The sequence below is a fragment of the Salvelinus alpinus genome, chromosome 5 (genome assembly GCF_045679555.1).
Source record: "Salvelinus alpinus chromosome 5, SLU_Salpinus.1, whole genome shotgun sequence".
Classification (NCBI taxonomy): domain Eukaryota; kingdom Metazoa; phylum Chordata; class Actinopteri; order Salmoniformes; family Salmonidae; genus Salvelinus; species Salvelinus alpinus.
Window position 1 is genome coordinate 76,985,664 of NC_092090.1, and position 72,089 is coordinate 77,057,752.

A 72,089-nucleotide genomic window follows, 5' to 3' on the forward strand; every position below is an offset into this window, starting at 1 on the left:
TGACTAAAATGTAAGAATCAAATGTATTTGCATATGAATGAATTGGAAATTAGCTGATTTTGTGATCCAAGGTAAGTAATGTGTGTGGGGTGGGGGGGCATCAAAACAATATTTTTTTTGTTTTGATACTGTCACGTTCTGACCTTAGTTTATTTTTATGTCTTTGTGTTAGGTTGGTCAGCGCGTGAGTTTGGGTGGGTAGTCTATGTTTTGTTTTCTATGTTGTTGTATTTCTGTCTGGCCTGATATGGTTCTCAATCAGAGGCAGCTGTTGATCGTTGTCTCTGATTGAGAATCATATTTAGGTAGCCTGTTTTCCCACTATGGGTTGTGGGTGTTTATTTTCTGTCTAGTGTCTGTTCACCTTACAGAACTGTTTTGTATTTCTTATCGTTGTTATTTTGTGTAGTGTTCAGTTTGAAATTAAAATATGACGAACACTTACAACGCTGCATTTTGGTCCTCCTCTCCTTCCACCAACGAGAATCGTTACAGATACCCTGATGCCTGTTTATTCATAAAAGCAGATGATGGTAAATATCATTAATCACAATGGTTAGCCTATAAAAATGAATAGGAAAACAAAAGCTTTTTAATAGGACTACATTTTCCTAATTGGGAACAAATATAACGCGGTGAAAAGTCAATGTATCCTAGTCAATCTATTGTTTGTCAAAGCCAGTCTAAATAAAGGCCTTAATGTGTATCAAATATGTAGGCAATTGTGGGTTAAATCAATGACAAATATAGCTGAAATGTTCAGGCTTTATCATGATCTGTCATAACAGGCTGGGGTGTTTTCGGTTCCGTTTAGACTAAGGTTATGCGTTAGAACGCAACTGCACTGAAATGAATAGCCTGATTTAATGTGATTCTCCTGAGTAATAAAGTGTTTCTGTTAAACTGTTTGGTCTATGGATAGACCGATACTATCTTTTTGGTCTTTTGTGGTAGGTATAGCCTACCACTAATATTCTAAATTACAGAGCATTTAATTCACCATATTTTCCTGTGATGGTGACACTTGCTTTTAATTTTAAAATGAATGTTTTCATAAGCCTATTGGTCCACCAAGAAACCATGTTGATGCTGAGCAAGTCCTTCGATAGGCTAGTAGACTATGCGGGAATAATCGGGGAGGTAATCATTGTTATAGCCTAGATTGCTTTACATAATCTGGACCGTTGTTTTTTCTAAGGCTAAGCAAACAAGGGGTAACATATGCTTTTTACCCATCTCTATAACAAGGGTTAGCCCTATATCCCTCAATTCGAGCCCTGCTTTTAACCATAAGACATCTCCACAGAAATGTATAACCTAAGGATTGCATGGTGACAGTGATTGTGTCTGTTAAACTGGGAACTCTGGAGAAAAAACTATTGAAAATCGTTGATTTTCAGGTCAGAGAAAGATGCCAGTTTCTGAATCTGATGACGTTCAAAACTATTTTTCCCAGTCTGAGCTCTTGCGAGTTTCCAGTTGTCTTGAACACACTGAAGTCGAAAGTCAGAGATTGCCGAATTCCGAGTTCTTTTGAATGTGCCACTAGAGACCTAGGTTACCTCTTATTTCTGAATAGGGCTATCTCAAACAAAGAAGCCCCTGTGGCTGTATTGATGTGAGAAGTAGGCATACAGTAACTACACAGTAATGGTGGCTGGCTGCGATATCAACTAGCCTAATACATTTTTGTATTGAGGTGATAAGCCTATTTTAGCTAAATCGACAAATGAAATTGAATTGATTACTCTGGCAATTAAATATATATTTTTTACAAAATCATGTACATATCGACGTTTGTATGGCGTTCATGGTGAGATCTTTAATAATAAACTAAAAAGACACTTAAACTAACACGTGATGCATAACACATGTTGACGTTTTTAAGGCGTTCATAATAAACTTACAAGCAAACTGACACATGACATGTCAGTGCCACGTTACACGACGTGACCGCTACGTCTACATGACGTGTATGTGTCAAGTGACGTGAACGCGTCGGCAATTTGACGCCTTAGAAAAATTCATGGCGGTATTTTATGGCGCTAGGCAGACGTTAGGTGACTTCGTAAGAGGTATCAGTAGCTTCACGAGGATTAATTATGGGCCTTATCACCCCCCATAAGTCTCTTTGTCATGAGCATTTTCTCTATTGGTTTTCTCAACTCTTGCATCCTCTGTCCTCTCTCACCTTCTTTTTAAAAAAGGTCAAAGGTTATTGACAAGAGGCGGTGAGGAGAGGGAATGTGGACGAAAATGTGCTTGTATGAAATCTACTCCACCCGTGCGTCATCAGGCAAATTATGTTTACAGGGATCTCAAAATAAATGTGTAAAGTGATAAAAACGAGCTAAGTTAGTTGTGCAAAACATTTTATAGATACATTGATAATTGGCATATTGTTTTGAAAGTGTATGCTTTTCTCCTCCGACAAAACAAAAACTAATTCAATGGGGGTGTGGCTGATTTCAAAACTTTTCTGCAGACTCATGTAGGATCACAGGAGGTTGGTGACACCTTAATCGGGGAGGATGGGCTCGTGGTAATGGCTGGAGCGGAATAGGTGGAATGGTATCAAATACGTCATGTATTTGAAAGGTGGCTATCGAGGAGGGAAGGACACTCTTCATTTTGCCTACTAAAGAATTGTTGTCTCCTTGACAACTTATTGGTTTCCAGGTCATGGAGGAGAGCAGACAAAGGAGAGAGTGAAGGACAGACTTTTCTAAATGAGAAAAGGCCCTGGTTACCTTGTCCCAGAATTACCCAGAATGCACCGCATGGCCCACAACTCACGGGCAAAGTATGTAATGGGCGTTAATACAAAAGACAATAATACAAGAAACAACACTTCTATTGCCTCTCCCTCTACGATACGCACTTCCGGGTTGGAGCGAGTAGTTGCATTCCGCTTCGCTCCACAGGTAGTATTACATTTCATTTCATTACAGTACAACAGTTTGATTTGTTTGATCTTAGCTGGCTACATAGCCGTCTTTGTATCCAAGATAATTGTGTAGTCTAGAGTAATTGTCGAGGTTACCTAGCCAGCTACACTTTCAAACAAAGTCAACAACGCAGCCACTGCTAGCTAGCCTATTTCACCAGCCAGCAGTACTATATCATTTTAGTCAATAAGATTTTTTGCAACGTAAGCTTAACTTTCTGAACATTCGAGACGTGTAGTCCACTTGTCATTCCAATCTCCTTTGCATTAGCGTAGCCTCTTCTGTAGCCTGTCAACTATGTGTCTGTCTATCCCTGTTCTCTCCTCTCTGCACAGACCATACAAACGCTTCACACCGCGTGGCCGCTGCTACTCTAACCTGGTGGTACCAGCGCGCACGACCCACGTGGAGTTCCAGGTCTCAGGCAGCCTCTGGAACTGCCGATCTGCGGCCAACAAGGCAGAGTTCATCTCAGCCTATGCTTCCCTCCAGTCCCTCGACTTCTTGGCACTGACGGAAACATGGATTACCAATGATAACACTGCTACTCCTACTGCTCTCTCCTCGTCTGCCCACGTGTTCTCGCACACCCCGAGAGCTTCTGGTCAGCGGGGTGGTGGCACTGGGATCCTCATCTCTCCCAAGTGGACATTTTCTCTTTCTCCCCTGACCCATCTGTCTATCGCCTCCTTTGAATTCCATGCTGTCACAGTTACCAGCCCTTTCAAGCTTAACATCCTTATCATTTATCGCCCTCCAGGTTCCCTTGGAGAGTTCATCAATGAGCTTGACGCCCTGATAAGTTCCTTTCCTGAGGATGGCTCACCTCTCACAGTTCTGGGTGACTTTAACCTCCCCACGTCTACCTTTGACTCATTCCTCTCTGCCTCCTTCTTTCCACTCCTCTCCTCTTTTGACCTCACCCTCTCACCTTCCCCCCCTACTCACAAGGCAGGCAATACGCTTGACCTCATCTTTACTAGATGCTGTTCTTCCACTAATCTCATTGCAACTCCCCTCCAAGTCTCCGACCACTACCTTGTATCCTTTTCCCTCTCGCTCTCATCCAACACTTCCCACACTGCCCCTACTCGGATGGTATCGCGCCGTCCCAACCTTCGCTCTCTCTCCCCCGCTACTCTCTCCTCTTCCATCCTATCATCTCTTCCCTCTGCTCAAACCTTCTCCAACCTATCTCCTGATTCTGCCTCCTCAACCCTCCTCTCCTCCCTTTCTGCATCCTTTGACTCTCTATGTCCCCTATCCTCCAGGCCGGCTCGGTCCTCCCCTCCTGCTCCGTGGCTCGACGACTCATTGCGAGCTCACAGAACAGGGCTCCGGGCAGCCGAGCGGAAATGGAGGAAAACTCGCCTCCCTGCGGACCTGGCATCCTTTCACTCCCTCCTCTCTACATTCTCCTCTTCTGTCTCTGCTGCTAAAGCCAATTTCTACCACTCTAAATTCCAAGCATCTGCCTCTAACCCTAGGAAGCTCTTTGCCACCTTCTCCTCCCTCCTGAATCCTCCTCCCCCTCCTCCCCCCTCCTCCCTCTCTGCGGATGACTTCGTCAACCATTTTGAAAAGAAGGTCGACGACATCCGATCCTCGTTTGCTAAGTCAAACGACACCGCTGGTTCTGCTCACACTGCCCTACCCTGTGCTTTGACCTCTTTCTCCCCTCTCTCTCCAGATGAAATCTCGCGTCTTGTGACGGCCGGCCGCCCAACAACCTGCCCGCTTGACCCTATCCCCTCCTCTCTTCTCCAGACCATTTCCGGAGACCTTCTCCCTTACCTCACCTCGCTCATCAACTCATCCTTGACCGCTGGCTACGTCCCTTCCGTCTTCAAGAGAGCGAGAGTTGCACCCCTTCTGAAAAAACCTACACTCGATCCCTCCGATGTCAATAACTACAGACCAGTATCCCTTCTTTCTTTTCTCTCCAAAACTCTTGAACGTGCCGTCCTTGGCCAGCTCTCCTGCTATCTCTCTCAGAATGACCTTCTTGATCCAAATCAGTCAGGTTTCAAGACTAGTCATTCAACTGAGACTGCTCTTCTCTGTGTCACGGAGGCGCTCCGCACTGCTAAAGCTAACTCTCTCTCCTCTGCTCTCATCCTTCTAGACCTATCGGCTGCCTTTGATACTGTGAACCATCAGATCCTCCTCTCCACCCTCTCCGAGCTGGGCATCTCCGGCAAGGTCCACGCTTGGATTGCGTCCTACCTGACAGGTCGCTCCTACCAGGTGGCGTGGCGAGAATCTGTCTCCGCACCACGTGCTCTCACCACTGGTGTCCCCCAGGGCTCTGTTCTAGGCCCTCTCCTATTCTCGCTATACACCAAGTCACTTGGCTCTGTCATATCCTCACATGGTCTCTCCTATCATTGCTATGCAGACGACACACAATTAATCTTCTCCTTTCCCCCCTCTGATAACCAGGTGGTGAATCGCATCTCTGCATGTCTGGCAGACATATCAGTGTGGATGACGGATCACCACCTCAAGCTGAACCTCGGCAAGACGGAGCTGCTCTTCCTCCCGGGGAAGGACTGCCCGTTCCATGATCTCGCCATCACGGTTGACAACTCCATTGTGTCCTCCTCCCAGAGTGCTAAGAACCTTGGCGTGATCCTGGACAACACCCTGTCGTTCTCAACTAACATCAAGGCGGTGACCCGTTCCTGTAGGTTCATGCTCTACAACATTCGCAGAGTACGACCCTGCCTCACGCAGGAAGCGGCGCAGGTCCTAATCCAGGCACTTGTCATCTCCCGTCTGGATTACTGCAACTCGCTGTTGGCTGGGCTCCCTGCCTGTGCCATTAAACCCCTACATCTCATCCAGAACGCCGCAGCCCGTCTGGTGTTCAACTTTCCCAAGTTCTCTCACGTCACCCCGCTCCTCCGCTCTCTCCACTGGCTTCCAGTTGAAGCTCGCATCCGCTACAAGACCATGGTGCTTGCCTACGGAGCTGTGAGGGGAACGGCACCTCCGTACCTTCAGGCTCTGATCAGGCCCTACACCCAAACAAGGGCACTGCGTTCATCCACCTCTGGCCTGCTCGCCTCCCTACCTCTGAGGAAGTACAGTTCCCGCTCAGCCCAGTCAAAACTGTTCGCTGCTCTGGCACCCCAATGGTGGAACAAACTCCCTCACGACGCCAGGTCAGCGGAGTCAATCACCACCTTCCGGAGACACCTGAAACCCCACCTCTTTAAGGAATACCTAGGATAGGATAAAGTAATCCTTCTAACCCCCCCCCCCCTTAAAAGAGTTAGATGCACTATTGTAAAGTGGTTGTTCCACTGGATATCATAAGGTGAATGCACCAATTTGTAAGTCGCTCTGGATAAGAGCGTCTGCTAAATGACTTAAATGTAATGTAAATGTAATACAGATCAAATAGAGTTGACCTGCTAATTTCTTAAAGTATTTCTAACCTCAACAGCCTTGAGTCTCCAAGAGGAAAAAGTCTAAACGGCATCATTGGGAAGTCCAAACTCGGACGTCACCCTCATTGAAGTTGAAATGTAAAACAGTTAAGGTAAGGGTTAAGGTTTTAGGGTAGAGACATTCCAAGGACGCAAGAAAGCGCTGACCGCGTCCAAGAGTATTCTATGCCCAGTGCGCATGCGGGTGGAGCGCGTCTTCTCATTATGACAGCTAACGTTAGCAAGCGCTGTAACCCGAAAGAGGGAGTTCAGAAACGCTGTGGAATAGACGTATCGAGCTAACGACTTATTGCTTACTGCAATTATTTCACGGTTATAGGGATTCCGTAAACAACTGTTATACTAATCAACTTGTTTGGTAAGTCATTGAATTAGTGTTATAGTTATGTTTGCATGTTTTCCTCGCAGGCCTCCTCCATGCTAGTTTGCACAGATAGCAGGCTAGCTAGTAACGTTAGTAGTTGTTAGCTACTTCTTGATGTTTGAACACGAACGGTCCTCTGTGATTGTACCGGTTTGCCACCGCAACTGGCCTACCACGGCAACATTGGCCTAGGCATTCCCATAAAATTGTCCCACCGTAACTCGATGTTTGGCTAGTACAGTACTACCAACATTTAAGGTTAGCAAACTTACGTTAGATCGCTAACGTTAGTTACCGTAACTAGATAACGTTAGCTAGCTATCGTTGGTGATAGCTAGCGCGTTAGCCATTCTCTCTTCGATGGCTTGATATTTTGTTAGTTTAGGATATAACGTTAATAATTAGATAGCTACCTACCTATCCAATGCTTGCTATCTCACTACTAAGGTTTGCCAGCATCAAGATAGAAAACTAGTTGTTTACAACAACTAACGTTAAGTAGGTGGTACGGTCGAGCTGTTGTAAACAGCTACTATAGCTTGCTATCATAATGCTTGCAAACCTTAGCAGTGAGATGCTAACAAACAAACCAAAAATTCCGCAAGATGTCGACTGTGCTGCAACAGAGTGAACAAGCTAGGGCCTTAACAAATCATAGGACTGGCTAGTTTATAACTACCTCAATGTCAGTTATCATAGATTTTTACATAAGAAATTCTGAAGTGGTCTGTAGTTACTATTTTCCAAGTTAAGGGTGACAAAGAGGGGCTGTTATATGGTTCTGGGCTGCTGGGCAACTGCAGTTTTATCTCTCTAAAGACAGCTGCGTGGCTGGCAAACGGTGGTCACCCCTTTCATTACCCACCCGATCCCCTAGTTAGGTGCACAGTTGAGCCCCACCCACTGCAGGGGCCATGACTGTAGTGCAGTATGATGAACGATAGAAAAAGGCATGTGTGTATCAAGAGGGGCTCAGTCTTTTTTAAAAACAGGATGGTCACTATTTATGTTGATTCAGGGATGCACTTGACATTTTGATTAGGTTCATTGTTTGAGCCAAAACACACATACACCTCAATCCCTGCAAATTAGAAGTGTGCTCCTAGCTTCTTTAATTTATTATTGAGTTATAGTGATCTATCAGAAATTGGATATAATTCTGGTTTCATTGAATCTCAACTGCCTCTGCCCATGCACTACTAGTTGTGTGTGTTCGGCAAGTTCAGAAGTTAGGAAGTTGAATACTCCAGAGGATGAGGATGTTGTGTTGAAGTGCACTGTCAGGCTTTGTCTTCCTTCCAGGCAGCATTTTGAACTACATTTTGCAAAATAAAATTTGTAGCATATGTCAGTAAAGGTGTTGATTTAGGCCTATATCATTTCTCCTTTTCCTATATTTGGACGCTACTCCTTTGCTCCCACCTTTGAACTTGAAGTCTCTAAATATTTCCTGCCAGCACTGCTCTTACCTACAGAATGCCCCCCTTTGGTTATGGTGTTTGTAAGAGGAAGCATTTACTAATTTGTCATCTCTGGGCTCAGATAGCCTAATTTAAGTTTCTAGGCATTTATGACACTACTGCACTGGATTATTCTGAACATGGTTGTGTAAGCAGAAGAGCTAGCCAAGCATCGAAATTACTCTCAAAGTGAAACTACTCACTGAAAACATCAATTGGGCTTGTAATGCCACACAGCATATTCTCCCCCAACATTGCCCCTCTATGGCCAGGGAGACACCAGTGTCAGTGTGATTCCCTCTACCTCTCCATCCCAGAATCAATAATCTGAACATAAACATGCTAAGCCTCCTCAGGGTACAGCAGTTGAGTATATTGTGTGTATGGCACATGTACTGTTAAACAGGGACATGTGCAGGAGGCTTTGCTCAATAATGAAAGTTGTTGTAGGACAGGCCTAGGCCTACTAGATGTGACAGACAACCTCTGTGGGGAACGAGTGAAAGAGTGCTGTATGCCTGAGCTTTTGTGATGTAGCCATTTTTATCAGATCTATGTTCTGACTGAAGTACACTCTCAGCTACCCTGCTCACCCTGGTTTTAATTTCATATTTTTAGTTTCCTAATCATCTAAAACAGAATATCTGACTATCCTATGTTGTCAATTGAATATGGGGAGTGGTGGGCCCAGATTGCTGGAATAGGCTAGGTAGAGTTTTGCTATGTCTCTGGTGTGTGAGCTCATTCTGAGAGGAGGTGATTGTAGGGAGGAGCAGTGTGCACCCCAAGGCATTCCACACAGGAGCTGGTAAATGTCTGCAGTCCAATGGAAGAAGGCCTGACGAGTTTCAAAGGGAGATGCAGCGGCTCAGCAGTGGTGTGGTGGGGACCATAGATTATGGTTTACTGGAGTTGTTAACTTACTCATGCAAACAGTCCTACTTGATCTGATGTGGAGGGGAAGTGAGAAGGGGACTTTGGCTGAGTTTCGAGTGCCTTTAGAAAGCGCATTGTTCTCTTGGCCTGTGTTGTATGTTCAACTGAGGGGATGTTTGGGTTGTGTTCTAAACACCACGACTCTACATCACTGGTTCAGGTGCTGTTATGGTGTTTTGATCAGATGGATGGTGTGCTTCCTTGTTCTGAGCCTAAGGATCATGTACAGAGTAGAGGTCGACCGATTATGATTTTTCAATGCCGATACCAATTATTGGAGGACCAAAAAAAGCCGATTTTAATTTATTAAAAAAAAACATTTTTATTTATTTATTTGTAATAATGACAATTACAACAATACTGAAGGAACACTTATTTTAACTTTAATATAATACATCAATAAAATCAATTTAGCCTCAAATAAATAATGAAACATGTTCAATTTGGTTTAAATAAATCAAAGTGTTGGAGAAGAAAGTAAAAGTGCAATATGTGCCATGTAAGAAAGCTAACGTTTAAGTTCCTTGCTCAGAACATGAGAACATATGAAAGCTGGTAGTTCCTTTTAACATGAGTCTTCAATATTCCCAGGTAAGAAGTTTTAGGTTGTAGGAATTATAGGACTATTTCTCTCTAGATTTGTATTTCATATACCTTTGACTATTGGATGTTCTTATAGGCACTTTAGTATTGCCAGTGTAACAGTATAGCTTCCATCCCTCTCCTCGCTGCTACTTGGGCTCAAACCAGGAACACATCGACAACAACCACCCTCGAAGCAGCATTACCCATGCAGAGCAAGGGGAACGACTACTCCAAGTCTCAGAGCGAGTGACGTTTGAAACGCTATTAGCGCGCACCCCGCTAACTAGCTAGCCATTTCACATCGGTTACACCAGCCTAATCTCGGGAGTTGATAGGCTTGAAGTCATAAACAGCGCAATGCTTGAAGCATTGCGAAGAGCTGCTGGCAAAACGCATGAAAGTGCTCGTAAGCACGAGCCTGCTGGTGCTTACCATCGCTCAGTCAGACTGCTCTATCAAATCATAAACTTAATTATAACATAATAACACACAGAAATACGAGCCTTAGGTCATTAATATGGTCGAATCCGGAAACTTTAATCTCAAAAACAAAACGTTTATTCTTTCAGTGAAATACGGAACCGTTACGTATTTTATCTAACGGGTGGCATCCATAAGTCTAAATATTCCTGTTACATTGCACAACCTTCAATGTTATGTCATAATTACGTAAAATTCAGGCAAATTAGTTCGCGACGAGCCAGGCTGCCCAAACTGTTGCATATGCTCTGACTCTGCGACTAATGAACGCAAGAGAAGTGACACAATTTCACCTGGTTAATATTGCCTGCTAACCTGGATTTCTTTTAGCCTAATATGCAGGTTTAAAAATGTATATTGATTTTAAGAAAGGCATTGATGTTTATGGTTAGGTACATGTTGGAGCAACGACTGTCCTTTTTCGCGAATGCGCACTGCATTGATTATATGCAACGCAGGACACGCTAGATAAACTAGTAATATCATCAACCATGTGTAGTTATAACTAGTGATTATGATTGATTGTTTTTTATAAGATAAGTTTAATGCTAGCTAGCAACTTACCATGGCTTCTTACTGCATTCGCGTAACAGGCGGGCTCCTCGTGAGGCAGGTGGTTAGAGCGTTGGACTAGTTAACCGTAAGGTTGCAAGATTGAATCCCTGAGCTGACAAGGTAAAAATCTGTCGTTCTGCCCCTGAACAAGGCAGTTAACCCACCGTTCCTATGCCGTCATTGAAAATAAGAATGTGTTCTTAACTGACTTGCCTAGTTAAATAAAGGTGGGGGGAAAAAATCGGCGCCCAAAATTACCGATTTCCGATTGTTATGAAAACTTGAAATCGTCCCTAATTAATAGGCCATTTCGATTAATCGGTTGACCTCTAGTACAGAGGGTTGGGGTGGCTTTGGACTGAGAATTCTATTTCTAGCCTACCTGTAGCTACAGTTATTCTGTCTCACACATTCCAACCTGTGCCTTTCCCCACCACCTACAGTGTTTTCTTCTGCTTTCGAGTTCCCCTTTTCCATTACTTAGTCATTGGGTACAGTGCATTCGGGAAGTATTCAGACCCCTTGACTTTTTCCACATTCTGTTACGTTACAGCCTTACTCTAAAATGGATAAAATATTTTTTTCTCATCAATCTACACACACAACCCTATAATGACGAAGCGAAAAATCGAAAAACCTGTTTTTTGCACATTTATTTAAATAGGAATACCTTATTTACATAACTATTCAGACCCTTTGCTATGCGACTTGAAATTGAGCTCAAGTGCGTACTGTTTCCATTGATCGTCCTTGATGTTTCTACAACTTGATTGGAGTCCACCTGTGGTGAATTCAATTGATTGGACATGATTTGGAAAGTCACACACACCTGTCTATATAAGGTCCCACAGTTGTAAAAACCAAGCCATGAGGTCGAAGGAATTGTCCGTAGAGCTCCGATACATGATTGTGTCGAGGCACCGATGTGTGGAAAGGTACCAAATAATTTCTACAGCTTTGAAGCTCCCCATGAACACAGTAGTCTCCATCATTCTTAAATGGAAGAAGTTTGGAACCACCAAGACACTTCCTAGAGATGGCCGCCTGGTCAAACTGAGCAGTCTGGAGAGAAGGGCCTGACCAAGAACACAATGGTCACTCTGACAGAGCTCCAGAGTTCCTCTGTGGAGATGGGAGAACCTTCCAGAAGGTCAACCATCTCTGCAGCACTCCACTAATCAGGCCTTTGTGGTAGTGGCCAGACGGGAGCCACTCCTCAGTAAAAGCCTCATGACTGCCCGAGTTTGCCAAAAGGCACCTAAAGGACTGACCATGAGAAACAAGATTCTCTGGTCTGCTGAAATCAGGATTGAACACTCTGGTCTGAATACCAAGTGTCAAGTCTGGAGGAAATCTGGCACCATCCCTACAGTGAAGCGTGGTGGTGGCAGCAGCATCGTGATGTCGGGTTGATTTTCAGCGGCAGGGTCTAGGAGACTAGTCAGGATCGAGGGAAAGATGAACGGAGCAAAGTACAGAGACATCTTTGATGAAAACCTACTCCAGAGCGTTCAGGACATCAGACTGGGACGACGGTTCACCTTCCAACAGGACAATGACCCTAAGCACGCAGCCAAGACAACACAGTAGTGGCTTTGGGACAAGTCTCTGAATGTCCTTGAGAGGCCCAGCCAGAGCCCGGACTTGAACCCGATCGAACATCCCTGGAAAGACCTGAAAATAGCTGTGCGTCAATGCTCCCCATCCAACCTGACAGAGAAGATCTGCAGAGAAGAATGTGAGAAACTCCCCAAATACAGGTGTGCCCAGCTTGTAGCGTCATTCTCGAGGTTGTAATCGCTGCCAAACGTGCTTCAACAAAGTACTGAGTAAAGGGTCTGAATGCGTATGGAAATGTGATATTACAGATTCTTATTTTGAATACATTTAGATTAAGGCTGTAACGTAACAGTGTGGAAAAAGTCAAGGGTTCTGAATACTTTACAAATGCACTGTAGGTCTACTCAACAAATCTCTAACGCAGAAATGGCTTTACTACCAGTACCAGGCCGCAGTTCCTACAGTACCGCCTGTCTGTCGGCCCTAGGCCTATACCCTTTCTCTTCCCCGCAGGACTATGACAAATGTAGTTATCTCTCGAGTATACGGCACATGCATCATCTCATGGGCAAGTATACTAGTCGTTCAATAATCTATTGATTAACCTTATATACATTTGACAGAATTTGATTTAGCAGAGATCCCACAGTGTTCATGTTTCCAGAAAACTCCACAGTTGCCTGTCCATCATTGGATTTAGCATACTAAAGAAACACAGACTGCCTTGTGTATTACCCATGATGATAACCTTGCTTATTTGACATGTTTTAAAAAATGCTTCTAAGCCTCTACACAATATTTATGCCTCAAACCACATTAATTGATTCTGTTTAATAGTATCAAGCATTTGCACTTGTATGTTACTAGCTAGCAGGCTGTGTCCTCTGATAGCCGTAGCCTTCTGTCTGAGGCAGGGTTCTCTGGGCCGCTTTCACGGGCCTCCCAGCCTTACAATCTTGTCTGTTTTCCTCGGGAGCAGCCATCCACAAAGAGCCTTTTGTGTCATAGAATGCTCCAGGAAATCATTTAAATTTAATGTGTTCTGTCTGGTTTGTGTATTTGTGTGAAGAAAAAGGGATTTGCATATTCTTTTGTGCTGTGAATAATACTACCAGACGCTTGTGTGTGCGAGAGTAGGAGTTTTCAATTCTTTAAAGGCCGTCCCAGTATGGGGCCAGCTGCTGAAGCTGGCTTGAAGCCCTCTTTCCCCCCCACCCCTCTTCTCTCTTTGCTGTCATTCTCAGCCAATGGAAGTAGTGTTTCTACCTTCTCTTGACTACTGACAATCCAATTCCTCTGTCTGTGTGTGAGCTAGGATTCTGCCAGCTATGCACCCACAGGAAATGGGTTCTTTCCTGCTCTTCATCTGAATTCCTCTCAGATATAGAAATGGTACATTGTCCACACTTATAAATTACTCAAACTGCCCTGTATGTTGCTCTGTCCTGAATGTCTAGGACTCATTCTCCCAGTGTGACTGATCCCTCTTCTTTCACTCTTCTGCAGTCCTTTGCCTCTCTGCGTGAGCTGGTAAAGATGAAGCCAGACATCCACACTCTGGCCCATCACCTGAAGCAGGAGCGGCTGTATGTGGCCTCAGAGAAGCAGCTGATCCAGCGGCTCAATGGGGACGTGCTGAAGACTGCTGAGAGGCTGTACCGTGCTGCCTGGATCACCAAGCAGCAGAGGATCAACCTCGACCGGCTCATCCTCACCAGGTCAGCATGGTGCCCCCACAGCTACTGTTACACCAGTGCACTTCATTGACATGGATCCAAGTGTAGAATAGAAACTGTTCTAATAGGAACTCTCAATTAATGGGCAATTTAAATTGTCCTGCCCATTGTCCTGCATTTTAAATTGTACAGCAATGTGTGACCACCGAGTGACCTTTTAATGAACTAGTAATTTAGTAGTCCTGAAGTAGGATTCCACAGTGTTAACTGTCTTATCTTCCTGATGTGATCATCTTGTTTATGGGAGATCCTGCCAAATACAAACATGGTGCATGCCAGACCCAGCTGAGTATTATTTAGTTTAGCAGGTCAAAAGGGAAATTGCAAGGAATAAGAGGAGTCCTGTGGTCAGCAAGAATATCATACAATTACATGTCACTCCAACCACTAATCAACAGCCCATTGTTGCCTAATTCCAGCTCCTGGTTTGTGGAGCCTTCTGCTCTTGTAATTAAATCTCTCTTTCCTACAGTGCTGAGGCTTCCCCGGCCGAATGCTGCCAGCATGCCAAAGTGCTGGAGGACACACAGTTCCTGGATGGTTACAAGACTCTGGGCTTCCAGGAGAGCATCTACGGGGAGTTCCTGGGCCGGGTGCGGGAGAATCCCCGGCTGGTGGCCTCCTGCCTGGTGGCTGGGGAGAGGCTGAACCAGGAGCACACACAGGGGGTCATTTACACTGTTTTCACCTCACTCTATGGCAACTGTATCATGCAGGAGGATGAGAGCTACCTCTTGCAGGTGAGCAGCCCAGACCTCTTCTGATTTATACACTTACACTATAAACATACTAGTCACACACAGCCAATAGTCAGTTGCACTCACAAAGTCCACAGCAGCCACATGTTACTAATACTATTACATATCCCCATAGGCAGTGTGATCAGGCAGTTATTTTCTAACCTCTGCACTGCTAAAACTGATGGTAACAGTGCTGCTGTTTCTATAAATTCCAGGTCCTGCGATACTTGGTGGAGTTTGAGCTAAAGGAGAGCGACAACCCTCGGCGGCTGCTGCGGCGAGGCACGTGCGCCTTCAGCATCCTCTTCAAGCTCTTCTCTGAGGGGCTGTACTCCGCCAAGCTCTTCCTCACCGCCACCCTCCACGAGCCCATCATGCAGCTGCTGGTGGAGGACGAGGACCACCTGGAGACGGACCCCTCCAAGGTGACAGAGCGCTTCACGCCGGCGCAGCAGGAGCGCCTGTTTGGGGAGAAGGGCTCGGAGGGCTACAGGCAGAAGGTGGCGGCTGCTGTGGAGGCCAATGAGGCCAAGCTGGTGACCCTGGTCAACAAGTTCATTGGCTACCTGAAGCAGAACACCTACTGCTTCCCCCACAACCTGCGTTGGATTGTGTCTCAGATGTACAAGACGCTGTCGTGTGTGGAGAGGCTAGAGGTGGGCGAGGTGCGGACCATGTGCACGGACCTGCTCCTCACCTGCTTCATCTGCCCAGCCATAGTCAACCCTGAGCAGTATGGCATAATCTCAGATGCCCCTATCAACGAGGTGGCTCGCTTCAACCTCATGCAGGTCAGTGGAGGAGCCAACAGACTCATACATCCACACTACTCTTATATTGACAGCTTAGAGTACAAATCCTGTTTTAACTGTTAGATTATAAGACAAAATATTGTTACCTTTGTATATATTCTAATCATTATCTTTGTCCTTTAGGTAGGGCAGCTTCTTCAACAGTTGGCAATGGCTGACGGTGATGGAGACCCCAGGAGGAAAAACAGTTTGGCCAAGTTCGATAAGGTAATATCTTCAAACACACATCTTAATATGGAACCAGTTTGCCCATGGGGTAGCTTTTATTACATTCTGAATACATGTTTTGCTTCTTGCCATATTATTGAAGTTGACTGTCTGGTTGTCACCTCAGAGCTGCGTAGCTGCCTTCTTGGATGTGGTAATCGGAGGGAGAGCTGTGGAGACGCCGCCCATGTCCTCCTTGAACCTACTTGAAGGCCTCAGCAGGACTGTGGCGTACATGACACACAGTCAGCTGCTCTGCCTGGTACACTGCTGATCTGACTGTTTCAGTCTGAATGTTATATAGTTAGCCTAGCCTAAGAATTGTATACACCCATGTTTTATACAGGCAACCGTAGAGATTCCTATGTTACAGAACATTTACATGACATGCCCAAACTTGTCAGACCAGAAAGAGACATTTCACACAGGTTGTTGAGAGTGCTGTTATGTTTTAAGGACTGGTCTTACGGTTACAAAATTCTGGTAACTATCCCAGGTTCTCCAGAAATCCTGTTTGTAAAATTCCAGGAATCAGGAGGGAATAAGCAGGAACCCTAACTGGGATGTACCATACTCAAGTATACAAAGTGGTCTCACATATTCTTGGAGTTACAGTACAGTGTCTCCTCCCTTAGCTACCTTTCCTTATAACAGTGTGATAATCAACAATTACTCTAGCTGTATTCTGCACAGTAGCATGTCTCAAGCTCCACTTTTAGGTTCATTGTAAAGCAGAGCCCTGTACTTATCACCTGTGGCATAAGTTCTCCACCAGCTTAGCTATTCATGCATTATTAAAAACATCATAATTAGGTTCCACATAGAGACTAGGATGTGAGAGTATAGTAAATTAATCATATGGTGTTCAGGTGGACTTTGTACGGAGTGTGATGGCAGGGGACCACCTCCGGGAGGAGGAGCACATACTCCTGGAGACCCTAATGGCCAACGTGCCCCAGTCCCGCACAGTGAAGAGCAACAGTCTGGAACTCACCCCCTCCAACACCCCCCAGCTTTCCCCAACCACCACCCCCGCCAACAAGAAGAACAGGAACTTAGGTACCTACCTACCTCAGCTATTGTTACTGTACATGTGCAGCCACTGGCTTTCTGACAGATAGAATTACATACTGCTTAATGATGTACGGTGTTCATCTCCAGTACTTGTCATTCCCATTATAGGATGTCTTTTCAATAGTGTATTTTGCTGTAACTGATGGCACCAGTTGGAGTTCAGTTTGAATCTACACAGAAACCAGCCTTGCTGTATTTATGTACTAACTATAGGTTGTTTCATTCATGGTAATAAATAACCAGGTTGCTGGAGTTGTAATGGCTGCCTTAGAAATCCCCTGTTATGTAGGAAGCTAATGAGGTTCTGGGACTGTTCTACAGGTAATTAGCAGCTTCTAGATTGGAGCTCAATTCCAGAAATGACAACCAATTAAATGACCAAATATAAATGAACCCTTTTTAATTGGTATGGATGGAGAAATGTATACCTTCCTCCATTAGAAATACATTCATTAAATGTGAGGGCACAACATCCTCTGCCATGAAATAAGCCGCTTCAAGCTGCCCTAAAATATGAACCATTGTCAGATTTTATACTGTTGCTACTAAATATTTGCCCTTTATACTCTTTCACCCTCAACCTTCTTCCTTCCTCCTTTGCTGCCTATGAACGATCAGGACAACAGTTAGCAACGTCCTGGGACTCCACAACCACCACCCTGTCTGCACACATTCCATTAGTTACCCCTTTTGGTGGGTAGCCTGGCAGCCCTGTGAGGCTGACTAGAACTAAAGCGTGTGTTTGTACCACTGCCAGTCATGTATCACTGCCAGTCAAAAACATACAGTAACAGCCATGCTTATAGCCATGTAGCTGCAGTCCCACTGCTTCACCACCAGATAGAGCTAGATATGCTCTTGTCCATGTTGTTTTGACCATGCCTGCTTCGCCCTGTGCTTTCGTCTTGTTAACGTCGTTTATACCCGGTTGTCTGCTGAATGTTTTCAGATACATGCTTTTGGCTAAAGAGATATTGAAGTTACTGATGTTGGGATCGTGCATCCCTCTGTTTGAAAGTATTGTACCATAACCATTCTGTTTACATCTGGCCCTTCCTTGGACACTGTTAACAAACATCCAAATGAGCTTCAATGCCATACAACACTCCTTCCGTGGCCTCCAACTGCTCTTAAATGCTAGTAAAACTAAATGCATGCTCTTCAATCGATTGCTGCCCGCCCACCTAGCATCACTTCTCTGGACAGTTCTGACTTACAATATGTGGATAACTACAAATACCTACAGCGAGGGGGAAAAAAGTATTTGATCCCCTGCTGATTTTGTACGTTTGCCCACTGACAAAGTAATGATCAGTCTATAAGTTTAATGGTAGGTTTATTTGAACAGTGAGACAGAATAACAACAAAAAAATCCTGAAAAAAGCATATCAAAAATGTTATAAATTGATTTGCATTTTATTGAGGGAAATAAGTATTTGACCCCTCTGCAAAACATGACTTAGTACTTGGTGCCAACAAGGGTTTTGCCAATCAGAGAGGTCAGACGTTTCTTGTAGTTGGCCACCAGGTTTGCACACATACAACACTCCTTCCGTGGCCTCCAACTGCTCTTAAACGCTAGTAAAACCAAATGCATGCTTTTCAACCGTTCGCTGCCTGCACCCGCACGCCCGATTAGCATCACCACCCTGGACGGTTCCGACCTAGAATATGTGGACATCTATAAGTACCTACAGTGGGGAGAACAAGTATTTGATACACTGCCGATTTTGCAGGTTTTCCTACTTACAAAGCATGTAGAGGTCTGTAATTTTTATCATAGGTACACTTCAACTGTGAGAGATGGAATCTAAAACAAAAATCCAGAAAATCACATTGTATGATTTTTAAGTAATTCATTTGCATTTTATTGCATGACATAAGTATTTGATCACCTACCAACCAGTAAGAATTCCGGCTCTCACAGACCTGTTAGTTTTTCTTTAAGAAGCCCTCCTGTTCTCCACTCATTACCTGTATTAACTGCACCTGTTTGAACTCGTTACCTGTATAAAAGACACCTGTCCACACACTCAATCAAACAGACTCCAACCTCTCCACAATGGCCAAGACCAGAGAGCTGTGTAAGGACATCAGGGATAAAATTGTAGACCTGCACAAGGCTGGGATGGGCTACAGGACAATAGGCAAGCAGCTTGGTGAGAAGGCAACAACTGTTGGCGCAATTATTAGAAAATAGAAGAAAATAGAAGAAGTTCAAGATGATGGTCAATCACCCTCGGTCTGGGGCTCCATGCAAGATCTCACCTCGTGGGGCATCAATGATCATGAGGAAGGTGAGGGATCAGCCCAGAACTACACGGCAGGACCTGGTCAATGACCTGAAGAGAGCTGGGACCACAGTCTCAAAGAAAACCATTAGTAACACACTACGCCGTCATGGATTAAAATCCTGCAGCGCACACAAGGTCCCCCTGCTCAAGCAGGCGCATGTCCAGGCCCGTCTGAAGTTTGCCAATGACCATCTGGATGATCCAGAGGAGGAATGGGAGAAGGTCATGTGGTCTGATGATTCAAAAATAGAGCTTTTTGGTCTAAACTCCACTCGCCGTGTTTGGAGGAAGAAGAAGGATGAGTACAACCCCAAGAACACCATCCCAACCGTGAAGCATGGAGGTGGAAACATCATTCTTTGGGGATGCTTTTCTGCAAAGGGGACAGGACGACTGCACCGTATTGAGGGGAGGATGGATGGGGCCATGTATTGCGAGATCTTAGCCAACAACCTCCTTCCCTCAGTAAGAGCATTGATGATGGGTCGTGGCTGGGTCTTCCAGCATGACAACGACCCGAAACACACAGCCAGGGCAACTAAGGAGTGGCTCCGTAAGAAGTATCTCAAGGTCCTGGAGTGGCCTAGCCAGTCTCCAGACCTGAACCCAATAGAAAATCTTTGGAGGGAGCTGAAAGTCCGTATTGCCCAGCGACAGCCCCGAAACCTGAAGGATCTGGAGAAGGTCTGTATGGAGGAGTGGGCCAAAATCCCTGCTGCAGTGTGTGCAAACCTGGTCAAGAACTACAGGAAACGTATGATCTCTGTAATTGCAAACAAAGGATTCTGTACCAAATATTAAGTTCTGCTTTTCTGATGTATCAAATACTTATGTCATGCAATAAAATGTGAATTAATTACTTAAAAATCATACAATGTGATTTTCTGGATTTTTGTTTTAGATTCCGTCTCTCACAGTTGAAGTGTACCTATGATAAAAATTACAGACCTCTACATGCTTTGTAAGTAGGAAAATCGGCAAAATCGGCAGTGTATCAAATACTTGTTCTCCCCACTGTAGGTGTCTGGCTAGACTGCAAACTCTCCTTCCAGACTCATATCAAACATCTCCAATCCAAAATCAAATCTAGAGTCGGCTTTCTATTTCGCAACAAAGCCTCCTCCACTCACGCCGCCAAACTTACCCTAGTAAAACTGACTATCCTACCGATCCTCGACTTCGGCGATGTCATCTACAAAATAGCTTCCAATACTCTACTCAGCAAACTGGATGCAGTTTATCACAGTGCCATCCGTTTTGTTACTAAAGCACCTTATACGACCCACCACTGCGACCTGTATGCCCTAGTTGGCTGGCCCTCGCTACATGTTCGTCGTCAGACCCACTGGCTCCAGGTCATCTACAAGGCTATGCTAGGTAAAGTGCCGCCTTATCTCAGTTCACTGGTCACGATGGCTACACCCGTAGCACGCGCTCCAGCAGGTGTATCTCACTGATCATCCCTAAAGCCAAAACCTCATTTGGACGCCTTTCCTTCCAGTTCTCTGCTGCCTGCGACTGGAACGAATTGCAAAAATCTCTGAAGTTGGAGACTTTTATCTCCCTCAACAACTTTAAACATCTGCTATCCGAGCAGCTAACCGATCGCTGCAGCTGTACATAGTCCATCGGTATATAGCCCACCCAATTTACCTACCTCACCCCCCATACTGCTTTTATTTATTTACTTTTCTGCTCTTTTGCACACCAGTATCTCTACTTGCACATGATCATCTGATGATTTATCACTCCAGTGTTAATCTGCTAAATTGTAATTATTCGATTTATTGCCTACCTCCTCATGCCTTTTGCACACATTGTATATAGATTCTCTTTTTTTCTACCATGTTATTGACTTGTTTACTCCATGTGTAACTCTGTGTTGTTGTCTGTTCACACTGCTATGCTTTATCTTGGCCAGGTCGCAGTTGCAAATGAGAACTTGTTCTCAACTAGCCTACCTGGTTAAATAAAGGTGAAAAAAATAAATAAAAATAAAACATCTCAGGAGGGATTTTGTCCCACTCCTCTTTGCAGATCTTCTCCAAGTCATTAAGGTTTCGAGGCTGACGTTTGGCAACTCAAACCTTCAGCTCCCTCCACAGATTTCCTATGGGATTAAGGTCTGGAGACTGGCTAGGCCACTCCAGGACCTTAATGTGCTTCTTCTTGAGCCCCTCCTTTGTTGCCTTGGCTGTGTGTTTTGGGTCATTGTCATGCTGGAATACCCATCCACGACCCATTTTCAATGCCCTGGCTGAGGGAAGGAGGTTCTCACCCAAGATTTGACGGTACATGGCCCCGTCCATCGTCCCTTTGATGCGGTGAAGTTGTCCTGTCCCCTTAGCAGAAAAACACCCCCAAAGCATAATGTTTCCACCTCCATGTTTGACGGTGGGGATGGTGTTCTTGGAGTCATAGGCAGCATTCCTCCTCCAAACACAGCGAGTTGAGTTGATGCCAAAGAGCTCAATTTTGGTCTCATCTGACCACAACACTTTCACCCAGTTGTCCTCTGAATCATTCAGATGTTCATTGGCAAACTTCAGACGGGCATGTATATGTGCTTTCTTGAGCGGAGGGACCTTGCGGGCGCTGCAGGATTTCAGTCCTTCACGGCGTAGTGTGTTACCAATTGTTTTCTTGGTGACTATGGTCCCAGCTGCCTTGAGATCATTGACAAGATCCTCCCGTGTAGTTCTGGACTGATTCCTCACCGTTCTCATGATCATTGCAACTCCACGAGGTGAGATCTTGCATGGAGCCCCAGGCCGAGGGAGATTGACAGTTCTTTTGTGTTTCTTCCATTTGCGAATAATCGCACCAACTGTTGTCAGCTTCTCACCAAGCTGCTTGGCGATGGTCTTGTAGCCCATTCCAGCCTTGTGTAGGTCTACAATCTTGTCCCTGACATCATTGGAGAACTATTTGGTCTTGGCCATGGTGGAGAGTTTGGAATCTGATTGCTTCTGTGGACAGGTGTCTATTTATACAGGTAACAAGCTGAGATTAGGAGCACTCCCTTTAAGAGTGTGCTCCTAATCTCATCTCATTACCTGTATAAAAGACACCTGGGAGCCAGAAATCTTTCTGATTGAGAGGGGGTCAAATACTTATTTCTCTCATTAAAATGCAAATCCATTTATAACATTTTTGACATGCGTTTTTCTGTATTTTTTTGTTATTTTGTCTCTCACTTATAGTTATTGTTATAGTTGTCTCTCACCTACCATTAAAATTATAGACTGATCATTTCTTTGTCAGTGGGCAAATGTACAAAATCAGCAGGGGATCAAATATTTTTTTCCCTCACTGTAGGTGTCTGGTTAGACTAAACTCTCCTTCTAGACTCACATTAAGCATCTCCAATCCAAAATTAAATCTAGAATCAGCTTCCTATTTTGCAAACAAATCCTCCTTCACTCATGCTGCCAAACATACCCTCGTAAAACTGACTAGCCCCCAGCACTCTACTCAGACTACATCTAGTTTGCTATCACAGTGCCATCGGTTTTGTCACCAAAGCCCCATATACTACCCTCCACTGCGACCTGTATGCTCTACTTGGCTGTACCTCGCTACATATTCGTCGCCAAACCCACTGGCTCCAGGTCATCTATAAGTCTTTGCTAGGTAAAGCCCCACCTTATTTCAGCTCACTGGTCACCATAGCAACACCCACCCGTAGCACGCGCTCCAGCGGGTATATTTCACTGGTCATCCTCAAAGTCAACATCTACTTCGGCCGCCTTTCCTTCCAGTTCTCTGCTGCCAATGACTTTAACGAATTGCAAAAATCACTGAAGCTGGAGACTTATCTCTCTCTCTAACTGTAAGCATCAGCTGTCAGAGCAGCTCACTGCGCCTGTACACAGCACATCTGTAAATACTGTCTCCAGGTCATCTTTTGTTGCTCTTTTGCACTCCAGTATCTCTGCTTGCACATCATCTGCACATCTATCACTTCAGTGTTAATGCTAAATTCTAATTATTTCCCCACTATGGCTTATTTATTGCCTTACCTCCCTAACCTTACTTAATTTGCACACACTGTACATAGTTTTTAAAAATTGTGTTATTGACTGTTCGTTTGTTTATCACGTGTTGTTTTTGTCACTGTTTTGCTTTATCTTGGCCAGGTCGCAGTTGTAAATGAGAACTTGTTCTCAACTGGCCTACCTGGTTAAGTAAAGATTAAATAAAAAACCATACAGAGCACAATGTAGGAACAGATTGTCATCCTGTAGAAATCCATCAGGTCGGTCATTAGAATGGTATGCATGCCATGTGCAGATTGTGATGAGTGTGGCTGCTTCATTGTATTTGGCATGCACTTGTGATTTGTGAACCTGATTGGATGCAGTCATTGACCTATATTACACTGCACGGGTTATACAGCACAGGTTATCTAAGCAGGGCCTAGCAAAATATTCAGTCTCTATTAGGAGAGATTCATTGATTTAATGATTAAATGTGAGATATTCATGAGTCCAATATTTCTGTTCACTGCAATACTTCTTTCACAATGCAAAACTGAAAGGTTGGGAGCAACTAACAGGTAATCTAACTAGCAAAGCAGTCTGTATGTAGTTGTGTGTAGGTAGGTGAGTCTGTACGTTCGGTTGTTTTATAGATAGTATATTGCCTACTTTTTGCTTTTGTTATAATTGAAACCGATCCCAGTCTTTTGCGCACTCTTGAATTTCTGTTAATGAGTGAATATTACAGAGTAACTCCTTGTCCCCTGCTAACCCTGAATCTCTGTTATTTAGTTAGCCTCATCTCGTCTGTCTTCCTGCTCCCCCAGCAGCCTCCCGCAGTCGCAGCCGTACTGAGCTGGCCCAGCAGGAGGAAGCAGAGGCCAGCTCCATGGAATCCCTGCAGGAGGTGATGCCAGAAGAGGTCCTGGTGATCTCACTAGGAAGCAGCCCGCAGACCATCCCCGGCATGATGTCAGAGAATGAGGTAACTAAGGAGCCTGGATCATGAAGATTAGTTCATTATGGAGATGTGCTCTAATACAGTTCCACACTATAGTGGAAATCAAAGATCAGTTACTTTTATATATACTTTTATGTAACAGATGTATTTGTCATTATTAGAAGCCCATATCAAGAGCCAGAATGGCAGTAACCAGTGCTGTTCTCTCTCAGGTGTTGACCGTGCAGCAGACTGATGGAGCACAAGGGTACACTCCTGTAGACGACACCAAGCACCATTGCAAACCAGACAAAACCCTGCGTTTCTCCCTCTGCAGTGACAACCTGGAGGGTATCTCAGAGGGTCAGTGTGCTAACAGCCCACATGCCCTGCTAACTCAGTTGTTACTACAGCAACACAACAGAATGTGTTCAATGTTTGACCATGGAATTAGGTTTATAATAGATGTTATTACAGTATCTTATCTAAACCACAGTAACTGTTAATGTACCACAAAAAGAGGATTCAGAAGAGGACTTTGTAATCTGATGCATTGTAGTTAGAGATGTCACAATGTAATTGTTTTCTTTGCACAGGTCCGTCCAACCGGTCTAACTCTGTGTCGTCTCTGGACCTGGAGGGAGAGTCTGTGTCAGAGCTGGGAGCTGGGCCATCAGGGAGCAATGGGGTGGAGGCTCTACAACTGCTGGAGCATGAACATGGTGTGTTGTGAGAAATCATCAGCTACACTACCGGTCAAAAGTTTTAGAAACCCTACTCATTCCAGTTTATATATATTTTTTGCTTTGGCTCATGGTAGAGAAATTACCATTCAATTATCTGGCAACAGCTCTGGTAGACATTCCTGCAGTCAGCATGCCAATTGCACTCTCCCTCAACTTGAGAGACATCTGAGGCATTGTTGTGACAAAATTGCACATTTTAGTGGCCTTTTATTGCCCCCAGCACAAGGTGCACCTGTAATGATCATGCTGTTTAATCCGTTTCTTGATATGCCACACCAGTCAGGTGAATGGATTATCTTGGTAAAAGAGAAATGCTCACTAACAGGAATGTGAACAAATTTGAGAGAAATAAGCTTTTTGTGTGTGTGGAACATTTCTGGAGTCTTATTTCAGTTCATGAAACATGGGACCAACACTTCACATGTTGCATTTATATTTTTGTTCAATGTAGTAAGGACCTCTGTGTCTATCTGCAAAAAAAGAAAAGTCCCCTTTTCAGGACCCTCTCTTTCAAAGATAATTTGTAAAAATCAAAATAACTTCACAGATCTTCATTGTAAAGGGTTTAAACACTGTTCCCCATGCTTGGTCAATGAACCATAAATAATTAATAAACACGCACCTGTGGAACGGTCGTTAGACACTAACAGCTTACAGACGGTATCAATTAGGGTCACAGTTATGAAAACTTAGGACACTAAGAGGCCTTTCTACTGACTCTGGAAAAACACCAAAAGAAAGATGCCCAGGGTCCCTGCTCATCAGCGTGAATGTGCCTTAGGCATGCTGCAAGGAGGCATGAGGACTGCAGATGTGGCCAGGGCAATAAATTGCAATGTCCTTAATGTCCTTACGCCTAAGAAAGCGCTACAGGGAGACAGTACGGACAGCTGATCGTCCTCGCAGTGGCAGACCACGTGTAACAACACCTGCACAGGATCGGCACATCCGAACATCACACCTGCGGGACAGGTACAGGATGGCAGCAACAACTGCCCGAGTTACCCCAGGAACGCACAATCCCTCCATCAGTGCTCAGACTGTCTGCAATAGGCTGAGAGAGGCTGGACTGAGGGCTTGTAGGCCTGTTGAAAGGCAGGTCCTCACCAGAAACCGGCAACAACGTCGCTGGACCAGACAGGACTAGCAAAAAGTGCTCTTCACTGACGAGTCACGGTTTTGTCTCACCAGGGGTGATGGTTGGATTTGATTTATCGTCGAAGGAATGAGCGTTACACCGAGGCCTGTACTCTGGAGCGGGATCGATTTGGTGTGTCACAGCATCATCGGACTGAGCTTGTTGTCATTGCAGGCAATCTCAACGATGTGTGTTACAGGAAAGACATCCTCCCTCATGTGGTACCCTCATGTGGTACCCTTTCTGCAGGGTCATCCTGACATGACCCTCCATCATGACAATGCCACCAGCCATACTGCTCGTTCTGTGTGTGATTTCCTGCAAGACAGGAATGTCAGTGTTCTGCCATGGCCAGCGATGAGCCCGGCTCTCAATTCCATTGAACACGTCTGGGACCTGTTGGATTGGAGGGTGAGGGCTAGGGCCATTCCCCCCAGAAATGGCTGGGAACTTGCAGGTGCCTTGGTGGAAGTATGGTGTAACATCTCACAGCAAGAACTGGCAAATCTGGTGCAGTCCATGAGGAGGAGATGCACTGCAGTACTTAATGCAGCTGGTGGCCACACCAGACACTGACTGTTACTTTTGATTTTGACCCCCCCTTTGTTCAGGGACACATTATTCCATTTCTGTTAGGCACATGTCTGTGGAACTTGTTCAGTTTATGTCTGTTGAATCTTCTTACACATGTTAAGTTTACTGAAAATAAACGCAGTTGACAGTGAGAGGCTGTTTCTTTTTTTGCTGAGTTTATATATTCACACACACATACATAAATATACACCCCCCCCAGAGGTCCTTACTACAACTGCACTTGAAGAAACGTTCAAAGTTCTTTAAATTTTCCGTTTTGACTGACCTTCATGTCTTAAAGTAGTGATGGACTGTCGTTTCTCTTTGCTTATTTGAGCTGTTCTTGCCATAATATGGACTTGGGTCTTTTACCAAATAGGGCTATCTTCTGCACCCCCCCACCCCCCACCTTGTCACAACACAACTGATTGGGTCAAATGCATGAAGGAAAGAAATTCCTCATGAAGCTGGTTGAGAGAATGCCAAGAGTACAAAGCTGTCATCATGGCAAAGGGTTGCTATTTTGAAGAATCTCAAATAAAAAATATATTTTGATTGAACACTCTTTTATGGTTACTACATGTAGGTACTACACTACATTTGTTACTTCATAGTTTTGATGTATAGCGTAGAAAATAGTAAAAATAAAGAAAAACCCTAGGTGTTCTTAAACTTTTGACCGGTAGTGTATATCAATGTCAGGGATTGTTAAATTGAGCCGTGATAACTTTGTCAATATTTCTAACCCCCAGCCACCACTCAGGACAACCTGGATGACAAACTGAGGAAGTTTGAGATACGAGACATGATGGGCCTGACAGATGACCGGGATATCTCTGAGACTGTGAGTGAGACCTGGAGCACAGACGTGCTGGGCAGCGACTTTGACCCCAACATAGACGAAGATAGACTGCAGGAAATAGCTGGTAAGACATACAGTACCAGTCAAAAGTTTGTATACCTACTCATTCCAGGGTTTTTATTTTTACTGCTTTCTACATTGTAGAATAATAATGAAGACATCAAAACTATGAAATAACACATATGGAATCATGAAGTAAACTAAGTGTTAAACAAATCAATGTATTTTATATTTGAGATTCTTCAAAGTAGCCACCCTTTGCCTTGATGACAGCTTTGCACACTCCTGGTATTCTATCAACCAGGTTCACCTGGACCGCTTTTCCAACAGTCTTGAAGGAGTTCCAACATATGCCGTGTGTTTATTTATATATATTCACCTGACTGGTGTGGCATATCAAGAAACTGATTAAGCAGCATGATCATTACACAGGTGCCCCTCGTGCTGGGAAAAAAAGGCCACTCTAAAATGTGCAGTTTTGTCACACAACACAATGCCACAGATGTCTCAAGTTGAGGGAGCGTCCAATTGGCATGCTAACTGCAGGAATGTCCACGAGTTATTTCCAGAGAATTTAACATGAATTTCTCTACCATAAGCCTCCTCAAATGTCATTTTAGAGAATTTGGCAGTACATCCAACCGGCCTCACAACAGGCTACGGACAACGAACGCAATTGCATTTTATCGGAGGCAATTTGAAAGGAAAGGGAAAGTGAGGATACCTTACAACTGAATGCCTTCAACTGAAATGTGTCTTCCGCATTTAACCCAACCCCTCTGAATCAGAGAGGTGTGGGGGGCTGCCTTAATCGACATCCACGTCTTCGGCGCCCGAGGAACAGTGGGTTAACTCCCTTGCTCAGGGGCAGGACGACAGATTTTTTTCCTTGTCGGGGATTCGATCCACCAACCTTTCGGTTCGGTTTTTATTTTTTATTAAATATGTATCTGGTACCAATAAATGCAAAACTGTATTCCCAGTCATGTGAAATCCATAGATTAGGGCCAAATTAAATTTATTTCAATTGACTGATTTCCTCATATGAACTGTAGCTCAGTAAAATCTTTGAAATTGTTGCATATTTTTGTTAAGAAAATGTAGCACAATACTGTCATGTTGTGGTGTATGTTGTAAACGGCATGTTATGGTTTCCTCTCCATAAGCAGCCCTGTCCTATAAAGCACTCTATCCCTTGAGGACTTATCATTGCTATTTCTTAATTTTACTTTTTTCGAGTGATGTTTGGATGGGTGTGTTCTTGATTGAGGTCACTCTCTTGAATGCCCTTTAAGTTTAGCTATGGGTAGATGGTTATATGTGGGTAGAAAATGGGCACTTCGGGCTGAATCCCAACTTGAGATCCTTGTGCATAACTAGAATGTTCCCATTGAAGCATCGATGCATGATTTCAATCAAAGTATGAGTTCCATGTGTGCAGCTCATTATCATTATCTGCTATTCATCTAGCTTGTATTTCTAACTTTTGTGTTTGTTTTTTTAATAGTTCCGCTCATTATAGCCTATGGTCACATTTATTCTGGAGTATCCCATTTTATTTAGCTAATTCTGTAAAGTAAGGACAACCTTTAATGTTCTTTAATGGCGTCCGCATACATCCAAGCCGAAACAGTTCGGTAGAGTGCATATATTATGACGACGTTTTGGACTTAGCGAGTTTTTTGGGGTGGGTTGGTCGTGCACACCAAAACAGTTCTGGAGGCAAGCTGAAGGTTGAAGTCTACGCCCCTTTATCGGTGATTGGTCAACAGTAGGGGTTCTTAAATAAAGTCTTATCATTCAATGAGAAATGTTTTCATGCACATTTTTTTCATTGAACAATAATGCACCGAACATCTTAGATGTAAAATCACGCAAATAAGATTTATTTGGCAAAAACGTCAAAATTAATGACAGATTTCTTGACATAAATTAGTTCTGACTATTTTGGAGTGGCTACGGCGTCTCTAAATGGCCAAAAGGTACTATTGCTGCTTTTTTTCTCGTTTTTCAAGAGAAGGTCTTTTTAAGGGAGTTTACGAGCACACTTGTTCGGTTAGACAAGTTCAGCTTGGCACCAGCCGAACTGAAGCATGCTGACGCCTTAAGACATCAGAATTGTTCATTTTATTCCATGCAAACCTCTCTCTCTCGCTCATATATATATTCACTCAGTCTCTGCAGTCTTATTGACCTTGGTTCCTTCTCATTTGCATCCACCATTTTTCATTGCTCGGAATATGGCGTTGGGGGACTTTTCCATCATTAAGTGAATTTACAACGGTTTCCTTATGTGTTTTCTCCAAGGGATTGGGTTATGAGATGCACATTAAATATCCATTAATACCTCATTATCCCACTGATAAGATTACCATGATAATGAGGCAGACATTCTAATTGTTTCACTTCTTGTTGTGCCACTCATTTAATCATCCACCTGAAAGACAAGTGCTCTGCGCCTCTACCTTGAAGACTGTAAACATGGACAGCAGGGTAGAGCTCCTGCCGCAAGGAAGGGCCCTGCCCCCGCCCTGCAGACTGTTGCCTGGGCGCTGTCACGCACGTGCGCCTGTGTGTGCTGTGAAGTGGAAACATGGCGTACCTGGGAGTGTGGGTACCACGGGTCGACTCATGATCCGCACCCCGGCCACCATACTCCCACTCACACCTGCTAGCTCTTTCCCCTCCTCCGCATTCTTCCGCCTTGTTAACCTGCCGCAGCATCCCAAATGGAAATGGAGGGACGTCGTGTGGAGGACTTTGTGGGAGGGTGGGTGAGGGGTAATTTGGTTGTGAGTAATGCCCGGCTTAATCAGCAGCTCAAAGTCATGGCTCAGGGGGCGGCGGTGGGGTGAGATATTACCATTAACCTTTGACCTTTGGCACAGTTGTGTGTGTGTGTGTGTGCGCGTGCCTTTGGGCCCAGCATGAAATGCCCGTGACCCCAGGCTTTCTCTCTCTGTCTGTCTGCGTGTGTGCTCAGGGGCGGCTGTAGAGAACATGCTGGGCAGCCTGCTGTGTCTACCAGGCTCTGGTTCAGTGCTGCTAGACCCATATGGATCCACCATCTCCGAGACCACCAGCGAGGCCTGGAGTGTGGAGGTCCTGCCCAGCGACTCAGGTGGGTTCAGTGTGGAGAAGGGGATTAAAGGGGCTGAAGGGTGTCTCCTGTCTATTTCACAACTTCCTACACACATTTTCCATGAGTTTCTATGTAGATTCATTTTCTTGTCTTCCTCCATGCACTGCATCTGCATGAGTCACTCCAGTAGGTGTGTGCACGGTATGAATCTCTGTGTGTGTGTGTGTGGGCGGACATGCCAGGTGTGGCGTCCCCCAGTTCCAAATCAAGGAAGTGGGTGCAATCTGTCATGTTTGTGTGCACTAGCCTGTCTATCAGGGCACATCTGCCTGTGACAGTATAAGGCAGCTCTGGGCTTCCCCAGAGGAACCTCCAGGTGTGTTTGCACCTGTAGTGAAGGAACAGTCGTGAGGAAATGTGCAAGGAGTGCTGTTGTCTGCTGGCGACATCCTCTCACAAATCTGTAGGCTTTGCAGTTCTCTTCGGACAGTGGTTCTATGTATGGACATGTGCTGAGCAGTTCCAGCACAGTGTGAATGTGGTCCCATTGCAGCAGTTACAAACCATACCTTGTGATGAACAGCAGGAATCATATCAATCTTGCACTGTCTGTTATTTAGTTAAAACAAGGTTAACCCTTATGTTAGATTACGTAAATTCCCTTGAAAGTCAGTGTTTCATGAATATCAATTGAGTGCTCTAATAAAAGCATAACTAGGGTTTCTTGGGAAAGCCCGGACTCTGTTAATTGAAGTGGACCATTGCAATATGTGCAGTGTTAAATTGACATGCATGAGTGTCTTGATTGCTTTTTGTTCCGTTTGCTGCCCCTGTTCTCCTCTGTAATAGGGCTATCTGATGCTCACCTGGAGTTGAGCGCTTGTTTCATGGCTAGGCAGCAGAAAACTACACTCCAAAGAGCACTTCACTAGCACATTATTACTAATGAGCATGCAAATGACTACGGCTGTTACTATGGAGCCTCTGGGTTAAGCTGAACAGCTCCATTGGGCAGCCACAAAATGGGCTGGACTTGACTTTCTGTTTTTCTCTTTGTCAGTTGTAAATGGTTTGTTTTCTTTCGTGCATATGAGCTTTTCTTAGCTATTACTTTGTCCTCCCAGAGAAGGCAGAGCAAACATACAGCAAGGTGTACATTGGCATTCATAGGCCTATTTTAGGCTGCCTACTGTATGCAAGAACAAACCACATTGACTATAACGGGATGTGACTGTGCTGTGTGTGTGTGTACCTCCCCCTAATCCCCTCCAGAAGCCCCAGACCTGAAGCAGGAGGAGCGTCTACAGGAGCTAGAGAGCTGCTCAGGGGTGGGCAGCACCTCCGATGACACAGAGGTCAGAGAGGTCAGCTCTCGGCCCAGCACCCCAGGGCTCAGCGTCGTCTCAGGTACCCTGCGTCTGTCACTCATTGAAGCTGTGCGGTTAAACCCTATACATCAGGTTTCATTACATATAAAACACATAGGTTGCTTTTACTTGATTTCCCACTAACCGGTCAGTTACATGGAATACATGCGGGCTAGTTTAAAACCACGTTGGGAGTTGTCTGTGTTAGTTGGAAAACCGTCAAATAATGCTAAATAGCCAGGACAATCAGGTTGGTGTGAGAGTTTGGCAAGGACACAGAGGTTAACCCTGGCACTCTGTACTGGTAGCTCAGGTGAACAAGCCGTGCTGACATGCTTGCCGTAGCATTCCAGATTAAGAGGACTGGGCTAGTGCCCATGGCTGAGCCCCTATAGGAACATGTCCCAGAGGGGCCGGGCCGATGGATAGGCTCTGTCTGATTATCACTCTTACTGCAGCTATCTGTGTCACCATCCCCACCCATGGGATCTCCCGCTACCATATTTAGAGGTCCCAGTGGGATCATTCGGCATATCCTCTCAATACATTGTGTATGGTGTCATGCTGCTACCTTTCAAATGTCACGCATTCAATCCCTCAGAATAGGAGCTAGTCAGCCAAACCAAGTCTTCCACCAAATGTAAACATCTCCTGGATGACAGACTTTTGAACAGACACTTTTTCTTCTGCAGCGACATCAGAAGACATCCCCAACAAGACAGAGGACCTGCGGTCAGAGTGCAGCTCGGACTTTGGGGGGAAGGACTCTGTGACCAGTCCAGATGGGGAGGAGTCATCCCATGGTAGGAGAGCGGGAAGAGTCACCTCAACCCTGGCCTGGCTGTGCCATCACTACACTGTCATCAGCAAGACCTATCAATCCCTGTCTGCTCTATAGCTGAGCTGCCACAACCTCTCCACTACACTAGAATGCTGCTGACCCTGTTGGAGTCTTTCTGCTATGTTTTCATATAAGATGTTTAGACCATATTGCTTAAATACAAAGCGTAGGTACATTGATTATGATGACTCTCTTTGTATAATACGAAGCACAGAATAGCCCATGCGCTTTTCAATGACATGACCAATTATAGCTGAAAGTGGCTCTCTGTTTAGTGTATGAATGTCATTCATAATTCTCTATTTCCCCTCTTGTTGTTTCAGGAGCACATCACAGTTTGGCCTCTCCGCCCTCTCAGGCTGACTCCTTACTGGCCATGTTTGATCCCCTCTCTTCCGGCGAAGGTAATTTCTGCTTCCACAATGCTCTGGGGTCTTTGCTGTGTCGAGTGTCCAATCAAACCCGGAAATGAGCATCATTAAGTCGTGTCTAATGGCGTGGGCTCACAGAACAGCTTGAGCTCTGAGAAATGAACCAAAAGAGTCTCGCCCCAATTACTGGACAAAACATTAGTGCAATAAAAATGTCTACTGCGTGGGAATGTCATTTCAATTAGCTAATTTGGTGTATAAAATTTCCATTGTGGTTTGCTCTTTGTTCTCTCTGCTCTTGGTAAATTGTGGCCCTGTCTTGCTCAGTGTTGTTGTGAGTGGAGGAGGAGATGGCTGGAGAGGGAGGGGAGCTGTGGCAGGGCTGTGTGTCTGTGGCAAGGTGAAGGGATGACAGGTTGAGAGACCTCACCCCAGGCACTTTGGCACAGTCCCCTTGTCCCACTGTGCTCATGGCACCAGGCTGCCATTGGAAGCTTTTCAGGAGAGACAATCTACCCTTGGAACAGGTGGCCTACCCACACCTAGGGCTTGTCTCCCATCAACCTCTCTCTAGCACTGTCCCTTACTTTCTAAATGTATTGCTGTTCTTTTGTTTCTGGACAATCTGGGTAATTGAGAGTGTGATACACCCCTATGTATTAAGCTGTATAACCAAACTAAGCCATGTTTTTTTCTCCCCACAGATTCCTCCACTGGTACCATCGTGAGGCCCAAGGTGCACTACGCCAGGCCCCTTCATCCTCCCCCTGACCCTCCCATCCCAGAGACCTGTGCCCTGGGCCAGGAGCCCCGCTACTCCCTGTTCACGCCCCACTGCCTGGCCCAAGCCGAGCTGGAGCACACCAAGCAGCGCCACTCCTACACAGACAGGCTGGTACGCAGCCGCAGCTCTGACATTGTGTGCCCAGGCCGCCGACCCACCAGCGACCCGGGCCTGAACCGCAGGGCTGCAGCCGAGGAGCGGGACCATGCCGGGGCCTTCTTTATGGGTCCGTTCTCGTCTCCTAGCAAGGACTCCCTGAAAGGAGAGGTGAGAGCTGCTGGTCATCGCTGCCTGTATCGTGTGTCAGTCCTGTATGCTGCTCTCCAAGCCTAGTTTTAGACCTACTGCTCTATAGCAATAGTCTAAGTTTGAACTCTACTGTAAGCCTTTCTTTCCTGTCCTACCGTACAGTATGTCACTATGGATTTTAAAACATACTTGAATGTCTGTTTTCCCAAAGGTTGAGGAGAGAAAGGACAGTGATGAGGAAAAGTCTGATCGCAACAGACCGTGGTGGAAGAAACGCTTTCAGTCAGCCATTCCTAAAGGTAAACAATCACTTCAACTACTCTTTTCCCCTCCATCACTGTGTCATTTTGGCATGCTGTCTGTTGCAAGAAATGCTTTTAGTGGGTTGAAAATTGTTACAATTCGTTAGAGAATTGCATGGTTCCTATGTATCGTACATTATTTTCATTCTTTCACTATCTTCTCTTAATCACATCTGTTGCAGAAAATGGAGTGTTTCAGACCTGTACTGTTTGTAACGTGAGAAAGGGAGTGATGATGCGTGATAGATTACACATCTCTTGTTGCAGTTAAACCCCAAACCATCTCTCATGGAAGTGTCAGGGAAATAATGAGCTGTGCCTACAAGAGATGACTGCGTATTACTCTTTTAGATAATGATGTTCCTTTAGTGAACATTAAAGTTGTATTAATAAAGCCAGATCTGCAAAGAGAAGTGTAAACCTGTGAAGTCCACATAAAGGCCCTTCTGTTGGCCTGGCCTTGCTGCTGCTGTGCTGTGAATACCATGGTGATGTGTAGCCCCTCACACAGAGTGGCAGCCAGGCAGACTGAGTGTGTGAAAGGCCAACCTTGTCTGTTGTGTTCCTCACACAGTGCTGTATTGGACGGCTGAGAGTGAAGTCCCAGGTAACACGTCCCGACACTGTAACTGTCACCATTGAGCTAGCGGCTCTGAAGTCAGTGGCTGTAGTTCTGTAGGTCATGAGGCTTGTAGACGTGGCCCTTTGTGATAAAGCTGTGATGTGATATGGTGCCACCTGAGTTGATGTCTCTGGCTCAGCATTCATGCATTTGTTTTGGTTGTCTCCATTTTTCTTTTTGCACTGTACTGTTTGCGATACAACATTGTGAGCCAATGTTAGTGGAGCGCACAGAATGGCAACCCATTTAGTCGAATCATTGCTAGTCCTCCACATTCTCTCCCTTTAAATATCTGTCCTGTAGGATACGTCTGTTATCTGGACACATCCCGTTTGTCTAGTTGACATGTTATTAGGATGAGCCTCACCTGCTTATTTGTACAAATATATACACTTACTGTATATATTGATATTTTATCATGTGTATATATCTATGATCTTATTTCTCCATTGCGGTCTGGCAGTCGTATTATTTCAGCCATGTTGATTTTATTTACCACTCTTTTCCTTTGCTATTTTCATGCAGTAAAAAGATGGATAAATCTCCTTCGTTTTGTTCAGTGATATGATGCTATGCTGCGGTATGCATCTCTCCTCTGCATTGTTAGTCAGAAAATACCTTGTATAAACACATGCTGTTAATGCTGTAATGAACCACTGCTGTGTGAAGTGAGTCATGATGGGACTGTGGTCCAGAGACGGTGAGAGGAGAGCGTAGCTGCACTTCTCCTAGCTCACTCATTATGCCCTCTCCACAGCTCCGATAGCAGCCTTACGGAAAAGGGACAAGCAGGAGAAAGACAATATGGGCCATGAACGTGTCCCACAAGGTCTGTCCTGATTTACTGTCATTGCACTCAGATATTGCTGAATCACAGGGAAAGGAATTGGGCATGTTTCCCATGGTGGGTTTAATCCAAATGTGTCCTGTTTGTGTCTGTGCCTGTGGTGTCTCCTGTATGTGTCAGACGACCCTCTGTTCAGGAACTCCCAGGCCCAGGCAGCAGAAGACATCCTTGACAAGTACAGGAACATCAAGAGGACCAGTCCCAGTGAAGGAGCCACTGCTGCAGCCTACGACGCCACAGGTCAGTGTCTTTCTCACTCAGGTACACCCACACACACACACACACACACACACACGTTAAATTAATTTGAGTGTGTGAATGTGTTGTACACAGAGTTGTGTGGAGAGGAGTGTGTGCACAACTCCCCCAGAGACGAAGCTCTGCAGAACATGTCCACAGACGACCTGCCAGACTCAGCCAGCCAGACAGCCCAGCAACACGATTCCAACAAGTTCTCATTCAGGTCAATCAACGCTAACCAACTCACTGGAATCACACAGCTAGGATATTGATAATAGCAATAATAAGATCTTTGTTTATACATCAGATTTCATGTGATGCTTAATTAGCCAGAAGTGCTTCAGAGGCAAAAGACCAAGTGATAAGACTGTCAAACCAAATCTACATTTGGCAATTTTTTAACTCATATTTTGCAGTGATGCAAAGAAGAAGTTGAGGCTGGCCTTGTGTTCAGCAGAGTCTGTGGCCTTCCCTCTCATGGCTCCTGCCACCACACGCAATGGGCTGCCTGACCACACAGACTTTGAAGGTACCAGACGAGCTACTGTAAAAAATCACTGATCTGTTTTGCACATTCTATCATCACTGTTCATATTATATCTGGCCACATTCATTCCTGTAAGTAAGCCATCCCACTACACGTTGACCATCAGGGCACGGCCACACACAATAGAAAGTGAAATCCTTTGAAATTATTACATTTGAAATCCGTAAGAGACCAGCTCTGTAGTCATCAGTCACATCCACATGTCAGGGGGGAGCAGGGCAGGCTGATCTGATTACAGCAGTAGCCCTTCTCCCAGTGAGGGGCCTGCGTATCTGACCCACCGCCACCTCCCTCCCGTCTCCTTCCCAGACAACGAGATCGTGTGCTTCCTGAAGGTCCAGCTGGCGGAGGCCATCAACCTGCAGGATAAGAACCAGATGGCCCAGATCCAGGAGACCACGCGCTGCGTCAGCCGCTTCGACACACGCACCTGCAAGAAGCTGCTGGCTGCCATTGCTGAGGATTACAGGTAACTGTAGAGGAAGACAGACATGCTGCCGAAGGACCAGCACTGCACATTCACCTCTTCTACTGCAGGACGTAGTTCTGTGGCATAGTTGGTTGTTTTGTTTGAAATACCTGTGTGTGTCTATTTGAAAGGATAAAAGAAACATTTTGGTTGACTGTCAATGAATGTTGAGTGTACTGTCTTATTTCACCGGTATTATCTCAGATCAACATAATTTTGTCACTGAACACAACTGTTAATAAGCATAATCCACAATGCCTGTCTGTGTGTCCGTTGTACCCTCCGGTAGGAAGCGGGCACCCTACATAGCGTATCTGACGCGGTGTCGGCAGGGCCTGCAGACATCCCATGCCCACCTGGAGAGGCTGCTGCAGAGGGTGCTGAGGGACAAGGAGGTGGCTAACCGCTACTTCACCACAGTCTGTGTTCGCCTCCTACTGGAACACATGGAGGCTAAGTCCCTGGATTTCATCAAAGGTCTTTGCCGCTTATTACTGACACACTCACTGTGATATTGTAACCATGAATCTACTCATGTTGTCTCTGCTAGTTGATTGTCCGCTGAATGGCCATAGAGTGGAATTCAAAATACAGACACGGATATTCAACCTAACTACCTGCACCACACTGCAGTGCGTCAATCTGTAACCTCTAAAATACTGTATCTCAGGTTCCTCCCCCAGCCTTCCAGGGGTACATAGTGCTCAGTGTGTCTGTCTCTGCCCCTCCAGCCTTCCAGGGGTGCACAGCGTCAGACGACAAGACGGCAGCGGTGGAGGACTTCCTGCGCTACCTGTACGGGGCCATGGCCCATGATGCAATCTGGCAGTATGCCAGCGAGGATCAGCTGCAGGATGCCCAGATGGCCATCGAGCGCAGCGTCATGAACCGCATCTTCAAGCTGGCCTTCTACCCCAACCAGGACGGGGACATCCTGAGAGACCAGTGAGTAACGGTGACCGCCGCCGCCACCTCAGTCACACAGCCCCAGCCTCAGTGTGGCTGCTACCCCTGACGCTATCAAATGACCCAGAATCCTCTCCTCCTCCTCTGATGCTATTGTAGCAGCAGTATCTTTGACATATTTGAATAACCAATACCCTGTATTGCTATGTTATGTGTTTATCTTAGGCTACTGTATCTATTGCTCTCTACATCCATGTTTCCCCCTCTAGGCTTCTTCAGGAACACATAGCACGTCTCTCAAAAGTGGTGACAGCGAATCACAAAGCTCTTCAAATCCCAGAGGTAATGCCCCACAGATTTGTATCCCCCAACTCTCCGTCAAAGTCTGAGATGTTTTGTGTTGATGCTTTGGAGCTCTACAGATTTGACATGCTGAATGCTTTTTCCTGTGTGGCTCCAGGTGTATGCGAGGGAGGCTCCCTGGCCGTCTGCCCAGTCAGAGATCCGGACCATCAGTGCCTACAAGACCCCTCGGGACAAAGTGCAGTGTATTTTACGCATGTGTTCCACCATCATGAATCTCCTGAGTCTGGCCAACGAGGACTCTGTCCCCGGAGCTGACGATTTTGTCCCTGTGCTTGTCTTTGTCCTGATAAAGGTGAGCATCCATCGCAAACTGATATCAAGTTACTCTGAGATGTTTACAACAACATATTCACTTTAGATAATGAAAATTGATACCTCATTAAACCATATCTTTAATTTCACAAACATAGTTATTAAAAGGATAGGTTTTGCTAGAAGTATGATAAAATGCAGAGGGGAGAACTGAATCCTTAGCAGACCTTCTGACAATTCTTTCTCACCTAGACAACTGTATAGTAAATGTGTAGTAGCAGAAAGATCTTGCTGTATGATAACTTGTATGGACATATTAACATACGGCATGTATTATACATGGCGGACGTGTGGCTCTCTCCGTGGTTAATGTGAGCCCCCTCCCTCCAGGCAAACCCTCCTTGCCTGCTGTCCACTATTCAGTACATCAATAATTTCTACGCCAGCCGGCTGAGTGGGGAGGAGTGCTATTGGTGGATGCAGTTCACCGCGGCAGTGGAATTCATTAAGACCATCGACGATCGCAAGTGAAGCAGAACAGCCACCTGTATGGGCAGACCGTGGTGAAGGAGACGGGACTGGGAAACTTCCCAACCAACTGCTCCCTCTCTCTCTGCTCCCCACAGCCACCAGGACCCAGGCCCACACCCTGTCTGCTGTCTGTTTGTATAGCTGTACATAGTCAGAGACTGAGAGTATATATGCTTAAGTGGGCAAAATCCAGTTTTTACAGTGGAGAAAAAGGCCTTGGAAAAATGGCAGATGTTAACTTTGAACTTAAACAAATTCAATTTTTTTCCTTTCATCTCTTGGGTCTCCGTAGTCATGGTGAGGTGTGGGGGTCTGCATCTGAAGTGTTCTATCTTAAGTTATGATTCTGATGTTAAATTGACTGATAAAGCTTCTAATCAGATGAAAGGGGACCATGTTTCCTAGAGATGATCTCAGATAAATGTTGTGGAAGGGGACTTCAAGAAGGTGATGGAAGTTCTTCCTTGTTAAATTGTGCAATCTTTCCCCTGAAATACTTATGCTCTTCAGATGCATCGTATCCTGGGGAATCACAAAACTCAATAGATACTGATTATTCGTGACTCAAGTACATTATAAGATCAATCCATAATAGTAATGCTAATGTTTCTATTTTTAACGCTACCACATTGATAATAGGGTAACTTTTTTTTTTCATCATATGTTAACAAATGTAGTCATTTCAGTTCATCCTTTCCTAAATACTTATTTTTATGTGGCAATTTTGACACAAGGGCCCACATATTTATATATGAAATAAAATGTATGTATTTATTTCATTCTATTTAATGCTTTTAAACAAACAAACAAAAACAAAAAATATATATAGTGTTAGGACAAGGAGCAGCGTTGTCCTTGGACTGAAAAGCCCCCAGGATGAGATATCAGTAGCACTGCTTATTTGGAATTACTGAAAATGAGTGCCTTGAGGGGCGTTTTGTGTAAGTCTATTAATTTTCTATATATTCTTGAGTATGAGGGTTCTGCTCTTTATTTTCCGTAAACGATTGGCATTACTCTCCCATCCCATTATCACCAATGAGCCCCACAGCCTCTTTTTAAGAAACCTCTGTCCAACCTCTATGCTGGGAGTGACCTCTGAGGAGGACAGGCAGTGTGTTGAACACCGCTGGTTGTTTCAGTTAATTCCCTTTGCACTCATTTCCTTCCCATTACCGTTATGCCCTTGAATATCCAAGATTCTACCTCAGTTAGAACCAATGAACCTGCCATTTATTTTGGGCACAAGTCTTTAACATTGGTTGGATAGAAAGAATAATGGAACAGGTATTCACTGTTCAAGGGGCTTCTATAGCATCATCTTCCCCTGCTACAATGAAGCATACTAGTATGTAATATTTTTATTTTAGGCGGGTCAAAGTAACCATTGGTATTCAAGGTAGTAAAGCATTTCCAAACGAACAAAGTTAGGTATTTCTGTAGTTGAATGCATGTATGTGTCAGCATAGAGCAGACAGGCTAGTGATTGGATTAGCTCTACCTCACATGATCAAGAAAGGGACTCTTCATGCGTATGCACGCGTGGATTATTTTATTTATTTTACCAATTTAGAGTGCAGGGATATTCCAGTTTCATAACTTTCTTCCAATTACAGGCATGTTTCTCCTCTGCCTGTTCTGTGTCAGGGGCTCCCGAGTGGCACAGCGGTCTAAGGCACTGCATCTCAGTGCTAGAGGCGTCACTACAGACCCTGGTTCAATTCCAGGCTGTATCACATCCGGCCATGATTGGGAGTCCCATAGGGCGGCGCACAATTGGCCTAGCGTCGTTAGGGTGTTGCCGGGGTAGGCCGTCATTGTAAATAAGAATTTGTTCTTAACTGACTTGCCTAGTTAAAAAAACAAAAGGGAAAAAAACTGTTTCAAAATCACTTGCAGCCAAAGTTCAAAACTCAAACTCCTGTTCTGTTTTCATTGCAGCTACAAAAGAAGGAACACTATGTTTGTGCACTTAGTATTGTGCCAAGTGTTTTGTCTTATTTGATGTGTTAAATGACTGCTGTCATATCACATGAATAGACAGCACAACAAAAAGAACAAACAATCAGAACACTGACATGTTACTGACCGTTGGAAAAAGTCTGTGATGGGCGTGAGAGGTTGGTCTGTTAAACAAGTGCGTCTCCTCTTGCACTGTCTTATAGGATGGTCTTCTTACTGTAGCTACAGTACTACTCCACGAGCAGTAAATCCTTGCTGGTAAAAAATCTATAATACTTCTCTTTTCCAACTCAGGCCAGGTATGAAAGGGTTGAGAAGAATGAGGCTTGGTTTTCTTTTGAGTCTGTGACCATGATGTCATTTATTTTTCAAAGTTCAGAGCTAAATTACTCGGATTTTTTGTACGAGGTTAGTGACGCTTGAGCCCTACATTCTACAAGCAGAACATTTGACATGTTTTCTACTTCCCTGCTCTTTAGTAATGAGTTGCACTCGTTTGAACTAATGCCTCTGACATTAAAATACTGTAATTGAGATGATTATATGGGTAGTTTAGCTAGGTCTTACTGTTAGTCATAAGGACACACATTTATAAGCAATCTCTAAAGGTGGGATATGTTAGTGTTTTCTCCCCATTCCCGGACTTCTGTTCCTGGTTTTTGAGGAATATGTGTGTACAGCATCTACCGTTTTAAATACACCTCTGCTAAATAGATGATGCTGCTTTCTAACCTGTTTGAAAACACACCCATGTACTATGTCACCAAATGTAGATAGACTGTATCTATAAGTGTTTATGGTGTCACTTTAGAGGTACTGTACAGACCAAATGTGAAACAATCTGGACCTGACTAGTGTTTCAATGTTCCCTTATACATATCAGTGACTCTTTTTAATAGCTAAAAAAGCTACAACCAGCCTTAGTGTCTGACCTGAGTGATACTGTTCATACACAGTGACGGAATACCTCTTATTGTGAAGTTAAAGTACACATCCTAACATTGAGAACTCTGTACTATAGCCTGATTTAGCATTGATTGTATGCAAACAAGTAGACAGTTGGTGGACGAAGAGACACTTGCCTATAAAATCTGGTCTTCAAAGCTTTACAATCCTCCCTGTGCTCTGTTCCCTGTACAGAGTAGGCAGAATAATTCATTTGACATTTGTAAGCTTGCACAATTATGACATATGCAGAGGGGTAGGAGATCTGTCTTTAATGTGATTAATGTATTATATAAATCTTAAACTATTAAACAGTCATTTTTCTGTGACTCGGTATCCTGTTATTTGTTTGCATGCAAGTATAGTGTGTGAAGGCTCTCTAATGGAGGGATGTTGTAGTTTCATTCTTTCGTTTCATATTCTGTGGGAGATATACTGTAGCTTTGTAATTCAGATTTAGCTTCAGAGAAATTCTGACATTCAGGCTGCACAATAAATGGTACATGTTGACCGTATTTTTGCATGGAACATAATTGTTGGAGAGGGCAACAGAGCAAGATCATCCTATCTCGGCAGCGCCACATATAGCAACCTCTAACCAAACATGTAATTACTGCTGACAAGTGTACGCCAAATTTGTAATTGGAGATTTCCCTCATCTAAAAGCTCCACTCACTTCACCCATAGCCTTCTCTAATAGTAATCTTTCTTACAAAAAAAAAGTCCTCGGAGTGGCTTGCATCTCCTGATAATATCTCTCAATTGTTAATTTAAATTCAAATGTTCTGTGAAGTTAATTAGTTGGATTAATTAACCAATGGCAAAATTGGCCTGGTTTAGAGTTTGGGTCTTTTTGTTTGTGATACATGGTTGATTTCAGATACATTGTTTCCCCAATCACTGCTTGCCCATGATCCCATTGTGATCATATCCTGCATTACACAGCTCTGGCTGTATGAGCAACAGCTACGTTTCATTATATACTACACTGCTCAAAAAAATAAAGGGAACACTTAAACAACACAATGTAACTCCAAGTCAATCACACTTCTGTGAAATCAAACTGTCCACTTAGGAAGCAACACTGATTGACAATAAATTTCACATGCTGTTGTGCAAATGGAATAGACAAAAGGTGGAAATTATAGGCAATTAGCAAGACATCCCCAATAAAGGAGTGGTTCTGCAGGTGGTGACCACAGACCACTTCTGTTCCTATGCTTCCTGGCTGATGTTTTGGTCACTTTTGAATGCTGGCGGTGCTTTCACTCTAGTGGTAGCATGAGACGGTGTCTACAACCCACACAAGTGGCTCAGGTAGTGCAGCTCATCCAGGATGGCACATCAATGCGAGCTGTGGCAAGAAGGTTTGCTGTGTCTGTCAGCGTAGTGTCCAGAGCATGGAGGCGCTACCAGGAGACAGGCCAGTACATCAGGAGACGTGGAGGAGGCCGTAGGAGGGCAACAACCCAGCAGCAGGACCGCTACCTCCGCCTTTGTGCAAGGAGGAGCACTGCCAGAGCCCTGCAAAATGACCTCCAGCAGGCCACAAATGTGCATGTGTCAGCATATGGTCTCACAAGGGGTCTGAGGATCTCATCTCGGTACCTAATGGCAGTCAGGCTACCTCTGGCGAGCACATGGAGGGCTGTGCGGCCCCACAAAGAAATGCCACCCCACATCATGACTGACCCACCGCCACACACATGTGCGTGTGAACCTGCTTTCATCTGTGAAGAGCACAGGGCGCCAGTGGCGAATTTGCCAATCTTGGTGTTCTCTGGCAAATGCCAAACGTCCTGCACGGTGTTGGGCTGTAAGCACAACCCCCACCTGTGGACGTCGGGCCCTCATACCACCCTCATGGAGTCTGTTTCTGACCGTTTGAGCAGACACATGCACATTTGTGGCCTGCTGGAGGTCATTTTGCAGGGCTCTGGCAGTGCTCCTCCTTGCACAAAGGCGGAGGTAGCGGTCCTGCTGCTGGGTTGTTGCCCTCCTACGGCCTCCTCCACGTCTCCTGATGTACTGGCCTGTCTCCTGGTAGCGCCTCCATGCTCTGGACACTACGCTGACAGACACAGCAAACCTTCTTGCCACAGCTCGCATTGATGTGACATCCTGGATGAGCTGCCCTACCTGAGCCACTTGTGTGGGTTGTAGACACCGTCTCATGCTACCACTAGAGTGAAAGCACCGCCAGCATTCAAAAGTGACCAAAACATCAGCCAGGAAGCATAGGAACAGAAGTGGTCTGTGGTCACCACCTGCAGAACCACTCCTTTATTGGGGATGTCTTGCTAATTGCCTATAATTTTCACCTTTTGTCTATTCCATTTGCACAACAGCATGTGAAATGTATTGTCAATCAGTGTTGCTTCCTAAGTGGACAGTTTGATTTCACAGAAGTGTGATTGACTTGGAGTTACATTGTGTTGTTTAAGTGTTCCCTTTATTTTTTTGAGCAGTGTATATTTTTGTTTAAGTTTGATGCAAAAGATGCTTGCCGTTTTATTGTTTGAGGGATGAAGTGGAGAAAATGTGGACTTGGCTTCTCTGACGCAACTCTTGTTTTACGTTGATGTCAGATTGTTGCATGAGGATATAAACAGCCCTGGAGCCTGGCCCAGATGGCTCTGGAATAACAGATGATCAGTCCAGCGGGGCTTGTGCATGACTACTAGGGGAACCATGGAATGCCATATCTCCCCTCACTCGCTCCACTATATTACCTTGAGTAGTTAAACGCTAAATATGTTAGGTCTATAGAAAACAATCCTGAGGTATCAAATCAAATCAAATTTTATTTGTCACATACACATGGTTAGCAGATGTTAATGCGAGTGTAGCGAAATGCTTGTGCTTCTAGTTCTGACAATGCAGTAATAACCAACAAGTAATCTAACCTAACAATTCCACAACTACTACCTTATACACACAAGTGTAAAGGGATAAAGAATATGTACATAAAGATATATGAATGAGTGATGGTACAGAACGGCATAGGCAAGATGCAGTAGATGGTATAGTGTACAGTCTATACATATGAGGAGAGTAATGTAGGGTATGTAAACATAAAGTGGCATAGTTTTTAAGTGGCTAGTGATACATGTATTACATAAAGATGGCAAGATGCAGTGGATGATATACAGTACAGTATATACATATACATATGAGATGAGTAATATAGGGTATGTAAACATTATATTAAGTGGCATTGTTTAAAGTGGCTAGTGATACATTTTTACATAATTCCCTTTATTAAAGTGGCTGGAGTTGAGTCAGTATGTTGGCAGCAGCCACTAAATGTTAGTGGTGGCTGTTTAACAGTCTGATGGCCTTGAGATAGACCTGTTGCACCCTCTACAACCATTGTGATTATTATTTGACTCTGCTGGTCATCAATAAACATCTTGAAGAACAATCTGGCCTTAATGGCCATTTACTTATCTCCACCCGGCACAGCCAGAAGAGGACTGGCCACCACTCAGCCTGGTTCCTCCCTGTGTTCCTGCCTTTCTAAAGAGTTTTCCTAACGACCGTGCTTCTACATCTGCATTGCTTGCATTGCTTGCTGTTTGGGGTTTTAGGCTGGGTTTCTGTATAAGCACTTTGTGACATCTGCTGATGTAAAAAGGGCTTTATAAATATGTTTGATTGAAATTTGATTACCAGAATGTATCAATCTACACAGAGCGTACAAAATATTAGGAACACCTTCCTTTTGCACTCAGAAAAGCCTCAATTCGTCGGGGCATGGACTCTACAAGGTGTCAAATGCTTTCCACAGGGATGCTGGCCCATGTTGACTCCAACACACAGTTGTGTCAAGTTGGCTGGATGTCCTTTGGGTGGTGGACCATTCTTCATAAACACAGGAAACTGTTGAACGTGTGAAACCCAGCAACGTTGCCGTTCTTGACACTTTAACCGGTGTGCCTGACACCTAATACCATTCCCCGTTCAAAGACACTTAAATATTTTGTCTTGCCCATTCACCCTCTGAATGGCACACACACAATCCATGTCTCAAGGCTTAGCAATCCTTCTTGAACCTGTCACCTTCTCTTCATCTACACTGATTGAAGTGGATTCAACATCAATAAGGGATCATAGATTTCACCTGGATTCACCTGGTCAGTCTGTCATGGAAAGAGCCAGCCTGGTCTCATAGACTAGACATAACATAGTACATGTAAATCCAGGACACTCAAATTAATATATGTAATGTTTGGTATGGTTACATAAGACAGATGATTACTTAATGAAAGAACAAAAGTTTGGTGGTTGGTTGGAGTGAATGGGTGGGCTTATAATGCGAACATCCAGCAACCCAGAGGTTGCAAGTTCAAATCTCATCATGGACAACTTTTGCATTTTAGCTAATTAGCAACTTTTCAACCACTTCCTACCTTTTCACCAGTTTGCAACTACTTAGCATGTTAGCTAACCCTTCCCCTAACCTTAACCCTTTTTGCTAACTCTTCCCCTAACTCTTTAACCTGACTTCTAACCTTAACCCCTAGTCTAGCTAATGCTAGCTACCTAGCTCAATAGTGTTGGTCATGCAGCTCTGAACACAGTGACCTCTGATCAGGGTTAATTCAGACTCTCTTTTTGATGATTTCTTTTACAACTTGCTTGATATCAATAGTGTATCTCACCAGTCACTCTTTGAGAAAGACAGACACATTTATGCTGTATGGTAGGCATCCACTGTGCTCATTTACCTTTTGTAATGGACAATAGGCCTACCCAAACCATGGGATCTTAGGGCAATGGATGTTTACTTACTGTAGACTGGACATGCTTACTGCACTTGCCTTTTAACGACGTGGTAAATCAATAGTCTGGAAAGTAGAGGTGCATATAGCCGTGAAGCTGTATCAAAGAAAATATTTTATTATCATAGTGTAATATGCTATAAATCAGAGCTACATGAATGTGTTGGCTCTGGCCAATGGAATGGTCATTTAATGTGGCGTGCCGTCGCTCTCCTGCAGATGGCAGACGCATCATTCTCGACGACGGTCTCCTGAGCTGAGCTTAGACAAAGAACACCAGGGACCTATGGAACATTACCACATTAAACGTCTATGGACACATGAATGTCAGTTAATGTAAATTATATCCTTGAGAGTAAATGAGGATTATATATATATAATAAAACAAAAGCCATGGATAAAAAAAAGTGTTATAAAGTTAAACTAAATTTGGAAATCCTCTTATTACCACTACTAATATTATTGTCTCTACTTATAGCTTTCATTTATTAATCAAACAAAACATTACTTTTGTTGTGTAGCCTCATGTTTTGTTTTGTAGCATACTTATTCAAGATTCTATCAAAGTCCCTAAGGATAGAAGAAAACTTATTACAATTAATGGACTACTGACAAAGACAAAAAGCTACTTAGTAAGTGTCCATAACATTAAAACCTGTATTTGGTCTTAAACCAAATTGATGCGAACCGCAGAAATGCTTTTAGTTTGGCCACAAGTGAATCCATCAATTGGTGCCACCTAATCTAATAGTAATAATGAAAGGTGTGCGTCCCCATTAATTTGGGCAGCTCACCATTAGCGTTGCACTCTCACAAAAATCACCACAGTATTTTCGAATGAATGCATATTACCATCACAAGCAGTACATTGAAATTACTGGGTGGACAGACAGAATCAATAATTATTTGCATACACATAGGCCTACATTTGTGGTCGACATGGTCTCGTAAGTCTCCCATATTCCTAACTACTTTTCATTCAAGCATTCAAATGGTCAAACGGTGGCACTGCGAAACTCCACATCTAACTCCATAGGTTTACATTTATAGATGTTTTAATCATAGCACACCACTGTCCAAATAAATTGGACAGTGTGTGTGTGCGGTTTCAAAATGGTAGCCATTAATATTTTTGTTAAAATGTTCAAAACCCCATATGCAAGGTTTTCATCCCCTCTTCTCTAATACTAATCTAACTTCTACATCTGGAGATGTAGTGAAGAGAAATTGAATAAGCAATAGGCCCACGATGAGAAGTAGGCAGGTGATCATGAGGAATCCTTTCGCTGAGGAGAAAACAGCAAAAGGCAGCGGCAAATCAATTAAATGAAAGGGGAACCTAGATGTCAAAATGTCAAATGCACATTAAAACCTAAATGAAATAGCCAGGAGGATGCTTGGAGACGAGCAGATTAAAACTCAGGAGGATACGGTCTCTGTGCCTGAGGTGATAACAGACATAAATAATAAAACTCAGCTTTCTTCTCTGAGATAATTCCCACCCAAACTATACAGACTGGGAATGTATCGGTGATGGAGATCTCCCACTGGTATGATAAAATCAAATCAAATGTTATTTGTCACATGCTCTTGTAGATAACCAGTGTAGACTAACAGTGAAATGCTTACTTATGGGTCCATTTCCAACAATGCAGAGTTAAAGATTATGTTTAAAAAAATAAATATAGAAATAGTGACACAAGGAATAAAAATGTACAGTGAATAAATATTCAAATAAGTAAAAATAACATGGCTATACTGTATATAGGGAGTAGAAAATAACATGGCTATATACAGGGAGTACCAGTACTGAGTCGATGTGCAGGGGTACGAGGTTAATTGAGGTATCTATGTACTGTACATATAGGTAGGGGTAAGTGACTAGGCAACAGGATAGATCATAGTCAGTAGCAGCAGTGTACAATATGTGCTGAGGGTGAAATTGTGTGGCGTCAGTATGCATGTGTGTGCATGTTGTGTGTGTGTATAGAGACCAGTGTGTATGCATGGACCATGATAGAGCCTTAGTGATGTGGATACAGTCGAAAGCTCACCACTGTCTCATGTCAATAGACTCAATCGTGGTACATACTAATTCACTACTAAATCATGACAGAACCGGTGGTATTGATGCATAATATTTTTTATTTATTTCAACATGATCAAGAAAATAATTAAAACGTATAGTATGAGTGGTTCAAGTTCATGTTGAAATAAAGCTGGAGCCTATATAACTTAGAAGTTCAATGTCTGATACACTATATATACACACACACAAAAGTATGTGGACACCCCCTTCAAATTAGTGGATTTGGCCATTTCAGCCACACTAGTTGCTGACAGGTGTATAAAATTGAGCACACAGCCATGCAATCTCCATAGACAAACATTGGCAGTAGAATGGCCCATACTGAAGAACTCAGTGACTTAATGTGGCAGTGTCATAGGATGCCACCTTTCCAACAAGTCAGTTTTCTGCCCTGCTAGAGCTGCCCGGTCAACTTTAAGTGCCATTATTGTGAAGTTTAAATGTCTAGGAGCAAGAGAGGCTCAGACGCAAAACGGTAGGCCAAACAAGCTCACAGAATGGGACCGCCCCGTGCTGAAGCGCATAAAAATTCTGTCCTCGGTTGCAAAAACTCACTACAGAGTTCCAAACTGCCTCTTGAAGCAACGTCAGCACAATAACTGTTTGTTGGGAGCTTCATGAAATGGGTTTCTATGGCGAGCAGCCACACACAAGCCTAAGATCACCATGCGCAATGCCAAGCGTTGGCTGGAGTGGTGTAAATCTTGCCATTGGACTCTCTGGAGTGATGTATCACGATTCACCATCTGGCAGTTAGACGGACAAATCTGGGTTTGGCCATTGCCAGGAGAACACTACCTGCCCAAATCATAGTGCCAACTGTAAAGTTTGGTGGAGGAGGTATAAAGATCTGGGGCTGTTTTTCATGGTTTGCGCTTAGTTCCAGTGAAGGGAAATCTTATGACATTCTAGACTATTCTGTGCTTCCAACTTTGTGTCAACAGTTTGGGGTTATTCCCTTTCCTGTTTCAGCCTGACAATGCCCCCATGCACCAAGCGAGGTCAATACAGAAATGGTTTGTCAAGATCGTTGTGGAAAAACTTGACTGGCCTTCAGAGCCCTGACCTCAACCCCATCGAACACCTTTGGGATGAATTTGAATGCCATCTTCGAGCCAGGCCTAATCGCCCAACATCAGTGCCCGGCCTCACTAATGCTCGTAGCTGAATGGAAGTAAGTCCCTGCAGCAATGTTCCAACATCTAGTGGACCGCCTTCCCAGAAGAGTGGAGGCTGTTATCACAGCAAAGGGGGTTGCATAATTTTGGAATGAGATGTTCAACGAGCAGGTGTTCACATACTTTGTCATGTAGTGTAGGTTCCTTTGTGCACTGAATAGTATTAGGCATTGTGTCAATTACAGCTGTCCGTGTGGTTAGAGCATAGTGAAACTTCAAAGTTGCACTTAACTTAGTTTCTAAATCAAGCTTCCTATGCATGTGTAATCACCCATGGAAACAAGAATTAGATGCACTTAGCCAGCATTATGTTAATGAAAACAAACAAAATTACCCTTTGGACTTGACAATTAAAAGGTGCCCAAATCCCTTTTTCATACATAGCATTCACATAAATGGCAACAGTAAGGTGCTGCCATTACTGTACTTTCCTTTGTTCTTGCAATTAAGCAGCATAGTTAGGGAGACAAAAATCCCCTGGAGAGAGAGACCACAAGGCATTTCCTGAAGCATTTCATACATTTCTGATGCTTCTAAATTAATTGAACTGATGTTTGAGAAAAACTCTTGTTTGTAACAATATACAGTTGTGAATAATGTGTGTCAAAAACCAGTTTCTTTGGATCCCAGGCCAACACAGACAAATGTAAGGTTAAGGGTTTGTAATGTAACACATGTCTGGGTTCACACCAACCATACATTCAGTCCCAGATATAGTCCATGTTGCTGGAGGGTTGTTAAACTGGCCACCACCACCACCCTTCGGTCTCATCTGCAGTTGGTTAGTGGTTAGTTTGTTCGTCGGTAGTCACTTGGCAGTCGTTCCTCATCGTCGATTGTCATAAAGCATCTGTGGCACCCAGCCAATGGTCCAGTCCAGTGCAGGCGACAGAGGGGGGAGAAGAAGACATGCATGAGCAGGGAGCCATTCTGAGCAGACGTATTCGACCACGCTCACATGTATGAGCACCCTTTGGTTGCAAGGTCATCGCCGTGTGGCGCTGATGACAGCCGTTTTGACGTGGTCTTCCTCTAGCAACTCCAGAGTGAACTGGAAGCTTCCTTTTAAGGAGCCCAGATAGCTTGTTAGATGATCAGGCTCAGGTGTGGCAGACCTGGGACAACTCCCGTCTCCAAGGAGACCAGCCAAGGGGGAGTTTCCAATTGGGGGCTGGTCTCCAATTGGGGGGAAAACAAGGGAAGGGAACACATGATATGTGTGTGTGTGTGTGTGTGTGTGTGTGTGTGTGTGTGTGTGTGTGTGTGTGTGTGTGTGTGTGTGTGTGTGTGTGTGTGTGTGTGTGTGTGTGTGTGTGTGTGTGTGTGTGTGTGTGTGTGTGTGTGTGTGTGTGTGTGTGTGTGTGTGTGTGTTCAGTCAAAAAGTGATACTTCTTTTTGTTTTACATACTGTACCATTAATCAGTTACATAAACTAGGCATAGTCCCACAATACTGTCACTATCAGCCTAAGTGCTACATACTATTTTAAACTGAATCATTTACACAAAAACATCAGCTACTGCGGCACACATGCTGTCCAGCAGGACATAGTGACAATGACTGGCCCTCAGAGTGAGTATGATCTGACAGAGCATGTGATGCTGCTACGGATTATGTTGATCTCTGTCAGGTTGGATATCACGGATCAGTTCAGAGCTGGAGCACGGACTTGACTGGGTGCATCAAATTGGTTAGATGATCACCTCACCCACACTCACTGAGGAGGGCTTGGGTACTGCCCCTGTACTTGTGTGACCTGCTTTGGATATGCTGTCCTTAAGCAACAGGTGATGGGCTTTTCTGGGTGTTGTCTGTGTCATTGGCCTCTGGTATGAGACGACGACTGGCTCTCATGACCCGGGGAGGACTGGCTGGCAACATGCCTGATCTGATTCCACGCTTCAAGATTGCTTCAATCACGTGGATTGGGATATGTTCCGCACTGCGTCAAACAACATTGACAAATACGCTGATTCAGTGAGCGAGTTTATGAGCAAGTGCATCGGCGATGTCGTACCCACAGCAACTATTAAAACATTCCCAAACCAGAAACCGTGGATTGATGGCAGCATTCGCACGAAACTGAAAGCGCGAACCACTGCTTTTAACCAGGGCAAGGTGACCGGAAACATGACCGAATACAAACAGTGTAGCTATTCCCTACGCAAGGCAATCAAACAAGCTAAGCGTCAGTATAGAGACAAAGTAGAGTCGCAATTCAACGGACATGTTTACGGACATATTCAATCAATCCTTATCCCAGTCTGCTGTTCCCACATGCTTCAAGAGGGCCACCATTGTTCCTGTTCCCAAGAAAGCTAAGGTAACTGAGCTAAACGACTACCGCCCCGTAGCACTCACTTCCGTCATCATGAAGTGCTTTGAGAGACTAGTCAAGGACCAATCACCTCCACCCTACCTGACACCCTAGACCCACTCCAATTTGCTTACCGCCCCAATAGGTCCACAGACGACGCAATCGCAACCACACGGCACACTGCCCTAACCCATCTGGACAAGAGGAATACCTATGTGAGAATGCTGTTCATCAACTACAGCTCAACATTTGACACCATGGTACCCTCCAAACTCGTCATCAAGCTCGAGACCCTGGGTCTCGACCCCGCCCTGTGCAACTGGGTACTGGACTTCCTGACGGGCCGCCCCCAGGTGGTGAGGGTAGGTAACAACATCTCCACCCCGCTGATCCTCAACACTGGGGCCCCACAAGGGTGCATTCTGAGCCCTCTCCTGTACTCCCTGTTCACCCACGACTGCGTGGCCATGCACGCCTCCAACTCAATCATCAAGTTTGCATACGACACTACAGTGGTAGGCTTGATTACCAACAATGACGAGACGGCCTACAGGGAGGAGGTGAGGGCCCTCGGAGTGTGGTGTCAGGAAAATAACCTCACACTCAACGTCAACAAAACAAAGGAGATGATTGTGGACTTCAGGAAACAGCAGAGGGAGCACCCCCCTATCCACATCGACGGGACAGTAGTGGAGAGGGTAGTAAGTTTTAAGTTCCTCGGTGTACACATCACGGACAAACTGAATTTGTCCACTCACACAGACAGCGTGGTGAAGAAGGCGCAGCAGCGCCTCTTCAACCTCAGGAGGATGAAGAAATTCGGCTTGTCACCAAAAGCACTCACAAACTTTTACAGATGCACAATCGAGAGCATCCTGTCGGGCTGTATCACCGCCTGGTAAGCCAACTGCACCGCCCGCAACCACAGGGCTCTCCAGAGGGTGGTGCGGTCTGCCCAACTTATCACTGGGGGCAAACTACCTGCACTCCAGGACACCTACAGCACTCGATGTCACAGGAAGGCCAAACAGATCATCAAGGACAACAACCACCCGAGCCACTGCCTGTTCACCCCGCTATCATCCAGAAGGCGAGGTCAGTACAGGTGCATCAAAGCTGGGACTGAGAGACTGAAAAACAGCTTCTATCTCAAAGCCATCAGACTGTTAAATAGCCATCACCGCACATTAGAGGCTGCTGCATACTGTATCTTAGTCTATGCCGCTCTGACATTGCTCGTCCATATATTTATATATTGTTAATTCCATTCCTTTACTTAGATTTGTGTGTATTGTCGTGAAATTGTTAGATATTACTTGTTAGATATTTTTGTATTTGTATTTATTATGGATCCCCATTAGCTGCTGCCAAAGCAGCAGCTACTCTTCCTGGGGTCCAGCAAAATTAAGGCAGTTTATACAATTTTAAAACATTACAATACATTCACAAATTTCACAACACACTGTGTGCCCTCAGGCCCCTACAACACCTCTACCACATATCTACAGTACTAAATACATGTGTATGTATAGTCCGTATGTTATCGTATGTGTGTGTGTGTGTGTGTTTCTAGCTGCAACAGTTTTAGCTGCATTGTTGCAGCTAGAAACACAAGCATTGTGCTACACCTGCAATAATCTGAAAACTTGTGTATGTGACCAATACAATTTCATTTGATTTATACTGTACAGTGAAAAGCATGAGGTGGATTAAGCTCTCCCAAAAAAGGTGGAAATGGATCCATTTTGAGAGAGAAGCACAATGCCCCTTGCCACTAACTGTGATTTGGCTTTATAACAGTCCACTTAACACTGAGCTGGGGATCACTTACTGGGATGTAATTTGAGTGACACCTCTGGAGGAGAGAGTTTATTTGCCCATTGGCCGCAGCTCCCCGTCTACAAAAAGGAACAATGGCCCTGGGCTTCCCATCATTGCGGTTACCAGAGGGAACTGCTGTTGAGGAAGACACACATCTTATCAAATTATAATACATCAGGATCAATTTACTTTTTCAATATAATAATGTTTTGTGTACAGTATGCTTCTTATTTTGTAAAGGTATTTGAACTGAAGATTATACAGTGAAAGTAATCAACTACTGAATCAATTAATATATTTAGTGTAGAGTGGGAAATATAACACCAACTAGCAACCACTTCATATTTATGGTTTAGAAAAGACATCAATAGAACAGAATAATGGAAAACATACCAATTAAACATTGATTACTCCAAAACATGATCCATGTTGTTAGAGGTCATGTGCAGAAATACATTATGTATAGTAGATATGTGCAGATATATAGTTTGTGTCAGTTCTCTCTGTATGTGTGTGTGTGTGTTTCTCTGTGTCTCTGTGTGTCTGTATGCCTCTTTGTGTGTGTGTGTGTGTGTGTGTGTGTGTGTGTGTGTGTGTGTGTGTGTGTGCGTGCGTGCGTGCGTGCGTGCGTGCGTGCGTGCGTGCGTGCGTGCGTGCATGCGTCCATGCGTGCGTGCGTGCGTGCGTGGGTGGGTGGGTGCGTGCGTGCGTGCGTGCGTGCGTGCGTGTGCATCTCTCTGTGTCTCTCTCTCTTTCTGTGTCAATACTGTATGACCTCGGTCTCATGACAGGCAATGACGCAGTAACCATGGGAGATGCTCTCTCTCTTTCTCTTCCTGCAGCACACCTCATTCACTCCATCACTCTGTCACCAACGATCCTCTGCTACCCCACAGAGGAGTCCACAATGCTATATATTAATTAAGTGTTTCAGAAATAATAATAATAACAATAAAGAAATCCCTCCCTCTCTTCCTCCACCCCTAGACAACACTAAGAAGTGTGTGAGAGAATACAGGGGAGAGCTTCTCCTCTCTGGAATCTAATATCCCGATGTTACATGGTGCAGCCTAAACTGATAAATTGCAGATTAAATGACGGTCACAGTTCACTTCATCCTCCACCCTACACCACACTCCCCTTCATTTCACACGTTTCTGCTATTCGCTTCCTTCTTGGCCTGTCAATTCTGCCTAATCGTGAGAGGCACTAAAACACTAGGCCCTGACAGAGCAGGATCAAGAATGATGAACATCTTTCACTGGTAAAAAAAACTCCAGCTCCTAACTCCAGCTCCTAAGGCTTGCATTACTTATGCAGAAATCAGCGGTGTGCCAGCACACAGGAATTATGCCTGCTGACGGAATATACATGAGGTACATATTGTGAGGCTGGAGCAGCCTTGACAAGGTATAGTTATAGTAGGCAATGGTGACCCCGAACACACAACGGACACAGCGGCTTATTAAAGACCTATAGCATCCATGTCAATATTCCATTCTTTAGGGTTGTGTCCATGCATACCCATGCATTTTGCCTTCATGCCATTTCACATAACCATCTGTGGTATTTATCGTATGTACACTACCTATACACCACACTTTTTCCTCTAGCTTTAGGATTTGATGATCCTTAAAACCTTTGTAATTTCCCACGTTATTATATTACAGTATTTATAATAAACCAGCTGACAAAAATCTAAGATAAATCCAGTAAATATTTTTCGCACCTCTATACGTAGGTAATTATTTATATATTTTTTAGGGAGGGCAACAAGCCCATCTACCCCTTTGAAAACAAAGAAAGAAGTCATTAAAAACCTAACTGCATGCCATTAATGTCTGCTATGGAAATATTTGTAATGTATATTATAATTCTCTGAATAAATTAGAGGAATATTCATTTCCATGTAAATGTATTCAAGGCTAAGGAAGAGAGTGTGGGGGGGTGCACATTATGAATCATTTTTGTATTGCAGCCCTCATTTCTACATCAAGCTCTTGCCTTATTGCCTTGTCATTAAATGCTAAAATAATGGTGAACTCATGGTTTCTCCATCCTAATTGCCCCTACCGTACAATTGCATTCTCAAGACAATAATGATGCAGTGTGCCAGTAGCATGTGTCTGCCTATTAATGAGAGCATATTTCTAACTGAGGAATGACAATTTATTTGGAGTTCAATTCCCTGTGTTTACGAGGCAGAGTGGCTCCTCTCAGTCTCTCTCTTTCTTCTTTGTTCACATATTGTTTGATGCCTTTGAGGAGACAGAAAAACAACTGAGCTCATTGAAACTTCACATATCTGGAGGAACCTGGGATTTCTGCATGTCGCTACTAATCTAAATATGGGCTGAAAATCAAAGAGAAAAAAATGCTCATTAATAAAAAGTTGGGAGGGGTTAAGAGCACGCTACTCTAATAAAATGCAACTCCAGGCTTAATTGCATGGCTTTACAAGGAGCACAGCGTGCATTTCAAAGGGAAGTCTATACATGGGTCTATTTAAAATCAGATTAGTAATTTATTTTTCTCTCTATTGAAATCTGATCCCAGCAGAGATCCCTCTCTTGGATGCTCCACATTCAGCAAACTTTCTCTTCATTACCTTTCAGTTGCAGCCAGATCACTATCCTCTAACACCACCTGCAATACAAACCAACACACCCAGTTCCAACATGCAAGCAGTGAAAGCTTGATATGTATCCCTTAGTATCTTTAACATGTTTTACAGGGCACTCGCATGCCTCAAAGGTTTACAGACCCAGCGGGAAAAAAACGAGACCCCCCCCTCCCTTTGCCCTCAGAACAGCCTAAATTTGTCCTGGGCATGGACTCTACAAGGTGTCGAAAGCTCTGGTCTGGGTTGACTCCAATGCCTCCCACAGTTGTGTCAAGTTGGCTGGATGTCCTTTTGGTGGTGGACTATTCTTGATACACATAGGAAACTGTTGAACATGAAAACCCCAGCAGCGTTGCAGTTCTTGACGTTCCAGTTCTTGGCCCTGTGTCTGGCACCTACTACCCTACTCTGTTCAAAAGCACATACAGTGCATTCAGAAAGTATTCAGACCCCATTCACTTTTTCTACATTTTGTTAAAACTTCTTAGGGATAGCCCCCTTTATTCAATTTTCGCTTAAATGACATACCCAAATCTAACTGCCTGTAGCTCAGGCCATGAAGCAAGGATATTACCATTTGAAAGGAAACACTTTGAAGTTTGTGGAAATGTGAATTTAATGTAGGAGAATATAACACAATAGATCTGGTAGAAGAAAATACAAAGAAAAAAACGACCGTTTTATTTTCTACCACCGTCTTTGAAATGCAACAGAAAGGTCCCACTTCCAGCCATCACTCTGGTTGTAATTCCGTTGGTGTCCACAAGATGGAAGCAATGTATGTGAATCGTTTCAGATGGATAACTTGAAGTATGAGCGAACTACATGACATTTAGTCTGAAGTCACCCAGGTACATTTGGGCAAATCGTGAAGGAGACATTTGCATTCATATTACATTTTTCTGCAAGAATATCGTCAAATCTGTATACTTGGACTTTGATTTAGCTTTTCCAGTATTAGTAGCCATATTATAAGTTCAACATTTGCAAAACAACCAGTTTTCATAACTTCATAACTCTGAATATTCTTATATTTTTTGTCCAAAAGGAAAAGGCATGCTGTCGTACAAGGTTAGTAGCTACATTTTACGAAAGATACAGGGTTTCCAAATACTCCCATAAAGCCCAGCTCATTGGCTATCTATCTAGCTTTGTTTGACCCCGATTGGTGATTATTTGACAAAGTTAGAGTCGTTCAAGTGAAGACCGCCTACGTCATCGGTGTGCCATGAAGGCGTCGCTCTCTGACCAAATATGGTGTTCTATAGGATATACTATACCCTTAATGATATAGTGAAGTCTGGTTACATTCTAGGATCTCTAAGGAATACATACAAACGTGATTTGACTGGTTGAAACAACGTTTAGTGTTAGATTTTCACAGATTCCTTTCTTTGCAAATTGAACGAGTGGAAATAGAAAATCGATTGTGCATGCTATATGGACCTTTTTAGGATATGAAAAAGACTTCATGTTATCTCTGGGACCCTTTGGATGACAAATCAGAGCAATATTTCAGAATGTAAGTGAATACCCCCCTGAAATGGACAAAAATGAATGGGAACTTATTGGCACAGTACGAAACATATATACGATGTACAATACCACTTAAATGGATGGCATTTCATTCAAAACTTATTGCAAATGTCATATGGCAAATGCCAAGTGTCACACAGCAAAAATCCAATAGATGGCGAGCACGCTCCACAGTAAATTTTCATATTGCAAATGCACATCAAGTCAAGACCCAAGGGTCAAATTTTGAAAATTAGAAAAAAAAATCTGAAACTTATCAGCCCCTTAAAAAAGTGCTTTCTGGATCGTTTTTCAAAATTATTTTGATTTTTTTTGGTCAATTATACATGTATAAGAACTGTATGAACATACTTTTGTCATATTTTATTGTCATATTTTTTTTAACTTGCCGATAAGGCACATGTTTTGTCCATTTGCAATATGATTTCATAGGAAGTCAAAAGTCGAAGTCAAAAGTCAGTGAACCATTGCCAAATGCCATAAGAAATGTCCAAATGCAATATGAAAGTATTGAAAGTGCCAAATCAGGATGTTTTGTCCATTTGCAATATGATATCATAGGAAGTCAAAAGTCGAAGTCAAAAGTCAGTGAACCATATCCAAATGGCATTTATACTGCCCAAATGATATATAGCACTATGTTAAGCCATGAATCAACCTAGATGGTCTATTTGTCATGTATGATGAGGGAGAAGTGGGACACTTGTTTTTTAATGATTTTTTGAAAAATTTCCAAAATGACCAGGGGCCCCTTATTGGATGGGCACGGGTGGGGGGTGCTCCCTACCCAACCGTAGACCCCTTGCTCCCCCCTAAAGGCATTAAAAACCATTTAAAAATGTGCTCCTGGTAACCCATTCCAATCACCAGGTGCACAGCTGTCCATTTGCAATATGTTTCAATGGGCATTTACCATCACGAATTTGACATGCTCAAAAATACTGCAGAAATGAGAAATTGACTGTCCCGATGAACTCGGGATGGCCGGGCAGTGATTCTGGTTCCTCTCCATCACTCGTTGGTGTTGATTTCAGAATGTCAATTTGGTGATGATCTATCAGTGTTTAAACATATTGCAAATGTACAAAGGTCAGCCAGCAAGTCAGCGTCCATCAGTCAATTAGATATCATTCTGATACCAAACTGATACCATCTGACACCAAACCCACTTTTTTTCAATTCGTTTAGAAGCCAACTATCACATATTTCAGAGCAGGCCCATAATTCACAGTGCCTTAAGTTTAAACCATAATAAAAACGTAACACGCGTATTTATGTACTAGCTGCGGGTCCAGTTCTGACATTATGTGTACGCCTATGTGAGGCGACCCCGAATCCCGAGTTTCGGCTCGATAGGTCATTCGGTGCCCGAGCAATGACCTTAATTGGTGCTGAAAATCCACTTTTTCCGGGTGTTGCTACGGGGTCATTGAATGAGCTATCGGACAGAAATGTTGGGGTCCGTCTCTATGGGCCGAGGCGGTTTCAATGCACCTAATCTTGCGACTCTGGGACTTTTCTAAATGTAGTCATTTTTGTGATGGTCAAAATGAATTGAAGTTATTGCAAATGTACGAGGCTGTTTCTCGGTCTGAGAACCTTCTGAGCCAAATACCTCACCGTGCACTATCAACTTGAGCTCTAGAACAGGTTTCTAAAGTTTCAGAGCTTTAGGTCTGAAGGTTCTTTGATAGTTCGAACAAAGGTAACTATTGCAGGCTCTGTGTGTCTCTAAGCACCACACTGTGTCACTCCATCCTTGCTGTGTGTGTGTGAGAGTTTTTCTTGGAAATCTGATGGGAGACATTACTGATTTACAGTTCCTGAGGGTTGCCTAATCACACATATGAAGTTTTGGAATGATGTGACTTTTTTAACCCTTCGAAACAGCCTATGTGACCCTAATTTAAGAGACTTCCGGTTGGCACAGGAAGCTGAAAGTAAACACATATCTTCATTGGGGTAGGCTTTTACAGAATCTTGAGTTTAAAGTCTTTATGTTAAGAATTGACTGATTTACACAGGGTTGAATGCAGTGTTTTCACAAACTGCAGGTTTGGTACATCAAAACACCTTTAGGGTGAATTTAACCACTTCCGGTTGCTCCAGGAAGCTTAGAATCAACACAGGTAGACCTCATAGTGGCTTGATGAATTGTCATCGAAGACAGGTTCATTTTTTATTTTTTATTTTTTATTTCACCTTTATTAACCAGATAGGCAAGTTGAGAACAAGTTCTCGTTTACAATTGCGACCTGGCCAAGATAAAGCAAAGCAGTTCGACACATACAACAACACACAGTTACACATGGAGTAAAGCAAACATACAGTCAATAATACAGTAGAAAAATAAGTCTATATACAATGTGAGCAAATGAGGTGAGATAAGGGAGGTAAAGGCAAAAAAAAGGCCATGGTGGCGAAGTATATACAATATAGCAGGTAAAACACTGGAATGGTAGATTTGCAGTGGAAGAATGTGCAAAGCAGAGATAGAAATAATGGGGTGCAAAGGAGCAAAATAAATAAATAAATACAGTAGGGGGAGAGGTAGTTGCTTGGTCTAAATTATAGATGGGCTATGTACAGGTGCAGTATCTGTGAGCCGCTCTGACAGCTGGTGCTTAAAACCTTTTCTCAATAGGGGGTGCTGTTTACACTTTGAAGATTTTTCATTCCCAGATTAAACTGCCTCGTACTCAATTCTTGCTCGTACAATATGCATATTATTATTACTATTGGATAGAAAACGCTCTCTAGTTTCTAAAACCGTTTGAATTATTTCTCTGAGTGAAACAGAACTCATTCTACAGCACACTTCCTATCAAGAAGTGAGATTTCTGAAATTGAGGTCTCTGTTCCAGGGTCGGTTTATAAATTACCTTATAGGCTTATAGGCTACATGCACTGCATACGCCTTCCCCTAGATGTCAGTAAGCGGTGAGACTTTGAATGGAGCGGATAGCACCATCTGGGGGAGTATAAAACCTCTTGGAACGGAAGTACCGACCTTTTCGACGAGGCGCCTGACGCGTGAGGGAGACCGGCATGGCGTCTTCAAAAGCTTTCGGTTTAGCAGTTCTATATCTCCGGCTCTGATTTAATTTGTTTTTTGTCTTAAAAACTTCATAAGGTAGTTAATTTAAACCGACTTATAGCAGTTTATAGCAGTTTATTGCGATTTTCTGGAGTTTCTTTGTCAGGCGTTATCACGAGTTGGGCACCTCTCCGGTACATCGGCGTTAGCAGCTAATTTCTACAGGAGTAGAGGACATCTTTCAACCAAAAGACGATTGTTCTGGACAAAGGACCACTTGCCCAAGATTCTGATGGAAGATCATCCAAAAGTAAGAGCTATTTATGATGTTAATTCGTATATCTGTGGAAAGATGTAAAATTATTAGTCCGCCATTGATTTAGGCATGGTCTCGCTGTAACGCACGCTGAATGTCGAGTAACGTTAATTTTAAAAATCTAACACAGCGGTTGCATTAAGAACTAATGTGTCTTTCATTTGCTGTCCAACCTGTATTTTTTAGTCAAGTTTACGATTAGTTATCGATTAGATTAGGTGCCTCTCCAAGATGGCGCCGGCCAGATTGCCTGAAATGTTGCTACTAATCACATTGTATAACCACGATTTGTGCTGCTAAATATGCACATTTTCGAACAAAACCTATATGCATTGTGTAATATGATGTTACAGGACTGTCATCTGATGAAGTATATCAAGGTTAGTCAAAAATTATATATCTTTTGCTGGATTGTTACGATCACTAACCTTTGCTACTGGTAAACGGCTTGTGTTTCCGGCTATTGTGGTAAGCTAATATAATGCTAAATTGTGTTTTCGCTGTAAAACACTTAAAAAATCTGAAAATTTGGCTGGATTCACAAGATGTTGGTCTTTCATTTGCTGTACGCTGTGTATTTTTCAGAAATGTTTTATGATGAGTATTTCGGTATTTGACGTTGGTCTCTGTAATTATTCTGGCTGCTTCGGCACTATTTCAGATTGCAGCTGCAATGTAGAACTGTGATTTATACCTGAAATATGCACATTTTTCTAAAAAAACATATGCTATACAATAAATATGTTATCAGACTGTCATCTGATGAAGTTGTTTCTTGGTTAGTGGCTATATATATCTTTATTTGGTCGAAATTGTGATAGCTACCTATGCAGGAAAAAAATGGTGGAAAAAGAAAGTTGTGTCTTTTGCTATCGTGGTTAGCTAATAGATTTACATATTGTGTCTTCCCTGTAAAACATTTTAAAAATCAGAAATGATGGCTGGATTCACAAGATGTGTATCTTTCATCTGGTGTCTTGGACTTGTGATTTAATGATATTTAGATGCTAGTATTTACTTGTGACGCTATGCTAGGCTAAGCTAGTCAGCTTTTTTACTGTGGGGGGTGCTCCCGGATCCGGGATTGGTACCAATTAGAAGTTAAAACTTCTTGATGCACGGATCCCTTTAGCAGGATCATTTTCGTAAACAACCGCTGAATTGCAGAGCGCCAAATAAAATAAAAAATAGTACAAATATTTATTTTCATTAAATCACAAGTGAAATATACCAAAACACAGCTTAGCTTGTTGTTAATCCACCTATCGTGTCAGATTTTGAAAATATGCTTTACAGCGAAAGCAATCCAAGCGTTTGTGAGTTTATCGATCACTAGACAAAACAGTAAGAACACCTAGCAGCCATGTAGAATGGTCACGAAAGCCAGTAAAGCAATACAATTAATCGCTTACCTTTGATGATCTTCGGATGTTTGCACTCACGAGACTCCCAGTTACACAATAAATGTTCCTTTTGTTCGATAAAGATTTTTTTTATATCAAAATACCTCCATTTGTTTTGCGCGTTATGTTCAGTATTTCACAGCCTTAGGCAAGTCATCAAGGCTTGACGGAAATTCCATATAGTATCCGTAAAGGTCGTAAAAACATGTCAAACGTTTTTAATAATCAATCCTCAGGTTTTTTTTGAACATCAATAATCTATAATATTTCAACCGGACTGTAAACTATTCAATACTGGAGAGAAATAAACTGTCGAGCAACGAGTGTCTGGCGCTACAACTAATGGAGGGACATCCGCCTATCCACTGACGCGTTTTGATAAATCTCGCTCATTTTTCAAAATAAAAGCTTGAAACTATGTCTAAAGACTGTTCACGCCATGAGGAAGCCACAGGAAAAGGAATCTCGTTGATATCCCTTTAAATGGACGAAAGGCAAGCAATGGAACAGTGATTTTTCTAAATAGAAGTTACATCCGGGTTGGATTTCCTCAGGTTTTTGCCTGGAAAATCAGTTGTTATACTCACAGACAACATTTTGACAGTTTTGGAAACATTAGAGTGTTTTCTATCCTACTCTGTCAATATGCATATCCTAGCATCTGGATCTGAGAAATAGGCAGCTTACAATGGGAACGTTATTTTTCCAAACATAAAAATTCTGCCCCCTAGCTTCAAGAGGTTAAAGCTAGTGAGGGACACAAGTGTTTCCAGTTTCAGAGATTTTTGTAGTTCGTCATTGGCAGCAGAGAACTGGAAGGAGAGCCGGCCAAAGGAAGAATTGGTTTTTGGGGTGACCAGAGAGATATACCTGCTGGAGCGCGTGCTACAGGTGGGTGCTGCTATGGTGACCAGGGAGCTGAGATAATGGGGGACTTTACCTAGCAGGGTCTTGTAGATGACCTGGAGCCAGTGGGTTTGGCGACGAGTATGAAGCGAGGGCCAGCCAACGAGAGCGTACAGGTCGCAGTGGTGGGTAGTATATGGGGCTTTGGTGACAAAACGGATGGCACTGTGATAGACTGCATCCAATTTATTGAGTAGGGTATTGGAGGCTATTTTGTAAATGACATTGCCGAAGTCGAGGATCGGTAGGATGGTCAGTTTTACAAGGGTATGTTTGGCAGCATGAGTGAATGATGCTTTGTTGCGAAATAGGAAGCCAATTCTAGATTTAACTTTGGATTGGAGATGTTTGATGTGAGTCTGGAAGGAGAGTTTACAGTCTAATATATATTATTATCCACATATTCTAAGTCAGAACCGTCCAGAGTAGTGATGTTGGACAGGCGGGCAGGTGCGGGCAGCGATCGGTTGAAGAGCATGCATTTAGATTTACTTGTATTTAAGAGCAATTGGAGGCCACGGAAGGAGAGTTGTATGGCATTGAAGCTCGTCTGGAGGGTGTTTAACACAGTGTTCAAAGAAGGGCCAGAAGTATACAGAATGGTGTCGTCTGCGTAGAGGTGGATCAGAGACTCACCAGCTCATATGTTCATAAGGCATTCATAACCCACATAGGCCTCAGGTTGAATTTAGGGGAGCAGGCAATGTATTACTATGGGGAGAGAAGTCATTGCAAACTGTTTGATGTAAACACCTTCTTTTCACTGTTAAGGGTTAATGCCACACGGTCAAGGTTAGGCTTGTACAGATCGGGAGGACCTCAGGAACGTTCCTGAGGTCGAATTGTGCTTCTAACCCTAACGGTTCTCCCGCTGTCACCCAAAAGCACCTGCAATTTCGGGCCAGGGTTCATTATGGGCCTACTTATTTTCACGGTCGCTGCGCTCAGACCGAGCGAGCTACGGTCAAGCGGGGCATCTCTTTGAACTCGGCGCAGCCTAGAGATTATGGTAATGCCATTGCAGGCTCTGTGTGTCTTTAAGCCCCGCACTGTGTCACTCCATCATTGCTGTGTGTGTGTGTGTGTGTGAGAGAGTTTTTTCTTTGACATCTATTGGGAGAAATTACTGATTTACAGTTCATGAGGGTTGCCTAACCACACATATGAAGTTTTGGAAACATCTGACCTTTTTAACCCTTCGAAAGAGCCCCTATCACCCCAATTTAAAACACTTCCGGTTGACACAGGAAGCTGAACGTGAACCCATATTCTCCTTGGGGTAGGCTCTTACAGAATATTGAGTTTTAAGTCTTTACGTTAAGAACTGACTTATTTACAGAGGGAATGAGTGTGTGTTATTTAATAAAATCACATAAAATCACAGAAATCACGTAGAGCTCCGAAACCCACCTTAACGGATTCGTCTGAACATGCCGCAACTGGATCTTTTTTTTTATTTGACCATCACCAATTGTACATTGTACGATTTCTCGTAAATTACGATAGATAAATGGCTGGTTATTTTTGTACTTTGACGTGAAGCGGTCAAATTAGCGCTCTATTTTAGTTTTTGACCTTTAATCCCAGAAAAATGGCCTTAACTCAAAAAGCGTTGAGGCCTCGATGCCATCTTGTTTCTGGGCTAACAGCCCATTAGTCCAAACCTATGCTCACCAATTTTCGTCTTCGAAGTCTTTTCCGTTTAGGAGAAATGGCCATGTCGTGATTGATGATGTTTTGTACATTTGCAATAAGATTCCATTCGCCGTCTGGTAGAATTTACCTGGACAGCGGAAAAATGACCAAATTGTGAAAATTTTATAAAACGAAAACCGAATGTCCGAGAGACTTCGTTCGATGACTTCCTGGAAGATCTGGCCCTGGTGCACGGCCCGCGGACGTCTAGTAAGGGACCGTACATTTGCAATATGGAGATTCTCATCGATCATACAGCAAATGCCGAAAAGTGCCCTTCATGTATGTAAGTACAAATTTCACCTTCAAAGGGTTTTGTTGTTAGGAGCTCTCCTCAAACAATAGCATGGCATTTTTTCTCTCTCGCAGTAATAGCTACTGTACATTGGATAGTGCAGTAATATTAACAAGAATTTAAGCTTTCAGCTGATATAAGACACTTATATGTACCGACATTTCTTGTTTCTCTAAAATCTGCGATCGTGACACAAGGCGCTGCATGATTTCCAACTGTCCGGTTGATGGGACGCCTATCCCTTAAGTTAAAGCCTTATTCTAAACATTAAAATAAAATCTCTCATCAATCTACACACAATACTCCATAATGACGAAGCAAAATTCATTTATTTTTATTTTTATTAAAAACATAAATACCTTATTTACATAAGTTTTCAGAACCTTTGCCATGAGACTCGAAATTGAGCTCAGTTGCATCCTGTTGCCATGGATCTTTCTTGAGATGTTTTCTACAACTTGATTGGCGTCCACCTGTGGTAAATTCAATTGATTGGACATGCACACACCTTTTTATATAAGGTCCCACAGGTGACAATGCATGTCAGAGCAAAAACCAAGCCATGAGGTCGAAGGAATTGTCCGTAGAGCTGCGAGATAGGTTTGTGTCGAGGCACAGATCTGAGGAAGGTTACCAAAAAATGTCTGCAGCATTGAAGGTCCCCACAAAAACTGTGGCCTCCATCATTCTTAAATGGAAGAAGTTTGGAACCACCAAGACTCTTCCTAGAGCTGACTGCCCAGCCAAACAGCAATTGGGGGAGATGGGCCTTGGTCAGGGACGTGACCAAGAACCCGATGGTCACTCTGACAGAGCTCCAGAGTTCCTCGGTGGAGATGGGAGAACCTTCCAGAAGCACAACCATCTATGCAGCACTCCAACAATCAGGCATTCATGGTAGAGTGGCCAGACAGAAGCCACTCCTCAGTAAAAGGCACGACAGCCCGCTTGGTGTATGCCAAAAGGGACCTAAAGGACTCTCAGACCATGAGAAACAAGATTCTCTGGTCTGATGAAACCAAGATTGAACTCTTTGGTCTGAATGCCAAATGTCACATCTGGAGGTAGCCTGGCACCATCCCTACAGTGAAGCATGGTAGTGACAGCATCATGCTGTAGGGATGTTTTCAGCAGCAGGGACTGAAAGACCAATCGGGATCGTGGGAAAGATGAACGGAGAAAAGTACAGAAAGATCCTTGATGAAAACCTGCTCCGGAGCACTCAGGACCTCAGACTGGGGCAAAGTTTCACCTTCCAACAGGACAACGACCCTAAGCACACATCCAATACAACGCAGTCTCTGAATGTCCTTGAGTGGCCCAGCCAGAGCTTGAACTTGAACCCTATCGAACATCTCTGGAGTTAACTGAAAATAACTGTGCAGCGACGCTTCCCATCAAACCTGACAGAGCTGGAAAGGATCTGAAAAGAAGAACGGAAGAAACTCTCAAAATTACCATTCTGATTGCCCTGGCCCTGAGCCTGCCTGTCGTCCTGTACCTCTGCCCCACTACTCTGGATTACCGACCTCTGCCTGACCTGACCCTGAGAACGCCTGCTGTTCCGGTGCCTTACAACCTCTCTGGATTATTGACCCCTACCTGCCTTGACCTGTCGTTTGCCTGCCCCTGTTAAAATTATAAACTTTTGTTTCTTCAACACTGTCTGCATCTGGGTCATACCTTAACACGTGATAGTACGAACTGGCCTAACCCTAACCCTAACCCAGCAGACTTGGACCAACTCCGCAATGCCATCTCCTCCCAAGGAGCCACCATTGGTAGGCACGAGGAGTTGCTTCGCAGTCCGATGGAAGGGTTCCAGGCCGTGGCCGAACGTCACCACCTATCATTGGACACATTGTGGGTGAAATTCTGTGGGTTGTCTACTAGGCAGCCTACTACGACGGTAACCTCCCAGCCCCTCAGTAACCCGGCTGGTAGCAGTGCCGTCACCCCGGTTTCGCGGGAACCCCGCTTACCTCCCCCGGAGCGCTTCGATGGAGAGTTGGGCACCTGTCAGGCGTTTCTCGCTCAGTGTTCCCTCGTCATGGAGCTGCAGTCTTCCTCCTTCCCCTCGGACCGCTCTAAGATAGCGTACCTCATCACGCTGATGTCTGGGAGGGCCCTCGCTTGGGGTGCGGCTGTTTGGGAACAACAGTCGGCCGCATGCTTCATTCTGGTAGGATTCGTGGTTGAGGTGGAAAAGGTTTTTGAGGCTCCGGTGTCCGGGAGAGAGGCTGCCCGGAAGTTACTCCAGCTTCGGCAGGACTCCCTCAGTGTGGCAAACTATGCGGTGGATTTCTACATGCTAGCAGCGGAGGGTGCCTGGAACCCGGCAGCGCTATTTGACATGTTCCTGAATTTATTATCGGAGGAAGTAAAGGATGAGCTTGCAGGCCGGGATCTACCGACGGACCTCGAGACACTCATCGCTTTAACCATCCAGATCGTTGGTCGGCTACGGGAACATAGGAGGGAGAAGAGGTCTGATTGCGGTCCCAATCGCTCACTCAAGGATCCCACCTTGCATCTGATGAACTCCGGAAGTCCACGGCGTCTATGACCCCAAGAGGATCCGAGCTTACCCGAGTTCCTCCAAGAGCCTCCAAAGACTGCCGATTCACCTCTTCCCAAGCCGATGCAGCTTGGCAGGGCTAGGCTGTCTTTAGCCGAATGCGTACGCAGACTTGACACCCAGAGTTGTCTGTATTGCGATACTGCCGGTCATTATGTGTCTACCTGTCCCTTCAAGAGACCTAGCTCATTTTTTGGAGTGAGTACTCTGGTGGGTCTTAAAACTTCTTATGGCTGCAATCCCATTAACGGGATCGATATGACAACAGCCAGTAAAAGTGCAGGGCGCCAAATTCAAACAACAGAGATCCCATAATTAAAATTCCTCAAGCATACAAGTATTTCACACCATTTTAAAGATACACTTCTTGTTAATCCCACCACAGTGTCCGATTTCAAAAAGGCTTTATAGCGAAAGCACCTCAAACGATTATGTTAGGTCACCGCAAAATCACAGAAAAACACAGCCATTTTTCCAGCCAAAGACAGGAGTCACAAAAAGCAGAAATAGATATAAAATTAACCGCTAACCTTTGATGATCTTCATCAGATGACACTCATAGGACTTCATGTTTCACAATACATATATGTTTTGTTCGATAAAGTTCATATTTATATCCAAAAACCTCAGTTTACATTGGCGCCATGTTCAGAAATGCCTCCAAAATATCTGGAGAAATTGCAGAGAGCCACATCAAATAACAGAAATACTCATCATAAACTTTGATGAAAGATACATGTTTTACATAGAATTAAAGATACACTTGTTCTTATTAATGCAACCGCTGTGTCAGATTTCAAAAAGCTTTACGGCAAAATAACAATATTCAATAATCTGAGAACAGCGTTCAGCCACAAAAGGAAGCCATACAGTTACCCGCCAAATTGTGCAGTCAACAAAACTCATAAATAGCATTATAAATCTTCACTTACCTTTGCTGATCTTTGTCAGAATGCACTCCCAGGACTCCCACTTCCACAAGAAATGTTTGTTTTGTTCGCTAATGTCCATCATTTATGTCCAAATAGCTATTTTTGTTAGCGTGTTTGGTAAACAAATCCAAAGTCAGGAAGCCCGTTCACTAAAAGCAGACGAAATGTCAAAACGTTCCGTAACTGTCACGTTCTGACCTTAGTTCCTTTTTTATGTCTTTATTTTAGTTTGGTCAGGGCGTGAGTTGGGGTGAGCATTCTATGTTGTTTTTCTATGTTTTGTTCTGTTGGTAGATTTCTATGTTTTGGGCCTAGTATGGTTCTCATTCAGAAGCAGGTGTCAGTCGTTGTCTCTGATTGGGAGCCATATTTAGGTAGCCTGTTTGTCATTGTGTGTTGTGGGTGATTATTTTCTGTTCTGTGTTTTGCTTCACCGTACAGGACTGTTCGTTTGTCGTTTTATTGTTTTTGTTCAGTGTTCAGTATTCTTATTAAAACAATATGGACACTTACCACGCTGCGCATTGGTCCTCCTCTTCTTCCACCCACGACGAGCGTTACAGTAACAGTCAGTAGAAACATGTCAAAGGATGTTTTGAATCAATCTTTAGGATGTTTGTAACATAAATCTTCAATAATGTTCCAACCGGAGAATTCCATTGTCTTCAGAAGTGCGAAGACAGAGCTCCCTCTCATGTGAACGCGCATGGTCAGAGCATGGTCAGCTCATGATAGAACTTACTCATTCCCGTCTCCTTCGGCCCCACTTCACAGTAGAAGCATCAGACAAGGTTCTACAGACTGTTGACATCTAGTGGAAGCCGTAGGAAGTGCAAACTGACCCATATCCCACTGTGTATTCGATAGGCGATGAGTTGAAAACCTAAAAACCTCAGATTTCCCACTTCCTGGTTGGATTGTTTTCTCAGGTTTTTGCCTGCCATATGAGTTCTGTTATACTCACAGACATCATTCAAACAGTTTTAGAAACGTCAGAGGGTTTTCTATCCAATACTAATAATAATATGCATATATTAGCAACTGGGACTGAGGAGCAGGCAGTTTACTCTGGGCATCTCTGGGCACCTTTTCATCCAAGCTACTCAATACTGCCCCTGCAGCCATAAGAAGTTAAAGACAATTTTTCTTCTCCCTTTACTCGTACCATTCTCCATCCCGTCCTGCTCTGCGGGACCAGTCCAAATCTCTCCAGGTACTCATCGACTCGGGGGCCGATGTGAGTCTTATGGACGTTACCCTGGCGTCCGAGCTGGGCATCCCCACTCAACCCCTCTCCATTCCCATGGATGTTAGAGCACTGGCCAGTCGCTCTATAGGCCGGGTCACCCACCATACCACCCCCATCAACCTACGAGTGTCAGGGAACCACAGCGAGACGATCCAAATCATGCTAGTTGAGTCTCCACAGGTTCCCTTGGTATTGGGATTCCCTTGGCTCCAGCAACACAATCCCTCCATTGACTGGGCTACTGGTGCCATCGTGGGCTGGAGCCCATCCTGCCACACTCATTGTCTGAAGTCAGCTCTGCCTGCCCTGGGACATCTTCCTGGGGGCTTGGAAATTGTCCCGTACCTCTCCGCCAGCCCTATAGAGTACCAGGACCTCCGGGAAGGGTTCAGTAAGGCCCGGGCCACTTCGCTTCCGCAGCACCGAACGGTATCCAAGAAGGTCAAGCCTGATGCGCTGGCACACCGCTATAGCCCCGCGGCTACACCCCCGGAAGCCGAGACCTTTCCCCCCCACTCCAAGATCATTAGCCCCTCTGCTGTTCATCCTCTGTTGCGCCGTACCCTCCGTATACTTCCTATCTTTCCTGAGTCTAGAATTAAAGCCATGTCTCACAGCCCTTCACGAGGACAGACAGTGACTGAAAGGCTGACACACACGTCACAGTTACAAACAGTAGCTAGTTATAAATTGTCTACAACTTGTCCCGACACTTCCAGACGAAGCATGCAGAGAAATATAGGAATGTCTTCTGAGCAGAGCGCAAGTGCATCGAAAGAGTTGCTTTCTCAGTTGCAAAAGCAGCAAGGACTTTTCACAAAACTGCATTCAGCAAATGACGGAATTGCGAGAGCTAGCTATGTACTGTCCCACAAAATTGCTAAACATAGCAAGCCATTTGCTGAAGGCAAATTCATTAAAGAATGTGTAAATGAGCTGAACCCAGATCAGAAAATTATTTTCCTGCATTGTATTATTCATCAGGAGGTGCTCTGTAAATGTGTTCTGAAAATGAGCCATGTTGTGGATACTAAAGTGGTAAACTTCATAAGAGCAAAATCCTTAAACCACAGGCAGTTTGTCTCACTGTTGGATGAGACTGAGTCGGGTCATGCAGATCTCCCTTACCACACAAACGTGAGATGGCTGAGTTTGGGGAAGGTGCTTAAAAGGGTGTGGGACCTGAAGTCGGAGATTGCGGA

At 44.0% G+C, this 72,089-nt stretch overlaps 1 protein-coding gene across 3 annotated transcripts; it reads left to right on the forward strand.

Annotated features, from left to right (window-relative positions):
- Positions 1-6,595: 6,595 nt before the first annotated feature.
- On the forward strand, positions 6,596-42,457 carry gapvd1 (GTPase activating protein and VPS9 domains 1). 3 transcript variants are annotated; one of them, XM_071403380.1, is made up of 29 exons: positions 6,596-6,761; positions 13,850-14,061; positions 14,552-14,819; positions 15,035-15,610; positions 15,755-15,838; positions 15,966-16,100; positions 16,708-16,897; positions 17,531-17,605; positions 24,014-24,171; positions 24,360-24,489; positions 24,723-24,848; positions 27,336-27,509; positions 30,429-30,566; positions 31,800-31,934; positions 32,587-32,697; positions 33,059-33,139; positions 33,811-34,157; positions 34,351-34,438; positions 35,016-35,048; positions 35,821-35,892; positions 36,031-36,150; positions 36,244-36,373; positions 36,567-36,679; positions 37,007-37,166; positions 37,456-37,643; positions 37,898-38,111; positions 38,342-38,414; positions 38,533-38,730; positions 39,081-42,457. In XM_071403380.1, the coding sequence occupies exons 2-29, from the start codon at positions 13,880-13,882 to the stop codon at positions 39,219-39,221; spliced, it is 4,440 nt and encodes a 1,479-aa protein (XP_071259481.1). In that variant the 5' UTR covers positions 6,596-6,761; positions 13,850-13,879; the 3' UTR covers positions 39,222-42,457. The 3 variants fall into 3 exon arrangements, with proteins under 3 accessions (XP_071259481.1, XP_071259482.1, XP_071259483.1); XM_071403381.1 differs by lacking the exon at positions 35,016-35,048 and having other exon boundaries at positions 6,597-6,761; XM_071403382.1 differs by lacking the exons at positions 17,531-17,605; positions 35,016-35,048 and having other exon boundaries at positions 6,597-6,761.
- Positions 42,458-72,089: the final 29,632 nt, after the last annotated feature.

Coding starts and splice junctions, on each gene's coding strand:
- gapvd1 (XM_071403380.1), top strand. CDS start 13,880: ATGAAGCCAGACATCCACACTCTGGCCCATCACCTGAAGCAGGAGCGG. Junction 15,839..15,965: donor GTTTGGCCAAGTTCGATAAG/GTAATATCTTCA, acceptor TTGTCACCTCAG/AGCTGCGTAGCTGCCTTCTT. Junction 30,567..31,799: donor GGTCCTGCCCAGCGACTCAG/GTGGGTTCAGTG, acceptor AATCCCCTCCAG/AAGCCCCAGACCTGAAGCAG.